This window comes from Paramisgurnus dabryanus, chromosome 10 (assembly GCF_030506205.2).
Source record: "Paramisgurnus dabryanus chromosome 10, PD_genome_1.1, whole genome shotgun sequence".
NCBI lineage: Eukaryota > Metazoa > Chordata > Actinopteri > Cypriniformes > Cobitidae > Paramisgurnus > Paramisgurnus dabryanus.
In genome coordinates, this window is record NC_133346.1 from 9,862,766 (window position 1) to 9,923,713 (window position 60,948).

At 36.1% G+C, this 60,948-nt stretch overlaps 1 protein-coding gene across 2 annotated transcripts; it reads right to left on the reverse strand.

Moving 5' to 3' along the window:
- Positions 1-48,954: 48,954 nt before the first annotated feature.
- Positions 48,955-60,528, reverse strand: wnt11 (wingless-type MMTV integration site family, member 11). Of its 2 annotated transcripts, none has more exons than XM_065259655.2 (6): positions 60,287-60,528; positions 58,586-58,799; positions 57,293-57,519; positions 55,948-56,228; positions 55,527-55,819; positions 48,955-50,033 (listed from the first exon to the last, which is right to left on the reverse strand). In XM_065259655.2, exons 2-6 carry the CDS (start codon positions 58,666-58,668, stop codon positions 49,859-49,861), a joined length of 1,059 nt encoding a protein of 352 aa, XP_065115727.1. In that variant the 5' UTR covers positions 58,669-58,799; positions 60,287-60,528; the 3' UTR covers positions 48,955-49,858. The 2 variants fall into 2 exon arrangements, with proteins under 2 accessions (XP_065115727.1, XP_065115721.1); XM_065259649.2 differs by having other exon boundaries at positions 58,586-58,804.
- Positions 60,529-60,948: the final 420 nt, after the last annotated feature.

Sequence of the window (60,948 nt, forward strand, 5' to 3'; positions counted from 1 at the left end):
TTAGTTTTGGTAAACCATTCTCTGTAAGCATGTGGAAAAAATAGGTCATTGAAACTTGGCTCCCCCTGTGATGTCAGAAGGGGATAATGCCGCCCATTAATCTGCACTATCCAACCAGGACACTACCATTTAGTGCAGAGATCAGCTCATTTGCATTTAAAAGGACATACCCCAAAACGGCACATTTTTGCTCACACTTACAAAGTGGCATAACATGTTATAGTAAATTATCTATATGGTATTTTGAGCTAAAACTTCACATACGTACACTGGAGACACCAAAGATTTATTTGACATTTTAAAAAAAGGCTTGTGAAATGTTCCCTTTAACATATTGTTTAAAGAAACAGTATGTAGGATTGTGGCTAAAACTGGTACTGCAATCACACAACTGGTGGCCAATACACAAAATGACAACATAAACGTCAGTTGAGGGCTGCACTCCACTTTTTAAATGACAATATCCTGGCCAGACCACTGTTGTGAGTGATATAAGTATTTGAAATGAAAATTAATTCTTAATGTCTGGTGACATATCAAGGCCATTTTATGATTAATTGATATAAATTTCTTACATACTGTTCCTTTAAATATATCAAAATTGTACTTGATTTGAAAACTTTCTATATCATGTTACATCTATATCATAATACAATTAATTCATTTTAAAACTATGGCTTGTCCAAATACATTTGTGTCTTTTGTATCTTAAAACTTCAAACGTAAATTTTTACTTCTATATTGTTTGTTATTTTTATTTTTTTTACTTTTTTTAGCACTCTTGTAATGTCTCTATAGATGGTTTCATCGGACGCACACGCTGTGTTACGTACCTGAACCAAAGTGAAATTCTGGTCTGTATTTATTTATTGGTGTGGCTAGTGACTAAACTGATCTCTGAAACAAATACCTTGTTGAATAAAAAATGCTTTGGTTTGCTAAAGACGAGGGGAGGCGACGAACATGAATCACAACTGTGCAAAGAGGTTTGACAGTCAGGAACTGTAGCTAACACTGTATACATTAATTTAACACAGTGCATTAGATATGACATTTTAACAAAGGTAATTTACTTGTCATTTATTTCCATTTTTATCAGAAATAAACTACCGTAAAGGACTTTTGTTGTTATTGATTATTTATGGAAATCTACCAAAAGTTGCGTTTAATCCACAAAAGCTGTTTGCTTATGTTGTTGCTGCTGAAACCATCTATACAACATTACTCTTTCTCAAATGAGAACATATGGGGGGGTGACAGGGGGGCTCTCTTGCTCCCTTCTGTCTATGCAGGTTTATGACAGAGAGGAAATGAAGAGTTGTGTTGCTAAGGGACCAGTTCATCTTTTTGATTTATTCACCTCAGACTGAATACTCAGATGGCTGGAGCAGTAATACAGTTTCTTAATCACCTCTGTTATCACCCTCTTGCTATTAATAATAGTGTAGATTGAGATACATGGATTGCACTTATACACGGACTGCTGTGACATTTTTCATTTGGTTCAGTTTTCTTTTTTTGGGATAATATTAAATGACTTTTTTTGTTTACGAATGTACAGATAACAGTTAAGACTACTGCTATATCAGTAATACCCAACACAATCACATGGCAATTCGTAGCTATTTACAAGGTGGTTAATTTGCATAAATTCGTACGATCTGCTTTTGCCCCATGACGTTGGGCTTTAGTATTGATTTTTTTTCTACAATTTTTTTCTATGATTCATTTTCTATAAATGCATACAAATGATCAATCCGACAGTTACCCAAATGTTTAAATGTATTCAAATTAGCTGTCAACTTACTATTTAAAATTTTGACTATTTGAGTTGCTCTACCTTAACTAAATGTTAAAATTGCTTAACTTATTTTGGTGAGTTAAAGTAAAATCAAACTATAAGTCATTACAAGGTATAAATTTCTCATAAAACTAATTATTAAATAATTAATTATTTCATAAAATCTCTTTACAGATTCGTGTTAACTTGAATAAATAAAATGTTTTTATATTTACTATTTACAGTAGGTACAGATATGTGGTACCAATATGTATCTTTTAGGTACCCTTTAAGGGGATCGCACACCGGCCATGCCGTTCTAAATCAACTGAACACATTGTTTTCTATGAGTGTACGCACACCGGCGCCGCCAGGTGGCGCCTGTCCGCGCCGCCCAGCTGTGACTCAGGAAGTTGTTCAAATCCCTGTCGCGCCACACAGCGCCACTCACATAGCTTAACATTAAATAACATCATATTTGCCCCAAATCATTAAGGATTAACAATGCCTGCTAACGTATATTTTGCATTTTAAAGTAGACGCTATCTGACGAAGCTCGCGCTATTTAATGTGCACTTCCGGTTTACAATACCTCCGAGTTCTGCTAGGCGCGACGCGGCGCTGCGCGGCGCTGAGCTGCGCGGCTGGTGTGCGATCCCCTTAAGGTACAATGGTGTACTTTTTGACATGATGGTACTCTTTGAACCTTTTTTTACAATCTATTTGTAAAATCAGTGTCTTCCTCGTGATGTGTATGATTGCTTTTTCTCCAGCAGACCTTTGTCGGTGCTTTTGTCTGTATGATAGAATAAGGCTGTCATGCCCCAAAGAATCATGGGTAGATGGTTTCCCTTGCTCTTATTTTTATATTTCGCTCTCTTACTTTTGAAGGGGACCATGTGGCCCAAGACTGATTTTAGCATTCATCCCAGGTGGAGAGCAGCTGTTGAACGAGCCTCTCCTCCCTCAACCTCTATCAATAAAAACACTGTCATCTGTTTTGCAATCGGCGAATTAATGATCCCATGTGACTATCGTGAGGTATTTGTCTAGTGAGGTTTTTCCCGGCTCCCTCATACTTCCTTTTCCTACTCTCGTCATTGACGCATTCAACAAATGGTAGATCGCTTTTATAAATGCTCCAAGCTGTCCCGAAACGCGCAGCCCGCTGACCTCCGAAAGCCTTCGGATCGGTTCATGTATGTGTATCTGCTATGTGTAAGGGAGCAGACACTCCGTAGAGACGCTGATTATTCATCAGTGCTTAAGTAGGAAACACCTTGGCAGGCGAGAACCAGAAATGACCCGTTAGAGGAAGTTAACTAAAGGGTCTCGGTCATATTAAACCACTTATTTATTTATTTACTTATTTATAATTTAATAAAAATGACAAGCAGTGGCTTTCGTCAAGCGTGTTCTTTAAAGGATTTGATATATTGTAAAACCTGCTTGGTTGTTGTGAAAAGGTCCATTCGTAGGCAACACGTTTTGGGTTTTCACTGGAACATTGATTTAACAAGCTCATAATGAGGTTAGGAAAAGCGATCCTTCAGAACCAACGTCTCACTGCCATCCAGACCTCATTCCCCTTGTACTACCATAAACACAAATAGCTTGTGTTTTTACGTGCCAAGGGCGTTTTCTTGACCAGTTCTGCATACAAAATCCAAGCCAAAACCATGTGGGTGCACCCAGCTCATAAACTAGTGTGTGTCTAGAGATGTTTACATGGCCAGGTAAGGAGCCAGAGAGACACACAGATACGATACACACACGCTGACACCCAATGACCCCTAAACCCGACAGCCTCACACCACACACACGCTGCGTATTAATGACCTGTGGCCGCATGGCAGTGTGCACCTCAAGGTCATGTTTATATGGGGACCGCTGGAGCCTGGGGCTCAAAGCTTGTCTAGTCCAAATGCTTATCAGAGATGCTTGCTTGGTTCTGGAAAAACACGGCAGGCCAAGGAAAATGAGCATGGAGGGATGTCGGGGCATACAGTAGCATCTTTGAATTCATAGATTCGGTTCTTACCTTGATGTTAAACCACAGACCTTAATCCCCTCGGTTAGAGAAGGCTCTCGACCTAAACTAAACAGAAAAAATGGTCAAAAAGTTGTCACTGGGGCAGTAGCCTTTAAAAAGGTCCTAATATTTAGGTACAGATACAGTATGTATACATTTGGTACCCAAATGTACCTTTTAGGTACTAATATGCACTCTTTGGTACCAGTATGTAGGGGTGCGCGGGGCAAAAACTCGGGGTTAGTTGTAACACGGTTGAGCGTATTGTTTTCCGGTAATTTTTCACGGTGTCAAAAGACGATCTCCCGCAAATTATTGGAAATGTATAATGTTTTTCCAGAGAGTTATTGATGAACGAGTGTTTTGGTGGCATGTAAGTAAATTTTTTCATCATATGTTTTTTTCGGTTTCTAAGTTGGGTGTGTAAGATACCAAATCCAATGCTATGTCATATTAATCAGTGTCTTGTTGACTAAAACATAGCATCGTTTTGAAATATGTCTGCAGCTCTTAGCAACTTTTTTGGTGAGCTTGAAAATATTTTGACCTGTGTTACAACTAACCCCTCAGCACTTATAATATGAAACCGCTAACGTTAGCATAATTTTTGCCGTTGTTTTAAATAGGCTACACACGAATGATTGCTGGCTGCCAACATAATAAATGTGCCTGTCTTATCAAAAATCGTGTGTCAAATTTATTTTTGTTCATATCTTTAATATTGATTGAATAAGGTCACGTCAAAGATTGAAATCATAATGAAATGAATGGCTAAAATCAGACTTTGATGCTCATTATCTCAAAATTTGTCAAAAGTTTTGTCATAATTGTGCTGCTTTTTCTCACATATTTAGACATTTTTATCCATTTATAATTGAACTATTGTTAGAAAAGGGCTGGATGAATGAATATAGTGTGGATACCTGTCTATTATAGACGGATATATAAACAATATCTACTTTAAGTATATAGACAAAATAGTATTGAAATATTTGCATGCAAACTTAATTTTTAGCAAGTGTTACAACTAACCCCCTGCCTGTTACATTTAACCCCACCTATGGGGTAAGTTGTAACGTTTGCACTTCTGTCACGTTTGGTGTAATTGTCCAAGAATTGTAAGTAATAGAAACAAACTTTATATGTTCATTTGTAGCAGATATGAGTGTGTTGCTTGTGTAAAAATATAATTAATCAAACTCAAATATTTTTTGAATGATTGAGCCAAAACCAAAAAGCGTTAGGTTGTGCCCCACTCTCTCCTATCTAGGTAAAACGGATATATTATCATTTATTAGATATATACATCAACAGTGTATAGCTAGTAGGAATTGTGTTGCATTTACATTTTTTTTATTTGCCAGACAATTTTATCCAAAGCAACTACAATGCATTCAATGTACAATTTTTTTTATCAGTATGTTTGTTCTCTGGGATCAAACCATTTAAAACCTTTATGCTGCTAATACAATACAGAAACAAAGTTGCGTTCTGTATTTCTTAAAGCAACATTTTGTAATGGAAAAACATGTGAAATTGATTTTGCGTAGCTAAAAGCATTTGCATATCTGTAGTCGCGCACTGTAGCGCTTGTGGGCGTAAGACAGCAGCTATCAGTTATAGTGACGCTTTACTCTTTGTAATGTTAGCATAGAAGATGAGAAATGCTCGTGATTACCGAGAATAAACTTCCTTTAAGGATAAACACAATTGTCTTCAAGTGGAAACGATCTCAGCGTGGTATCATGGGAAAATAATAACAGCTAAAATGTTTCCAGCGCCGGCAAATTTTTCTTTCAAAATATGACATGAGAAACCGCAGGACAATAGACATGCAGGCAAAGGTAAAATGTCCGATTGTTTAAGAGTAAAGGAAGCAGAGATGCCCCATTGCTGTTTTAAATCATAGCTGGCGCTAACAGAATTCTTTAAGTCCCCTGTGACAATTAAACTGGGGAAAGTAATAACTCTTTGATCACAAACTGTTGCCAGACACTTCTTCAGCATGCCCTTGTTCATGAATCTCACATTTTACCATGCATCAGGGACGTGACAGTAAACTGATCCACCAAACTCAAGGTTCTGGTTCGGCCTATCAATTTAAGCTGCTACATATTTATTCGTTTATGCTGTTATGTTTATAATAAATAGTTTGCCTTTTGCTATTTTCTTTATTACATGGAGTATTGTTTTTAAAGTACTGTATAATGGGAAAATTGTCTTACAGTAAACTTCAAAACAGTGCTTTAGAGGGATGTCAGTCTCAATCTTTTCTCCGCCTTAAAAGACAGGAAATAATTCTGCTATCTTATTATTCTAATATTAGCTTTAATTTTTTAACACATTATTCATGCTAAAACAATTTTATTAAAACTGCATATTGTGTTCTAGCTCAATTGGTAGAGAACAGAATTAGCAGTGTAAAAGGTCCGAATGTATGTTTGTTCGAGTACAAACCTATATTTATTTGGATTGTGTTCTTGTTTGTTAACCAAAATTAAGTTTAAATAATGTAAAAAGTTTTGAAATGTTGTGTATTAATTCTTTTGTTAGATTATAATAATTTGGGGTACTGTATTTTACAGTGTCTTTGTTGCACGTTACATGTATTTACTATGATAATAACAGTAAATTACATGCAACTAACCGTAAAACAAACCCTAACCCTAAACCTATACTACAGTATGTTGTTAATTTATTATTACTCAGTACTTTAATGTATATTTACACTGCAACAATGACACTCTCAAATAATTTTGTTAAAGTATTTCTAAATAAACACATTATTGAGTAAATCCAACTTAATTGTATCATGTTTAATACACTTATATTTTCAAGAAGGAAATAAAATCATTTTATGTTAAAACTTAATGATTTTTATTGACAACTATGGGCAGTGGATTTGTAGTTCCCAGCATGCTTTGCACGGCACAGCATTTTTTTAAATTAGGTGCTTAAGTGGGTGTTTTTAGTAAAGCATAAAACTTACAATAAGGTTGTATTTGTTAACATTAGTAAAAGTCATAGCTAACATCAACTAACAATGAGCAATATAGTTTTTCAGCATTTATGTTAATTAATGGCAATACAGTTATTCATGTTAGTTTATTATGTATTAACTAATGTTAACAGTTACAACTTTTCATTTTAATAATATTTTAGTAAATGCCGAACATAACATGAACTAAGATTTAAAAATGCATTAGCTAATGCATTTACTTATAATACAACCTTATTATAAAGTGTTACAAAATAAAATGTTTAATGTATTTATCTGTTAAATTTATAAGATTTTCTGTAGTATTTTTGTTTTATTTTTACATTAATATTTTGCGGTCACCATTGTCCAGAAGATTAAAAATTTTAATATAATGTTCAAATTAACGAAATATTTTGGTTAAATTACTAATGATTTTTTTTACATTTGCAGTTACTCATTTTTATTGTGTCACTTTTAAGAATTGTACTTCACAATTGTAAATTGTATTAATAATTTAAGTAAGTAAATAGATTGTAATAATTTTTTTTTACAGTTTTTCCGTACACTGTAAAAAATACTTTGCTGCCTAAAATTCTTTTGTTAAATCAACTCAGATTTACACGTCATGTCAACAGAGATGAGTTGTCACAACTTATAAAATAGAGTTAAGAAAAGTCAACTTCATTTTATAAGTTATAATAACTCACCTGTAGTTATAACAACTCATCTCTAGTCAAGATAAATAATAGTAAATTAAAATGACTTGTAAATCCGAGTTGATTTAACAAAAATTTTAAGGCAGCAAAGTATTTTTACAGTGTATTATTACTTCTTATTCGATATATATAATTTTGATTACTTTTACCAATTTCTATTATCGATTACACCCTTTAATTTGATTTTATGATCATTTGGTCTTTTTATATTACAATCCAATCATTTTACTGTTACTTTTATTGTATTTTAATGTTTCTTTCACACTATGTAGTCAGTGAGTGAAGGAAAACGTGTTTATATTTCTTTATACATTCTGAAAAATGTTTTATGGAGGGATTGTGTTTGTTTGGAACATACTTGACAACCTTCCAAAGGAATTGTGGGTAGAAAGTGAATCAGATCTCCGCTGTGTAGAAAACTGTGGGTGGTTGTTTTGTTGGTAAACCCAGCGCTGATGTCTAACATCAAAGCACATGCTCTGGAAAGAGCCTGCAGATGAAGGAGGAGGTATGTGAGACATCGAGTTGTTTGCAAAGATTACTGGGGTTTTCTTCAAGAGGAAATGGCAATACTGTGCTGCGATGTGTCTTTCAGGTGGCTTGTATGAGTGGCAGTGAGGCTGTCTATATCTTTCCCTTGAGTATTTGTGCTTGGAGGCCGAGGGGCCCAGACACAGAAAACATATTACACAGGCAGATCCCAAAACTTGACCCCTTCTATTCTCTTCCTCTCTCCCTTTTCATTCCTACGCTCTTTTACACCATCACTCACCTTTTTCCTCTCTGGTGAGAGTTAAATATACAAGCTGTAAAGTTATTGGTCCTGTTACCCGAGCCATACTAACACACTCCTTTAAAATCGTGATAGAGAAGCACATTTCGCTGACACTTAGACGTTCACCTTTGGCCCTTTCTCAGAACCGAACGTTTTCCACACTAATGCATCCCTGCTTTTAATATGGGTGGTTAAAAAGTCTTCTATTTCATTTTGCTTTTATTTTTACGTCCATTTTCCTGCAGAAAGAGGTATCAGCTAACACCTGGCATTGACTTTGCAGATGCAGCTACAGGAAAGCAAAGTCACATGATCGTCAGAATATAACCTCGCAGAGAGACTGATACAGTACAGATCTGTCAGAGATGAGGAAGGAGAAAGCAAAAATTTTCCCTGTGTAGACTAAGTTAATGGAGGAAAATGAAATGATGCCGTCTGTCTGGAGATCTGCGACTGTAATTTACGGGTGGAACAAAAATTCACCCTGATCTCATATGTCAACACCGCATATCGAAACAGTACAACAAATGCTTTAGGGAATTACAATATTTTGGATTAGGTCGCTAAAAAATGTTAAGTATGTTGATGTGCCTATTTCTCAATTTTGGATCAAATGTTTTTTTTAACAGGATAGTTTTTTTCTGCTCCATCAGTTGTCATTACGCTCATAAAAAATTGATTTACAAAACGTTTTTTGCCAAGCTGTATGGTTCCATTAAGAAATTTTAAATAACACCCACCGAATCTTTCTGTTGAACTAAAGGGTTTGAAAGAATATAAAATGGTAAAAAAAATAAACCTTTGACAAAGAAGATGTTGACCATCACATATATCGAATGCTACAGTATAGACCGTTTATCGGACGCACGTGCGGTGACGCGATTACGGGTCTGGTCTGAACTTTAATTCTGGTTTCTGTTTGTTTAATGGTCTGACTAGTTGCTGAAACTGAACACTTACCGTGGGTTCACACCCGCCGCGAGACATTCACGCGAAAATTCGCGTCATGGGAGGGGCTTCTGCGACTCCACTTGCTTCCTGTAATCACATCACTACTAGAGCAAGCTCCTGATTGGTTAACGTGGTGCGTTTTTCCGCCAAAGTTAAAATTTTTCAACTTGCGTGTTTGCCGCGGCAACGCTCAATTCGCGTCATTCACGCAAATGAGGCGGAATCGCGTCTAATGCGCCGTGCTAAACGCCTCTTCCGCGCCGCGGGACCTCCTGACGCGTAGTTCATTTGCATTTAAAGGTACACGCATGAAACAGCACTTTAATGCTGAGTTTACACCAACCGCGTTTTGGGCGTCAAAATCGCGTCTACCACGCGTGGTTTGCCGCTTGAACAATTTGTATGCATTCGCGCGTGTAGAGCGGAGTAGATGCGCGGAAAAAGCAAGCATTTGACGCGCGTCAGAGGCAAACTCCGCTTCTCGTGGGAGGGGCAAGTGCTATATGTATTACAATTACCAGGTTGCCCAATGTCCTCACTGACACTCTTCCAAGTGAGGTCCTTTTTATTCCTGTCTCCTCTATAGAAATAAGAACTTGTGTCGTATAGCTCCGGGAGACTGCTTATGGACAATATGAAGCGTTGGTTGAATGAGTGACTCCGGGCGGGGCTGCCATGACAGCAGCAAGCAGACTCCTTATTGGTTAATGCGGCGCGAAATTCCGCCAAAGTTCAAATTTTTCAAATCGGGTGTCAGCCGCAAATTCGCGTGAACCGCAAAATGCACAAAAAGCACCGTTCGCGCGTACCACGCACAATGTTCAATTCGCGCCTTTTGCGCGAGCTTCACGCGGGAAAGAGGCAGAAACGCATCTGCCGCGCCGAATTTAAAATAAATTTCTGTGAGGGAGTTAATGCATCATAGTTAAGAAAGATAAAAAATAGAATTATATTATATAATTATTTTATTCATTATAAAATTATAAAATTTGCTTCAGTCTACAGTTGTATCGATACTGTGGATGTGTAAAGCTGTAGATTCACTCAGTGGAGATCTTCATATGGAGTCCAGAGGGACAGCAGGGAGGAGAGGGCAGTTGGGATTTAAATCATACTGGAGGATCAGGTCAAGACTCCCTGTTTCACTCCTGCACGCCCCAAAACTCTTGGAATGGGATGAATTAAGTTGTTATTAATTACGCAACAAGAGCTCCACCCGACCCATAAATAACCTGAAATAAGCAACCAACCTCCCGCAGCAGAAAAAAATCTATTAATAATTAAAATAATACTTAAAATAACCATTGTCGTCAAGTTTTCCCTCTCGTTTTTCAGTTAAACGTCAAAGACCTATTCTTGTTTTTTTTTTTTTTACTAAAACTAAACAGTTTACTCTAAAAACGTGTCCAATAGACATTCTAAAATATTATCAATAATATCCACATTTTATTTCCCTGACTTACATAAAACTTATGTGATCTGTTATGGATTCGTTGCTTTAGAAGACAAGTACCCATAGGCAGTGTGCAGTTTACAGCTCACTGGGTTTTGAAACAGAACGTATGTGTGCAAATAAACATGGACATGCATTACCACAGTTAACTAAGTTTTTCCTGCAATTTTCTGTGTCTGCTCCTTGGCTCCTTCTTAGCAAAATATGAGGTCGATTTATTTAAAACCATCAACCTCAATTTCAGTTTTTTTCAGCTGTCATAAGTCTTGGCTTTGCTACGTTCTGCATTGGTTCCTGGACAAACAAGTGAAAATTCCTCACCTCTTTCAATCGAAGCCGGAGGTTGTTCCCTATTTAAATACCGATGTTTACCGAAGGCTGTTCGTTTGAATATCCTTGAGAAGGTGAAAGCTACTGGATCGCAGTGTCTAAACATTTATTCTGCAGAGGAAAAAACAAGTTCGGTTATTGGAGACAGAGACACATGTATTTTTATTCCTCGCTTTCCCCTAATTTTGCCCAACGTATCCATGTGAACTGCATAAGTAAGGCACAATTGTGTGTGTGTGTGTGTGTGTGTGTGTGTGTGTGTGTGTGTGTGTGTGTGTGTGTGTGTGAGAGCAGAGAGAAAGAAAGTGGGGTCGAACCACCTGCACAATGATGCTGCTGTGTGTCCTTACTGGACGCATAATGAAAGAGCCTGGGTCCCCTCAAAGCTTTAGTTCTTATCTCTGTAAAACAGTAACTACACTGCGAGGTCAATAGGGGACAGTCATCTCACATTCCCTCAGCTTTTACACACACAATGTAAAACTACCGTAGCGTTTGCCTGATCTGACAGATCCCAGGTCATTGTGAATTAAAGGGAGGTCTGGCTATTCATCACGGCAGACAGGCCGCTAAAACATATAGCGTTACTTGCATGTTAAAGGGTGTGAGGTTTTACCAAATATGCACAATTGATGTCAAAAGCATGTTTGCCCTAAAGCCGAACGAGTTGAGCAAATGTTTCATTGTCGTGATGATTTACAGCTACAAAAATGCCAAATATTTTGACATTTTGTTTGTAGGACTAAAAGCATATTAGCAAAAAAAAAAATTTTCACATTACATAAGGGTGATTCTCACGAAATCCAGATTTAAAAGTTGTCCAGCATCAGATTTTTTAGAAAGCCCTTGAAGCCAATTTTTATTTTGCACATATAAGATTAAGGTCTGAACTTACTATAACCATTTTTTTTAGAGGATTACAAAAATTATTTCCTATAGAATTATTTACATTTTTAATCATTATAAAAAAAATCATTACCGCAACATGATATTACATGAAATATATGCATTTAGAAATTAATGTTTCGGTAATGAGAACTAAAAAGTTGTCTAGGTACTATGACAAACTAAATTTCTACTTTTATCTGGAGAGAAAAAATAAGAACTGCTTACCTGGTAGCCATCTTGTGTGTCACAGTCAATTATGTCCCTTCCAACAATTTTTTTTTGTGAAAATGTTAGTTCATTGAGGGCTTAAACAATGATTGAAAATTGTTGCGGAGGATGAGAAATGGACACATTTATATTCCTTGTTATTGTCTCTACATATAATATCAAATATATATGTATATATAATATAAATATATATAAATATAATCACCAAATACCACATGTTTCTATACTGTAAATGTTTTTAGTATAGCATGCACTGAAGCTTTTAATTTTTTAGATTTTTAATTATAAATATTTCCATGTCAAATAACCCAAATCCAGTCATGGACACGTTGCGGAAATGAAAAATTTTCCCTTTAAATGTGGAAAAAACAACAAAATTGGTTTGTATGATGTCATTTGAAATCATGTGCAAAATAGTACTTGAAGAAATGCTTCTTATGCTTCTTTTGATACTCTTACTTTGCATTTACTTTTTTTATTAAAATGTTTCATGACACCTCATAAGTCTTTTAATCATTCATAAACATTTTAGATTTTTATATGTCAAGCTGTAATAAGAAAATAGTTTTATAATGGTAAAAATTGCATGGTATTGTATAGTCAGTTATATAATAAAAAATGTTATTAAAATGTGTGCCCTATACATTAAAACCCCTTAAAAATATACTAATACAATGCAAAGCAATTATAGTTAACCACACCAAAACACGTTAACAGTAATAAACGGATGTGAATGTTCAATGAATTACACTTTAACTGTTAAAGAATAAATTGTACGGTGGTATCGGCGTTGTTTTGCAAAAATTACGAGGAATTAAATATACTTCATAGCTGTTCGTCTAATAAACAGCCTAACCTCAAATCATAATCATGTTTTGATATATACGGAAAAATCTGTTCGCCATAAGCTTAATTCATTCCACAGATTTCCATAAAAAGTAAATAAATCTTCAAAGGCTTTGCCACGCAGTGAAAACGAAATGACGACAGTACTGGGCAATTAGATAAAGGCAGAGCCATTTTATGTCAAATTTAAACCACTTGTGCAAAGTCTTTGTATTGTAATTTGTGTTCACACGGACAATGTCTCAATTGCCTCTGTAATGGGACATTTTCCATTCTCAAATGTGCTTTGAAATCTTTCAAGAGCTATCAGTATGCCGTATCTGTCAGCACACTAGCTGAATCCCGAATGCTGAAGGCATTACTTCATAGCCATTGCCTGGGATTTATATGTTCATACTTAATTTGGTAATGTGGACTGGATTGTAGAATTAAAATTCATTGTTCTTAGACTAAGTTTGGTAAAAACACCAAGTTGCAAATATTTAATTCTACAAGGAATTGAATCATATCAATAACATTTATATGTAAATGCAAGTAGTCAGGTTTGTGGTAATGTATATTCCAAAGAGAAAAAATATGAGAGGTTTGGGAAAGGTTAAATTTGATCACAAGAGTAATAAAAATATGCTTGTGTGTACTTTAGGTGTGTGTATATTCTGGGTTAAAGCTTGTTATGATGGGGGGCATTTTCGTCTTTATTTGACAGACAGTAGGAGAGGACATGAAAGTACAGGGTAGGAAGAAGAGAGGGTATGGGACCGGCAAAGGATAAGGATCTCGAGCCGGGAATCAAACTCGGGTCGACAAAGACGTATTTGCACCACATGTCGGAGAGACCCAGTTTAGCGGGTTGTGATTATGTGCGTTCAATTTAATGACAATGTAATAAATAAAAATTGAAGGAGGAGTATAAACAGTAACAATGCACTTTTTGTTGCATTTTGGTAGTTTTTCCATCCCACATGTTTTATACTGCAGCTACCATGTTTTCTTACAACAGGCCTTCATCCTTCAAGCATTTTCTGAATGGTTGCACGCCCTTGCAAACATCCTCAATACAATTTCGAAACGAATTCAATACACTTCTATTAAAATTCAAAACTGGCATGTTTGTGAAATCCGATGCCCATATCTACCCCATCAAAGAGGACTATGGTTTCATAGCTCCGCATTCTTGCTTTGGTGATTTATTTCAGCGCTCTGCGAATGATTAACAGGCCGAAGAGAGGCAGCTGAAGGGGTTCGATGATGAGGAAGATTTGTGTAAAGCTAAGTGAGAACAAAGAGGTTTCATCTTGAGGTCGTACCCAACCATGCGTGCCTGCCGGTCCGGGCCTTTGAAAAGAAAGTCCACAAAACATGACACGTGGGACATTTCGTAACACCGCATGCAGTATCTTTACCAATCCTGTATGTTGATTTTGAAGTAAATTAAGTTTAGATCTGAAGTAGACAACAGTCCGTCTAACGTTTGAGTTTTGTTTCCTGTAAGTTTGGTCCCAGCGAGAGAAACAAGAGTTTTTTTTTAAACTATAGAGCTAAATCAAAAAAGTACCTCAAGCTGTGACCTACTACTTCTCCAGTGCAGGAACCACCCAAACATGTTTCGAATGTTCCCAGTTAAATTCCCCAAAGTGCCGCGGCTTTGTTAAATGGCAATTGTAAGGCCACTTTACTTAATTGATAGCTTACACATTATGTTATGAATTGCAGGAAGGCACAAAATGCGACTTGAAGTTCTTTGGGTAATTCAATATCTGGGCCTCTCCGACGCTTACGCCTCAAGTCTCCAGTCGGATGAAACAGTCACACATGAACCTTAGCGGTAAAGAGTGGCACTTGATTTTTAATCCACAGTAGCTGTGTATAGATTAGGCTTGTGGAGATAAGAACGGCTCACAAGAGAACAACAGGTCTCCACAGGCACCTGACCTGTATTCCCCTGCAATAAAACCAGGCTTAGGAGACGGCCCCCAGGGCTTCAAAGCTCACAGTCCCATAAGGGTGAGGGTCAGTGGTATTCGGCAAGATGAAGTCCCATGCAAGGAACTGACAACAAGACCTCCCTCACCAATATGGACCGGCCGAATACAGAGGTGCACAGTGAATCACAGCCACTCTTATAGACTGACCATGATGACAAAGGCACAGAATAGAGAGTTGCTGTCCCAGGGGTCAACGTTTGGGTCGTAGGGTTGCCTTGATGTCTGTCACCTCTGACCCGACGCTCTCGGGGTGGGCGGGGTTGTGTTTCAGCTCCTGGGTCTATATGTCCAAAGCCTGACCTGAAACCAAAGCCAGGGAATGGCGAAGAGGCTTGACTTGATAAGGAACCACAGTAAACGACAGCAGTTTTAGGGCCTACCGTAGAAACGCTGCAATTGGCCAGAAACTTGAGGGCCCTCGGTAGCCATAACCACCTGCCCTGGATTATTGAAACCATTCACCACCAACACAACAAACTTAATGAGTTTCTGGAAAATGAGGGGCCTTGAATAGTACATAAAAAAGTGTTTTGAAAAATGGAGTGAGAATATTTCCTCTAAGGGCGATTGTGAACGCACACATGGGCTTTATCTCACGGTCGGCTCTCAAGGTTGCACATGCAGTGGCCTTTTTTTGTGCTATTGACCGTTTATTCTCAGATCCATTGAAGTTCACAGAAACCTTCAGTACCAGTCAGGCTATGGCAAGAAATTATGACTTTATCCTAGACTTTCAGCTCCATATGGCGAAACAATATGGTACTTCAAGGAATGTATCTGTTTTATCCATTCACATGGTCACTGGTGGTAGTAAGGCTTAAGTGTGCATGAAATGTCATTGTATATGGAGTTTAAACATGCGATGTACAATATGCATGTGGATTTAGCAAATTGCTAAGAATTTTGTCTATGTGTCCTTCACATTAGGTCTCATTCACTAATAACTCATGTTCATGTTCTTGTGAGTGCAAGCAAAGCTCTCACACAAAATTTTTAACAAATTAAAAACACAGTTTAAAGCAAAGCAATACAAAATGTCAGTACAGTAACATGTCGACATGATACACATCCAATACCCTTAGATAGTTTAACACACTTCTAACCATAATGTATATATAAACTATACAATTCTTATAGTAATATTTAAATAAACATGTTTCATGTTTCTACAGCCACTTTGAAATGTAAACTGTACTGACTTTGGTGCACATATGATTTTAGTTAGTTATAGATTTTGTAACAAAATAAATCATAATGTCTGTGAAAATATATGCTCATGCACAAAAATTTGGTTAGTGAACAAAACCCATTATCTTTCATTTTATTCAGCTCCCCAAAACACTTAGCCACAAACACCCTTTAAAAAAAACGTGAATTGCACTCGGTCAAACAAACGTCATACCGGTTAACAGTATATGATATCATTCATTGTGGTTCCAGAGTTCCCTTCCAAACCATGTGAAAAATCTGTACTGGTGCCATGTCATCATTTTCGCTTTAGTGAATATTGATTTACAAAGTACAGCTTATTTCATATACCATCACGACCTGCAGAACCACAATGACAATATGAAGCATATAGCATTTTTACAAAGTTTCACAGCATAATATCTACACTCCTACTTTTCCTCTCAAAAGCCGGTGTGTTCAATCTTTATAAAGTGAAACATTATACAGTTTAGACTTTGCTTAGGGTTTGAACTCTGCCAGAGGGTTACAGATGTCCAATACTTGACTTTCAAGTGAAAGCAATCTGTGGATTAAAGTACTTTTATGACGGGGTACTTTCAATCATAAGGTCCACAGCTAATATTAGCAGATAAAACACCAATGTCTCATATATAAATCTGATATTGTCTATAATACATAAATATTATGCAATTATCGTTTTATATTCGTGATCACACTTATGAAAACATGTATGCAGGAATTCAAACATTAACAGAAATGTTCACAAGTATGTGTCTGTATATGTATAATTGAATTAAAATATATGTTACAATGTAAAAAGATACACGCAGAATTTTTGTCAAATCAACAAATATTTTTATGTTACTTTTTATTGTTACTTATGTAAGTAAATTTCCACCACATAAGAAAAAATTGTGCTTCGTTAAAAGTCGAAATTATGACTTTTAAAGTCATAATTATGAGAGGAAAAGTCTAAATTATGACTTTTTATCTCATAATTATGACTTTTAAAGTCATAATTTAGACTTTTCCTCTCATAATTATGACTTTAAAAGTCATAATTATGAGATAAAAAGTCATAATTTCGACTTTTTTATTATCTCATAACTGATATGACAAAATTATAAATTTTAAAGTCATAATTTCGACTTTATATCTCATAATAATAATGATGACTTTTTATCTCATAATTATGATTTACCAGAGCATGATTTATTTTCTTATGTGGCGGAAATGGACTTCCATATAGGTTACTTAAACAATTTCAACTTGATTTTATAAGTTATGTCAACTTTTCCCAAGCCAAACCTTAAAATAGTATATTTAATTTGTGTAGCAAAACCAAGTTGTTTTAACTTCATGATGCATTTTTTCACATATGTACAAGTATGTGGTGATTATTTAATTAAGTGTACATTTGGTGTCCAAAGTTTTTTTAAATGGTTAAATTTTGTATTATTTTAAATATTTGATACTCATTGTCATGGATAACAATATGTTCTAACAGTATAATATTTTCTTTAAAAAATCTTATATAGCTGAAAATGATGACTTTGGACACCAAATGTACCTGCATTTCTATAATCACCCATATAAAAAATTCATATATTTGTAAAATCAATACATTAATACAGTGGTGTCCATCTTTTTTACAGTGGCGACTTCTTTTTCGAGGGCGCTGGATGCCAAGTTCTTCACAACATGTATGTAGCCCGTCGTGTGTGTGGTTCCTTATTTCAAAATATGTGTTCTGCGCGTCGAGTGATCCTATCTGCATCATGTGTCTTGTCAAAATAAGTGCCTGCTGCAGATGCGTCTAAAGGGTTTATGATAAAAGAGACGCTCGTGTTTGCCAGATACTCGCATAATCTCATGCGTAATCAGAGTTTACTGTTAAGGGAATGTCTTGCGTGTATTTTGTGAACGTGAGCGTCTCTTTTATCATAAACGGTTTTGACGCATGTGCAGCAGGCACTTATTTTGACAAAACACATGATGCACATGGTTCACATAACGCAACAAACGCATATTTTGAAAACGCAAACAACACACATGACACTCCGAACACTTATTTTGAATGTGCACCCCTCGGATGAGCAGTCACGAGCCGCCACTGCATTAATATGCATATAAAATATATAAAGTATATTAGATGCTCCAGTGGCTCAGCATTGCAAAAGCAGCCGATGAAAATGTATACTTTGTAATGCACTTTAGGTTGCTTGTTACACATCTTCCAAATACATAATGTTAAAGTATATTTATTTATATATCTACATGTGTTTTAATATTACAGATTTTTATGAGGTGCCTCGTTCCCTTTCTCTTCTTTCTTACACAAATATCATTTTCTCAGCACCTGCATGGTATACTGCAAACCACTGGAAATGTTGAAACGCTTTACAGATCAAGACATTATGACATCAAGACATTAAGCTAAGGACTTAGACCCAACACATAGTTATATAATGCAGAGCGCATATTTAAATAATTATTTTATTATGCTCAGCTGGGATCTAAACTTGAAATGCTAAGCCTTTCATTCAGTGACATAAACCATATTCCACTATAGTCCACCCTTCCTGTATGGACCATGAGAAAATAAATCATTTATTATGGCTATACAGAGCTGAGTGACATCTTGCAGTTCAGGTGGGGAATGATTTCACAATGTGCCCCGTCAATCCAGCACACGTGTGTTTCCTTTGGCGTAATATTCTCACGGTAGTAAAATATCGGCTTAATATTGCCAACTATTCCTGAGAGTTTTAATGCCAAACAGATTCTTATTGTAACCGTTGCTTGATCTCTTTACTATCTCAATTGGTTCTTCTAGACGCGACAGGATTCAAACTTTCCAGTAATTTACATCAATTCTTTATACACAACAAATATTAATGGTCAAGAAACAAATAATTACGAGAAGAATTCGGGACGGCAAGAACTTGCATGTCAAAACAAGAGAAGAAACCATGTAAGCACAGATGCGCAGCAGATTTCCAATTGCTCTTCTATGTTTATATACAGTTTCGATAAAATATTCCTCCAAATGGTGTCTCCTCTCTGAACTTATGGCCTCATTGCCTGTGGTCTGGTTAAGAGTCTGCTTCAGAGTTCTGGTTCCACTGAAAGTGAGACAAAAGCAGACCCATGCTGTTACTTTAAAGTAAAGATGTCACAGCAGTAGAAAGGCGACAGGCTCAGTTCATGTTTATTTTGGACACATTTCGGTGACCCTGCCCATGGCCTGCTGTGTGCCACGGACAGCTCCAATGATACGGCTTTTCTTTGATCTGGAACTAGAGATATGGCTTATTACTTTCCAACCTGGGGACAATAATCCCCCCATATGTCTCCCCCTACTGGGCTACATTGCAGGGCTTGACCTTTGCTGTTCTTCTCAATTTCACAAGACCTTTATGGAGAACAGAATGTGTCCATTTCTCTTGTATTCATCCAAAACAATAAAACAAATGCTGAGAGATCTGCAAGGAATGTCTAATAAACTCTCTTCGCTGTGTATTCACTGTTTCATAAAATTATGCCTAAATACGTACCTCAGCTGTCACTATGGTGGAAAAGGTCCTAATATGTACCATTAGATACAGATGTTTATACATTTGGTACCAAAATGTACCTTTGAAGTACTCTTTAGGTGCTTTTTGAAAGGATACCGTCCCAGGGACAGTTATATTTTAACAATTTTTTTCTGTTAGTGACCTAGTTCTGAATGAATACTCTTGTGCATACTATCGGGTTGATTGTGTCTTATCAGTGTATAACATAGATGTAAATGCAGTTTATCTGCAGCTCATGCACATGTAAGCATAAAGGTGCCACCAGATGCCATAGAAGAACCATTTTTGGCTGTATGGTTCCATAAGGAACCTATCTGTTTGGCAAATGGTTCTTTATAGTTGAAAAATGGTTCAACTATACACTCTAAAAACAAACGGTGCTATATAGCACCAAAAGTGGTTCTTTGCTCGTAATCATAGAAGAACCGTTTTTAGTGCCATATAGCACCGGTGAAGCACCTGTGTAGAACCATATAGTGCTATGTAGAACCAAATGTGGTGCTATATGGCCCCTATATGGTTCTACACAGGTGCTTCACCGGTTCTTCACCGGTGCTATATGGCACTAAAAACGGTTCTTCTATGGTTCGGATTCAAATCAACAGTTTTGGTGCTATATAGCACCGTTTGTTTTTTTAGAGTGTACAAATATAATACTACGACTATATAACACTATAATAATGTGAGAAATGGTTCTTTAAAGAACCTTTAACTGAATGGTTCTTTTGGGAACCAAAAATTATTCTTTTACAGCATCGCTTACTAGCACCTTTATTTTTTAAAAGCATTGACGTGCTTAATGTTGAAAACATCCCCCGAATTCAGACAGCTTGGGTCTGAAATGTTATACTTTGTGACTTTGTGCGTTTCCTGTGAGATTTGTTAAAGTGTATTATACAGACGTGATACATTAGGCTAAAGGACTGAGGTCATATCTCTGGTCGCATATGAGGTACATCTGTTATGACTAGGAAAGCAACCCTGACCGCTTCTGTTCGCATCTCTGTCTCTCTGTCTTTCACTTTGCGCAATGATTCTGCATACCAAACTTTTAATAATAAGAAATTTGCACCTGATATCTGTTGCCATAGAAACAGAGACATGGTTATGCATGGTTATGTATGTCCCTCGAGATTACATTTAGGTATGTTGGGCAAATGGTTGTGCTAAAGACAAAGCAACATGATCTCACGGAAAGTCATGTTATAGTCATGAAATTTTTTTACTGATTTATTCGTGTCCATGACACAAAATTTAACTTTTTTCGTTCGTGAGCACAACTGTCTTTTTTTGTGTCACTCGCATATATTTCTATAGATAGTTTCGGGTCCATGGCACGACTTTCTTTTTCATGTCATTTTATGTGTTGGTTTCTAGATGTTTTTCTTTTTCTTTTCTTTTAAAACCTGGAGTTGGGGTTAGGATCTCTAAAAATGTAACAGAAAGTGATTCTAACCCCAACCCCAAGCGAAAATAGAAAAAAAACAATGAGAAAACAATACATAAAATGACACGAAAAAGAAAGTCGTGCCACGGACATGAAAAACTAATTAAGGAAATTTGTGCAAGTGACATGAAAAAGTCCTCAAGACACACAAAAAAATTAATTTTGTGCCATGGACACAAATAAATTAATTACATTTTTTTGTGACTATAACACAACTTTTCGCGAGATCAGTCTGGACAAACTCAACCTTCTCTGTCCTGCAATGTGTCCACAATGTCAGAGAAAAAATTGTCAAAACATGGTGGCTGTCACTGGGGTGGTATCCTCTCAAAAATACACCTGTGCACCTAAAGAGTTCATATTAGTATCTAAGAGGTACATTTTAAATCTGTATCTTAATGTTAAAGGGCCCATGTCACAGGACTTTTTTAAGATGTCAAATACATCTTTGGTGTCCCCAGAGCACATGTGTGAAGTTTTAGCTCAAAATACCATATAAATAATTTATTATAGCATGTTAAAATTGCCACTTTGTAGGTGTGTGCAAAAATGTGCCGTTTTGGGTGTGTCCTCTGATGGTGGACCACAATGATGGTGGTTTGTTGAAATTGAAACTCAATTGTTCTGTGAATTATTTTCTCTCTGCACTAAATGGCAGTGCTGTGGTTGGATTAAGGGGTTGGATTATTATAATAAGAGCTCCTTATGACATCATAAGGAGAGCCAAATTTCAACGACCTATTTTTTCATGTGCTTGTAGAGAATGGTTTACCAAAACTAAGTTACTGGGTTGATCTTTTTCAAATTTTCTAGGTTGATAGCATCACTAGGGACCCAATCATAGCACTTAAACATGGAAAAAGTCAGATTTTCATGTCATGGCCCCTTTAAGTATTAGGACCTTTTTTAAAGGGTTCTGCCCCAATGACAGCTTGGGACAATTTTTTCTGAGAAAGACACCAGTTCATAACAACTAAGCTATTAGTAATCCAAAATATGATGTTATACAATGACTTGCACCTATATTTACCCGCTTTAGTAAAGCATTGTACATCATAATTAAGTACTAAATGCTAAACTTTAAAATAAATTTATTAAAATACATGATTATTTGGAACAGACTTTGGTTTTCCACATTTATAAAAGACATTCAGTGTTTTATTGTTCATATTGTCATTCCTTTTTGGGTTACAGTTTTCGCAGTGCTCATGGGATCAATTTAAGATTAAGACTAAGTAATGATGTAAAAAAACACAATGGGAAAAATGCTTCCAGATCCAAGGCTTAAAAAAAATTGGCAGTCACTGTTGCGCTCCAGTTATGCGATTTAAAGCAAGAGATGAAACAAATCTGTGGTCTCTTCACGCAGTCCTCATTCATTAAGGTGATGAAAGCTCTGTGTAATCAAAAGCTGCATTCATTGTATAACAGTATAAAAAGTTAGTACCAGGGTTGCAATGGTGCAAACTAACACAAAAGCAAACAAGATGAGAGACGGCATATGCCTAATGACCTGGGTATAGGAGAGTTTGAAGTCAGGGGTAAAAGAAAGGAGAAATAAAGGGATGGTTGGGAGAAGCAGAGGAACAATGAAGGAATGTAAATATTTGCCATGTCTTTGTTTGCTGTAAAATCCACCTGTCAGGACAGATGGATGGCGGCGGATGAAGGAGGTTTTAACTTTACGATTTTGTACATGAGCCTTGTGAACAGAATATAATTGTGTAAATGTTTACAGACAAATTGCAGACGACTTCCAATAATGTTTGTAACTGCTACATTAAACACAAAAATACCCCGGTAATATTATACTTTGTTTAGAAAAAGTCCAGTAAACCATTTTACTTTTCCATCATCTAGCAAAAACTTAAAAATATTTAAATGATTTTTGAATGATTTGGAAATCACTTAGACATGGTACACAACAGTACTTTTGGTAAATTGCAATCATTTATCAAATAGCTTTTCATTTATCCAAACAAATAAATGCTTTGTGTAGTTTATATAAACTGGTCTCAAATCAGTGCAGAGCATTTCATAACACATTTATGCATTTGCTAGATGTTTTATCCAGTGTTTTTAAGCTACAGTATACATTTTCATCAGTACATGCTTGGGAGTCGAACCCCACAACATTTGCTCTGCTAACACAGTGCTATACTTATTGAGCTACAGGAAGAAATGTGCATGTTTTTTTTGCATACATTAGCAGTCAAAGGTATGGGCATATTTTGTAATTTAGTCCGAATATTTAGCAGGTAGTCTATGTGCACCCTAACCCCCCCAAAACGGGCGTTCCTGTGAGGGTGCTTATGCATGTTTAAGTGTGTTTGTGTACTTGCGTGTCGAGGTCTTAACTCAGAGCTCTGCTTCACATTAACCTATCAATTTTTCCTCACTCCCTGCTGTCTGCTGAAGTGAACATGCATGAGCTGGCGAATGTGGCATTGCTCTGTCAGATGCCATTAGACGCGATTCAACTCACAAGTCAATCGGACGTTTCTGGCCTCATGTGAAGTTACTGTATCTCAGGGATCTAAATAAAAAACATTAGTCTGGGTTCCACTGCTAGATTTTACAAACGATAACATAATTCACAACAGGGTTGCCAGATCTGCATTGCAAAAACTAGTCAATTAATACTAGCCCAAATACCAAAACTAAAAATATAGTAGTATGCCACTTCTGAAATACACTAGCAGTAGCAATCCACCTTTAACACATGGTTAACAGTTTAAACAGTAAACCTATTCTGTTTCTGTTTGAAAACCGTGGATTTGGCAACAATGCAGCCGTATTAGCTTGTTTTTATTCCTTAGAAAAAAGTGACATTTATTAAAACATAAGGGTAATGGTGGTAAATTGAAACACTTTTTGTCATTAAATGATTATTAATGGTTTATTATTAATGATTATTAATGATTATAATTACTTAAACTATGAAAAAACTTCTGGCAAAACTTTTTCTATTTGCCCAGACAAAACTATCACAGATATGTTTCTCCAAAGATTTATAACTTTGTATACATTCTGAAAGGAAAGAAAAACCAAATCCAATGAATCAATCTCACCGTTATCATCACAAAAACGTTGTGTTGCCATTTATCATGTGATTGAATGCGTCCCATCTCAACACGACACAAAGCTTTAATTAATACGCAGCATATGTCTGTTACGCCGCATTTGAAAAATTCAATTTGATATCGGTATGCGCTACAACATCAACATGTAGGAAACGTTTGGTAAACATGACATGCAACTTTTTGAGTCGGTAATCGACAGGAAACTGCTGTCCAGAAACTACACAGCCTAGATTCAAATCAGTTAAATTCTGTGTAAACATGGATCTGTATAGCTTTACATGCCTGTTTCACTGCAATGTTCCACTTAATCTCTACAGGATACGATGTCCAATTCAATCCACCGGAGAAATCTATCCTTGGTGTGATTTAACTCAAGAGCTAAAGCTGAAACATTCACATGCCTGAATGGATGTATTTTAAATCTGTGCATATTCAAACAATATTACCAAATGTCACAACCTATCAAGTTTTCTTAAACTTAACAGTATAAAAAATACCCAAAAGAAAATTGGAACTTAAATTTGCATGCTTTTCTCAAACAATAAATGGAACTCTCAAAACAATCTCATTTCAATACATACTTTTTTTACAAATATGTCATTTCATACAGTGTACAAAAATGGTTATGGTTATGCAAGTCAATTCAACCTACTGTTTTAAGTTTTGACACGTGATAAGTTGACATAACAAACAAGTTAAAATTGTTGAACTTATATATTTAAATTGCTTTAACTTAACAAATTATGTTGATTTGATATCATTTTTACAGTGCACGTTTTAGTGACTTTTTTACGAGTTCATACGAAGTTAATCATGCATAATTGTACTATTGTTATAAAAAACAATAACGAAACCCCACCCTTAACCACAACATCACAGGGGTCAAGGCAAATCGTGCAAAAATGCACAAATGTGATCGTACAAATTAATACGCTTAAGCTACCTCGTAAAATACGTACGAATTGGCATGACATAGCGTTGGGGCTTAGGGGCAGGGTTTCATTTGTGTTTTTTCAGATAATCGTACATCTTTATCTAATTCACATCATATAAATTCATACAAAATCGCCAGCACAATTTTAATATAAGATAAATCTGGATTTTCAGTAATTTTGCCTTGAAAGCATTTAATGAATTTTTTTGACTTTATCTAAAAATCTTAATACAAATAAGCAAAATTTCGAATCCATGCGAAGTTAATCATGTAAAATTCTACAGCGAAACCTAACCCCGCCCCCTAACCCCAACGTCACAGGGGTCAAGGCAAATCGTACAAAAATGTACGGATGTGGTCGTACAAATTAATACAAATTAGCTTAACTTCGAATCCATACAAAGTAAATTGTGCAAAATTTTGCGATTATCATAAAAAAACAGTAGCGAAACCTAACCCCGCCCCTAACCCCAACGTCACAGGGGCAAGGCAAATCATAAAAAAATTTACTGATGTGGTCGTACGAATTAATACAAAATAGCTTAACTTCAATCCATACGAAGTTGATCGTGCAAAATTTTACGATTATCATAAAAAAAACAATAACGAAACCTAACCCCGCCCCCTATCCTCAATGTTACAGGGGTCAAGTAAAATTTTACAAAAATGTACGGATGTGGTCATATAAATTAATACAAATTAGCCACCTCATAAAATACATACAAATACAAATTCCCATGAGATAGTGTTGGATGGTGAGATAGGGGAAGGGTTTCATTTGTACTTTTTCAAATAATCCTACATCTTTGTCTAATTCACATCATATGAATTCATACAAAATCGCCAGCACGTAAAATAGGAACATTTTCTATGAAGAAAATCAGGATATCCAGTAATTTTGCCTTGAAAGCATTTAATGAGAAATGTTTGACTTCATCTAAAAATCTTAATACGAATAAGCTAAATTTCGAATCCAAACGAAGTTAATCATGCAAAATTGCACAACAAAACCTAACCCCGCCCCCTAACCCCAATGTCACAGGGGTCAAGGCAAATCATACAAAAATTTACGGATGTGGTCGTACGAATTAATACGAATTAGCTAAACTTCAAATCCATACGAAGTTAATTGTGCAAAATTGTAAGATTATCATAAAAAACAATAACGAAACCTAACCCGCCCCTAACCCCAACGTCACAGGGGTCAAGGCAAATTGTACAAAAATTTATGGATGTGGTCGTACGAATTAATACGAATTAGCTAAACATCGAATCCATACGAAGTTAATCGTGCAAAACAATTGTCATAAAAACAATAACAAAACCTAACCCTGCCCCTAACCCCAACGTCACAGGGGTCAGGGCAAATCTTACAGATCAGGTTGTACAAATTAATACAAATTAACTAAACTTTGAATCCATACGAAGTTAATAAGGCAAAATTGTACGATTATCATTAAAAACAATAACAAAACCTAACCCCTAACTCCAACTTCAGAGAGGTCAAGGCAAATCATACAAAAATGTGTGTATTTGGTCGTACGAATTAATACAAATTAGCTAAACTTCGAATTCATACGAAGTTAATCGTGCAAAATTATATGATTATAATTAAAAAAGCAATAACGAAACCTAACCCCGCCCCCTAACCCCAACGTCACAGGGGTCAAGGCAAATTGTACAAAAAATGTGCGGATGTGGTCGTATGAATTAATACGAATTAGCCACCTCATAAAATACATAAGAATTGCTATGAGATAGAGTTGGATGGTGGGATGGGGCAGGGTTTCATTTGTGCTTTTTCAGATAATCATACATCTTTGTCTAATTCACATCATATGAATTCATAAAAAATCGCCAGCAGATTTTTCTGTGAGGTACATTTTCCTGTGAGGAAAGTCAAACAGTAATTTTGTCTTGAAAGCACTAAATGAGAAAGAGACACACGCAAAAATACATCTTAGGGAAAAAATCTAAGATGGAAACCATGCGAAATAGAATACATTGGCTGTCCATTGAATCTCATTGCTCCATACGAGAAATAAAAGATATATTAAAGAAACTATCTTTTCGACAGGGATGACTGTAAATGTGAGTCTAATGGGAGCATTGTTTAGTTTCACGTTTAGATTTTCAAATACTTAATCTTCCAGTGTGGACTTTCTAGAAAACCGGGTCAAAATGGTTATGTTAAGCACCAAAAAGCAGATAAGTGCAATTAATAACAAAGAGTTGTGTCTCTTGGCTGTGTCTGTTGGCCGTGTCTGCCTTGTGCAGTTATACTGTAGAGATTAGAGACAAAGGTTAGGGGGTGTACAGGAAACAAGGTTCAAACAGAAAGACGGGACACATTTCACTCTTCACAGCTGTTATACCAACCCAAAACACTACAGAGCAGAAGACAATCTCAGCAGAGCAATGAGAGAACCACAACACAAAGAGAAACCACTGAGTGATCTTACTGTACATGTGTGAGAAAACATGATTGGGGTAACCCAAACAAACACTATCTGAGGGAAAACAAAGAGAAGAGAAATTTGATCATTTCCTATCTTCCTGATCTTCTCAAAGGTTTTCATACGAGAACTTTAAAGAACGTTTTAAAATGGGGTACTAAATCTTGAAAGAGAAGTAAAAGATGCGAATCACTGCTTTTTTTTCTTCTTTGATGCATATTATAAAGCGTATCTTAAGTGAAATACAAGATAAAATCACTTACATTTATGCATTTTGCAGGCACCCACTTGAATTTGAACACTATTTATTTGGTAGATATTTTAATCCAAAGCATCTTCTAGTGCATTCAAGGTTATTCATGTTATCAGTATGTGTGTTTCCTGATCGAATCCACGTTTTTGTGCTGCTAATGCAATCCAGCTCGGCATCGGTTTGAAAAATGACATTAATCAGCTGACCGATGGTGCTTCGCTTCAATCATTTGGTTGTTTAACTTTTAGATGAGAAAGAAAAATCTCTCATGGCTTGCTTATGTTTGTGACCACACACAAACATTTGGAGCACTAACCACAGATTTACACTAGGACGTAATTGTCAGTGTATTTATTTATGCATTCAGTGTTGTTTACATAATAGCTTATGCATCTCTCACAGAAAGAATTCACACATTATTTGTAATAATGCCTACAAAAGGATTATTACTTTGACTCTGATCAAAGTCCGATTATTTCTTTTGAAGTAAAAATTTGTTTACGCAAGCTCGGCCCTTACCACAAGAGCAGATAATTACAGATGCTGATTTTTCACATTGTTTATGTGAAAATCAATGCTGTTTTGCTGTTCTCAAGGCTATGAAAAGCTTCAACAAACGTCTTTACGCATCCACTTTACAAACATCATATGCATATCCGAGTGAAGCGAAGGGAAAAGCAAACAGGACTATCAAAATCAACATACAAACAAACAAAAATGCACAAACAAACAAACAAACAAACACGCGTTATCGGAATATAAACACAGACAACACTTCAGAAGAAGCATTCCGAGGGTCTTGGATGCCTTGGTAGATAAGAACATGTGGGAGCTATCAGAGTCCCCATCAGACGTACTTTACCCCTGCCGCGGATGGCAGACGACTCAGACGGGCTTATGTTCGTTGCCAGGGGCGACATCCTCATTTCCTCATTCTGAGCCTGTTTTCACTGCAGTGGTTTGGGAACAAATTGGGAGAAACTGTGTACTTCCACTCGCAGGTGGGATTCTGCTGAGGCTTTAAAGCACCAAAACACATGGGACTCATTGATCTGACTACAACAATCTGCACCAAAGAAACACAGTTTTCACAGATTTCACAGTTTGATATACACGGTAAAATGTTAAACAATTTCAACTTGTTTTTATAAGTTATGTCAACTTATAAGTCATAACTTAAAACAGTAGGTTGAACCAAGTTTTAATCTCGTGCTGCGTTATTTAAATTTTTTTTATATATACATTTACATACGGTACATTCTCAGATATAAAGGTACAAAAGTTGTTACTGGTATGGTACTCGTATATAAAAAGTACACCGTTGTACCTTAAAGGGACTTTCCACTTTTTTAACAAATATGCTCATTTTCCAGCTCCCCTAGAGTTAAACATTTGATTTTTACCATTTTGGAATCCATTTAGCCGATCTCCGGGTCTGGCGATACCACTTTTAGCATAGCTTAGCATAATCCATTGAATCTGATTAGACCATTAGCATCGCGCTAAAAATAACCAAAGAGTTTCGATATTATTCCTATTTAAAACTTGACTCTTCTGTAGTTACATCGTGTACTAAGACCGAGGGAAATTAAAAATTAATGATATTACGCAGCACCTGAAAATAGTCCCCTTAGTATCTTTCAATAGCAGGGGACTATTTTTGGGCACTACGTAATATCATTGCGCCTGCTGTAGCCATGTTACCGCAGCAAAGTCCTTGATTATTAGGCCAGAATGAGAGTATGGTTCCTAGCCATATCTGCCTAGAAAAATCACAACTTTTAATTTTCCGAAAATCTTTGGTTATTTTTAGCGCGATGCTAATGGTCTAATCAGATTCAATGGATTATGCTAAACTATGCTAAAATTGGTACCACCAGACCCAGAGATTGGCTAAATGGATTCCAAAACGGTAAAAATCAAATGTTTAACTCTAGGGGAGCTGGAAAATGAGCATATTTGTAAAAAAAAGTTGAGTGTCCCTTTAATGGTGCAAATTAGTACCTCAAAGATATTTACAGTATTTGTACCTAAATGGTACAGTGAAGTGATCCTGTAGCTCAACTGCTAAAGCATTATGTTGTTAACACAAATGTTGTAAGTTTGAGCTCTGATGTATAATGTATACTGTACTGTAGCTGGTAATGCATTGTAAGTCATTTTAGATAAAAGCATCTGCCAAATGCATTTAAAATATATGTATAAATACCGTACTACTGAATGATTACAGTACTTAAACGTACAGTATTTAATAAAACAGACACTGACTTAATACTAAACATTGATGTGAATGTGATTGCATCTAGAAGCTACATTAACCTACAGTTGAACTATCTAACTTGCCAGAAGAATTTTTCATTGCTTTGTTTTGCTCTGCTATAGCTTAAAATTCCTACTATTATTCTCTGCATGGAGTTCATTTTGTGCTGAGTTCTGATCGCCTGTGAGATAGACGAAAATAATATGCATTTCTATGTGACTCTGGTCTATTTATCAGTCCCGCATCAAATTTTTCTCCAACAATGTTTGATAATTAAGTTAGGCCACAGGACAAAGCATATTTTATAAATATCACTTCATTTCACGTGTCAACCTACTGTAGAGCCAAATCATAGCGATTCATGTACATTTTCCACTCTTGATATTTCAACAAATTAGTATTTTGGGTTTGCCAGACTTTCTCTCTTCTTGTTAGCGAGATAGATGGGGAGAAAGAAACAGCTGTTAGATTCCGCCGATCATTATTCAGTTTTACTGAGAGAGCTATAAAAGTTGGACAGACTTCTCTGACTTGCTGTCCAGATCGACTTTGTTGATAGAGACATCTCCAAAATGGGCCCAGTTTTCCCTTTGATGAATTCCTTGGTCGGGTTTACTTACGGCCTTGCTCAAATCCATATCACCTTATATCTGGATTTAATCCTGTATTGTAGCTTAATCTTTGTGTAATACTTCTCTCTAAAAATGGGGGGTTATTTTCAACCCAACGATGGGTCGAAAAGGGACGAACCTTCCTGTTGGGTTGTAATTTAATCTATGCTGTTTTGTTTAAACCCACATTGCTGGGTTGTTTCAAATTGAAACATTTTCTGGGTTAATTTTATCTTTTTGACCCAATGCTGGCCTGGGTTGAAAATTACCCTGCATTTATTAGAGAGCAACAAACACGCACTAAAAAATGCTGGGTTATTTTTAACCCAGCATTGGGTCATAAAGGAAAAACCCAACAATTGGGGTTGTTATTTAAACTGTGCTGGGTTGTTTCGACTCCAAAATTCTGGGTTGTTTTAACCCATTGTTGGGTCAAATATAAACATTTTCTGGATTAATTAACTCAACGGCTGGGTTTGTCAATTTTTGACCCAATGCTGGGTTAAAAATAACCCAGCATTTTTTAGAGTGCACTATTTGTTTTTTACAATGATCTATGATTCAGATCGTGTAGCTACATTTTTGATGCAAAAAGCATTGTTCTCCATTAATGGCTATTTAAAAGAAGCAGTGCGTTTTTAGAGAGCAGAAAACACGCCCAGCATGGGTCATAAAGGAATGAACCCAATGTTTGGGGTCGTGATTTAAACTATGCTGGGTTGTTTTGATCCCAAAATGCGTGGTTGTTTGAACCCCATTGTTAGGTCAAATATAAAAAATTTCTGGTTTAATTTAACTTAATGGCTGTGTTTTGTCTCTTTTTGACCCAACGCTGGGTTGAAAATAAACCAGCATTTTTTAGAGTGCACTATTTGTTTTTTTACAATGGTCTATAATTCAGATCATATAACTAAATTTTTTGATGCAAAATCATTGTTCTCCATTGACAGCTATTCAAAAGAAGCAGTGCGTTTAAAAAATGCTAGGTATATTTCATAATTTAACATATGCTGGGTTGTTTTGACCCATTGTTGGGTCAAATATAAAAATTTTCTGGGTTAATTTAACCCAATGACTGGGTTTGTTCCTTACAACGCTGGCTTGAAAATGTCTTAGACAATGTCTGTATTTGACCCAACCAATCCAGCATTTTTGTGTGTATTTTTATATAACTTCTTTTGACATGTAATTAGCAAACATTTCATTATATTATGGTACATTAGTTTGCATTTAGATGCATTTAGCAATTTTTGGAAGACCATGCACCTGGAAAAAGTGGTGCTGGCAATACTATCATACTACTAAACGTCTCTGGTGACCTGAAAGCACTCCAACAGAAGGAAACCCCTCCAACAAAACGTGTAGATGGGGCAGGAATGTTGGCATCTGCCCTCTCAGAGCCCTTTAGCTGAAATACCCCCCTTCAGCGGGCAGGGAGCATGTGATCGGCGGTGGAATGCTTCGGCTAGGAGTGAACCGTATTCAGGGTGGCTGGGCGGGGGATTTGTCTGCAGCGCTAATCTCTATTTGGCAAGGCAACTGGTGGACATTACATGAAAAGGTCTATTGAAAAATAGATTAATGAGAAGAGCAATAAAGGGAGAGAATGGAAACAATTCGTCATTTGTATCGCCCTACATCAAGAGAATAATTGCACTGGAATGAAACTCTTGAACCCCCAGCAAGGGCAAAGTTTGGACGAGATAAATCTCCTTCCTTACTGTAACTACAGTCACCATAGACATAGACCTGTATACACTCCCTAGGGCTACGTACAGTAGACACAGTAAAATCCCTCTGCTTAGCACCGCAGATGTTGTTTTCATATTTATTTAATATCTATTCATCATTGCGTTATGATGAATGATGCTAATAGCTTTGTTTGCACGGACGTCCCTCCTTTTCAATTTGTCGTTTAATAAGCTTCCACATATTTTCGGTCAATGACGATTCAAAAGGTACAAGTGCGGGCATATGTTATCCCCACTCCCGTTCCAACCCGTCCCCACACACTGAATACATAATCACTCTCGAGAGATTATTATTGTTGCTTTGTTTGTTTTTGTTCTCGATAACTATTCAGAGTTTGGATTACTTAATCGCCGGCATTGTCGTTCAATAAAAGCCACATAAGCGCTTTAATGTGTTGCTGTCAGTCTCTCAAAGCACACACGGCGTATACCCGTACAGTATCTTTGTCCTACTGTTCTCCGCTCAATCCTAGAATTAATGACAGTATCGGAGTCATTAAGGAGTGCTGATGGCAAAAGCATGCACTGTGCCCGGACTTGAAACCAAAAGTAAATATTAGGACACGCGATTGGAAATGAGCAGGAAACATCACGACACACATCACAGAGATATGTGACTACGTGTTTGTGCTCGAGTGTATGAGTATGTTAAAGGGTTTTTAACACTGAGGTGTGTTCGTTTAGCTTGAGGCGGTTCCCCATTGAAAGGGTTTTCCCTTGTGAATGGACCTTGGGATGATTAGTTGAATTTCATGGCGAACATTATGAAGGAAAAAGGCAGCTGGTGGTGCCGAAAGCTTGGATCCGAATGATTTCCCTGCCTTCTAGAGAGACAGAGATGATCTTCTGCTTGGCTCTGATCATGGTTTGAAGTAGCAGATACAATGCCATAGCCTATAAACATCTGATTTTTTTCTATCTTCTTGAACTTTGGGAACAGCTGCTCTCTCTCTTTCTCTCTCATTCTTTCATCTAGTCACCATGCCCATGCTAGTGGAAGATGAATATTCTCTTCTCCCTTTTTTCTCTGCCACACCATTCTGAGGTAAATCAAGATTAATCGCCATATTTGTCATCGGTTACATTAATTATCCTGGTGAAAATAAAGATTAATACTTTAAAAGTGACATGCCATATGATATTTTTCTACACCACCCTTCCTAAGCACAACTGGTGTTCATCTCTTCTTCATGACTGGGATGTTGTCTTTGACCAGACAAGCTCTTACGTCTTTATTCATATCCAACAAAAATGTTCACATTCATGTACACCACCAGTCCACACCAATACGCACTTGACTGAATTTATATTTATATACATAAACTTTTGAAATGCTTGAAATTCATTTTGGAGAGAAATCTAAAATAATGTAATTCATAAAAAGTATGTTTCTTTTTTATGGATAAGCTGGACCAAATAGTTGTCAACAAAGCGGTAAACAATACACAAAAACATCTTCAATACTGTTTATAAGGTCTCCGACCGTACCGTGATTCACTATGGTAAGCTGACTGTATAATAATGATCGCAAAGTTGCATTTGCTAATTTGTAGATATAGCCAACAATACATTGTATGGGTCAAAATATCTATATTTTTTATGCAAAAATCATTAGGATATTAAGTAAAGATCATGTACAATGAGGATATATTGTTAATTTTGTACCATAAATGTATATCAAAAATGTATTTATCATTAGTATTATCTTTTGCTGAGAACTTCATTTGGACAACTTCAAAGGTGATTTTCTCAATATTTCAATTTTTTTTATTTGCAACCTCGGATTCCATATTTTCAAATAGTTGTATCTCGGCTAAATATATTTCTTTACACCTAAAACATTTAAGTTTATTCAACTTTAACTTTTCAAGTGAAACTAAAGTGAAATTTTAAGTTGAAAAAATGTAAAAAAAATATTTGCTGCCTTCATTTTTTTTATCAACTCAGATTTACAAGTCATTTTAACTTATTATTATAACTATTGTTATAACTTATAAAAAAGTTGAAAGAGTCAACTTCATTTGTAGCAACTCATCTCTTGTAAAGATAAATAATAGTAAGTTGACATGTAAATCTGAGTTGATTTAACAAAAAAAATTTTAAGGCAGCAAATAATTTTTTTTTTTACAGTTTTTTCCAACTTAAATTTCACTTTAGTCTTACTTTAGGTGAAAAATTTAAGTTGAATAATCCTAAATGTTTGAGGTGTTACCAATTAAAATAACTTTTTTAGTGGAACCAACTTTTCACTTTTTACAGTGTAACAACACTGTAAAAAATGCAACATTTTTGTCAAATAAACATAATTTGTTAAGTAAAATTAATCTAAATTAAACCATTTCAACTTGTTTTAATAAGTTCGGTCAACTTATCACAGGTCAAAACTTAAAAAAGTAGGTTGAATTGACTTGTAAAACCAAGTTGTTTTAACTTTATGCTGCATTTTTTTACAGTGTAACCATACATAAATAGAAAGCTTATTTATTTAGACTTCAGATGATGTATAAATCTCAATTTCAAAAATTGAACCTTATGATTTTGCTGTCACATTTATAGCTCATTTAAGCTGTCGGGTCAGATTTTGCACACTGTCAAAAATACTGTGCTGCCTTAAAATTTTTGATTGAATCAAGTCGGATTTACAAGTAATTTAAATTTACTATTATTTATATTGACTAGAGTCAATATAAATAATAAACTAAATAAAATAAAATATTATAATAAAATATTTTATAAGTTGTGACAACGATCATCTCTGTTGACATGACTTGTAAATCTGAGTTGATTTAACAAAAATTTAGCAGAGTATTTTTTACAGTGCAGTAAATGTCAGCTGGTTCTAGACAAATGTAAAGATGTTTAAAGTAACTTGCAATTTTTTGTTTCCAACATACACTGAAAAAAATGATTCTTTCATTTACTCAATTTTTTTAAGGTAAGTGGTTGCAATCAATTTATTTAAGCTACATTTAAACAAAAAAGATTAGTAAAGTAAAATAAAATAAAAAACTTTAGTTTAAATGTAACTTAAATAAATTGATTGCAACCACTTACCTTAAAAAATTGATTAAATTGAATGAATCATTTTTTTCAGTCTAGATGGCGATAGAAAGATAAAAGGTAAGGATTGCAACTCTAAAGAAGCTAAAATATTATTTATTTAACAAGTTTAGTCACTAATTGTCATAATGTATTTTATGTTATTGCAAAATGCATGTGACTTCACTGTTATTCTAAAATGATAAAAAATTTGTGGGTCTTCAAACTTTTGCTTTGAAATGTACTGTAAGTTAAAGGGAAATGTAAATTCACTTCATTAAAGAACTACACAGTGTTTACATTTTCATTTCTAAACACTTGTCTGAGCTCATACACAAAAACACTTTACAGTTGACCACATAGTGTACCTTCAAATAAAGACGAATACCGAACTGGAATGTAATAATGATTATCACAGTCCCGACGGAAAAAAGCACTGTTTGGGTGAGCCACGAGGTAAAACTGAGGTGAAGGGTTGTAAAGAATGTGAACATGAGGATTTCTCCGAACATTAGGTGGACTTCCTGTCCAAGTTCAGCTGATATTGTCCAGTCCTTAAACACTATCATGTCTCTGTCAGACTAGTCCCCAAAGGCTTTACAGAGCTACGGTCTGTGCTTAGTAAACGCCGGGTTCACAGCTCTGAGTCTAGAGTTAGCTCTCCCACCAGATTTACCCACAGAGTTGTTTTAGCAGCCCAGGTGGAGGTTTAACACTTTACTGTGCCATAATAAAGGACTGTAAATCAGGACTTTGGTATGATATATGTAACCTATGAATAGGGTCAGCTGCCCAAAATGTGATGGAGTGCTCTCTCTGTCAAAACCCAGCTCCGCTTAAATGAACAGAGGAGCGATCGCTCTGTTAATGTATAAATCAAAGCACACATAGGGAACCTTTAACCGCAATAATAATTTAATGTGATAGATGAGTTGGGGGGTGGCGAGTACCTTAATTATAATATGGAATGGTAAATATATGGCTATAGTTAATAATATGTTGCAGTGTTTTTGGCTAGCAGGGAAGAATAAACCCCAATTCCCGATTGGTAAGATATAACCGGACCCTTCTATAAAAGTGCTTTAGCCGAACTTTGCTGGAAGAGCTCATAATCAGTTGTAATGAGTTCGACTGCTGCCATTTGCTTCAGAATACGTGGAATTACCTCATTCGGCACAAAATATATGGAAGCAATTAACGGTTGAGATGAACGCCGGGTACCTCTCACAATCACTCGTGCTTTCGCAAGGATGATAGATTGATGTGACTGTACGTGTATATACATTTCATTTTGCCCTAATCAAATGGAATCTGATGTTTTTCTTGCCTTTCAAAAACGTTAGGAAACGGATAGAGATCCGCCGTCGTTTGATTTATTTATTTAACAGTGCAGTTCAAACGAATGTCAGACGCTCATGTACTTCCAGCAGAATTAAATACATTTTTTATGGTTTCTCCGTTTGCAGGTGCATTGCAGAACTTATTGCATTTTTTAAAAGACTAGCATTTCTGTCAAATAACAATGACAGCCACCCATTTGACCACCTTTTATGACATGCAAAGATCATAAAACTTTTTCTGATCGTTTTTTAAAGGTGGAATTTGTAACTTTTTGGTTCAAAATAAACAAAATTCATGTACTGAATGTAAGTGCATAATTTATTGTTCAAAACCTTTTTCTTACCTTACCCAAGCTGTTAGGTACGAACTTTGTTTTAACGTCAAAAGTAAGTACGTAAAGCAACCTGCAATTTTACATTTTAAACAGAGATGGCGATAGAGAGGCAAAAGTTACAGATTCCAGCTTTAAAATTAGTTGTAAATCTATTGTTCATACAGGCCGTTTCATTGGGCGAACGTGCGGTGACGCAATAAGCGTGTGGTCCGAACTTTACTTCCGGTTTCTGTTTGTTTAATGGTCTGACTTGTTGCTGAAACAAATACCTCGTCGAAAATAACAAATGTTTTGGGTTCCTATGTAATCTATGTTTTGTAATTATATAAATAAACTACTTTAAAAGGACTTTGTTGTTATTTATTCTTCGCGGCGTTACGAAATGACCACGAAAGCCGCTTGTTTATGTTGTTACTGCTGAAACCGTCTATATGAACATAATTCAGCCTGCCAACCTTTCCTCATTCACTTTTATTATATGATAAAAAGCAACTGGAAAAGTTCACAATTGTATTCATTAATCAAATCATAAACCCCTGTTAACGACTACTCTAGATTAGCATTTACTAGGTGCCACAAATCAAAATGGATGTTGGGAATCAACCACAAAACCTTTGGTAAGTTATTTGAAACCATAGGATTACCAGACCAAGCCCAGCTCTATGTTAGATTGAAAAATCAACAGCACGAATCAATAACAGCATGTTGACTTGTGATGATGTACAGCTGACCGCACTGAGGTTATAGTTTCAAACAAATTATCAGCAATAAATCTCTTTCCTGACTTAATGGACTCCACCGCATTCAGGCCAGACCAGCAAACCGGGTTTATATTGGCTAATAATGCATGCTCATAAAGTAGCAATACCAGCCAAAACAATGATCATCAAAATAATCCATTGTTTTCTGAAGCCCATTCAAGAGCTGAGGTAAAGAAATGTGGGTAGTCTCTATAAGAGCAGCTGGCCCCTTAAAATTACTCCAGGCAATCACAGAGTGAGGCATAAGCCAAACGTGATTAAGTTCAATCCCAGTCTAATAAAGGCACACATATGGAACCCAAGCCGGAGTTGGCAGAGACCCCAGTCAAACAGTGCCCATTTAAAACGCTCCCAGGGTCCCGTCCCCTTTCACCAGCTTCAGCCGTTAATACCCCTTAGAGTCTGATTGTGCCGCGGCTTGTTGATTTCATTATTTAGAATAAAAACTATTCACTCTCACCTCCATCGGTCAGATCTGAAGCAATTACACAGACCGGTGTTGACTTTTCCCAAAGTGCTTGACTTCTATCGTGTATTAGGACTGTAGAAATTGATTTGCATTACACCTTATTTTCCTCAGGTCAATGTTCTCCCATTTAGAACCTATTTTGGGCTGTTCCATAGGACTTAATAAAACATACAACTGCCAACGGTTCGTTATTCCAAACTGCAGTCTTTTGTTGCAGAGTTGTAATATTTAGTTTTAATCACGATTCATTTGAAAGGTATTTGAATCGTGTTTCAATATAAATGTTTTTACTGTTGTCTCACGTGTTTTGATAGCGATGTGCTTGTAGATATATCAAAATGCTTTTAAGCATGCAACTTGGACATTAGAATTGTTTTTTATGTAATTAAATTTAAAGAAATGAAATCACGATAATTTCCTCACCACCATGTCATCCAAAATGTTGATGTCTTTCTTTGTTCAATCGAGAAGAAATTAGTTTTTTTTTTTTTTGGAAAAAAATACAGGATTTTTCTAGACTTTATTGGATCTCAACAGACCTCAAAATTGCAGTTTCAACGCAGCTTCAAAGGGCTCTAAACGATACCAAACAAGGCATAAGGGTCTTAGATAGCAAAACAATTGTCATTTTCGGCAATAAAAATATGCACTTTTAAACCACACTAGCCGTGTGAGGCGCCAGCGCGACCTTATGTGATACGTAAGAACGTCAAAAGGTCACGCATGACGAATGTGAAACTACCGGCCCAGTGTTTACAAGTGTGGAGAAAGAGGACCGTTCCGACGTTGTTGTTTGTGGAATGATACTAATAATTTTTTTGTGTCAGTTTATTGTTTAAAATAGTCCGCAAATGTGCGTTTCACATATTTTATGCTTGACCTTTTGACATGATTGCGCAAGTACTTAAGGTCGCGTTGGCGCCTCACACGGCTAGTGCAAGATGAAAATTTGTGGTTTAAAAGTGCTTATTTTTTATTTTTCTTGTCGAAAATGATGATTGTTTTCGCTAGATAAGACCCTTGTGCCTTGTTTGGTATCATTTAGAGTCCTTTGAAGCTGCATAAAAACTTTAATTTTAAACTACATTGAAGCTCCAAAAAATCTATTAAATAAAAAAAAAAAATCCTGGAATGTTTCCCTCAAAAACCATAATTTCTTCTCGACTATACAAAAAAAGACTTAAACAACTTGGATGACACAGGGGTGAGTAAATAATCGTTATTTTATTTTTATGAAAGTGGAATATTCCTTTAATATCAGTTTCTTTTTTTCAAATCAAGCAAGCTTTATGTTTTAAGTAGATATTTTTATAATGACTTTGTAATGTTGGATTTATTCATAACCCTTATATAAAAACCCTGGATAAAAAAAAAACCCTTACCATCAATTAACCATGGGTTTGTTACAGTAACCATCATTTAAAGAGACAATTCTCAAAACTACTTGTCCGTGTATATATATATATGCATATATATTGGGCTGGTTTCCCGGACAGGGATTAGACTAGTCCTAGACTAAACATTTTTAAGAGCTGTCCAAACTGAAAACAACCTGCACTGACATATCTTAAAATACATAGGTACTCTTTGTTTTGCCTCAAAATGCACACAAGTAATGTTTTTAGTAAGGCATGTTTGTTAAAACTAGTTATATTTCCTAATTAAACTAAGGCCTAGTCCTGGTTTAAACTAATCCCTGTCCGGGAAACCATCCCTTAATGTTTTAATCCTCAAGAAATTGTAAAAAATTTGGTTACACTTTATTTTGATAGTCCACTTTAGACATTCTGCTAACTATAAATTACTTTGCAACTACATGTAAACTAACTTTCATTAATTTGCAACTATATGTCAACTAACTGTCATTTGTGTATTAGTAGACTGTAAGGGTTGGGGTTAGGGAAGAGGTTTGGGTTAGTGGAATAAGTTGACATGCACCTGCAAAGATACTTATAGACAGTTGAATGTCTGTTGAGATATAATCACAATAAAGTGTTAGTAGATATTAAGCAGACAGTCTACTGATTCTCTAAAGATTGGTAGTTGATTTGTAGTTGCAAAGTTACTTATAGTTAGTAAAATGTCTAAAGTGGACTATCAAAATAAAGTGTTACCAAAAATGTTACCTATTATATAAAATATCCTCTATAGAATCAGCCATGTCCGGCTCTCTCCCAAGGGTTTTTTCCCTCCTAGGACTTTTCGTGCAGGATTTTTTTCAACCCCTGTGGAGTCTGCTGACATTGGCTTAGCACCCTCTTATATACGTTATATACATTTTTACTATGCTCACTAGTATGGTTAGTCTTAACCGCTATATTTTGCTGCTTATGTTTTATGATTTTTCTGTGTTATCTTCTGCTTCCATTAATGTAAAGCTGCTTTGAAACAATTTAATAATTTTGAAAAGCGCTATATTAATAAAATTGTTTTATCTTCATTTACTCACTGTCAAGTTGTTACAAACCTTTATACATTTCTTTGTTCTGCTAAACAGAAATTACGATATTTTGAGCAATGTTTATAACCGAACATTTTTTGAGCACCATTGACTTCAATAGTATTTTTCTTTCCTACTATATGGAGGACAATGGTGCTCCAGTTTTCTGATTGATTACAAATATCTTCCTTTGTGTTCAGCAAAACAAAGAAATTCATACAGGTTTTAAACAACTTGAGGGTGATTAATGACAGAATTTTAATTATTGGGTGAAATATCTCTTTAACCATTGTTTTTATAGTAAAACCTGGATTTTACAAATGGTAATTGGTACACTAATAAAAAAACTCATCGCTATACCTAGTTTTACTATTCTTTAATATAGTGCAGTTAAATACTATGATTTAATAAAACACTTTTAACAAAATCATGTTAATGTAAAACCAAATTAATCGAATTGTTGTTTGGCCTTCTTTCGTGAGACTCATTTAAAAGTTGAATGAGCCTGAACAGAAGTTCTCGAAATTTAATACAGCAGCGAATTCTGGGATTTGATTACGGATCAGTTATCCAAGATTCTTTAGCCTGGTTGTTCATTCCTTGCAAATCCTCTGATGCTCCAGCCCCTCTTACTTAGTAAATGACATTTTTTGGAAGGACTTGCATCCACCTTCTCCATGGCAACATGACCGAAACCCGCTCCAAAATGCCTGGGGGGCACAATGATGACAAAACAGTATTTAACCGAGCATACTGCTCGGGCTATTTACAAAAGGGTCGGAGGGTGGGGACAGACCAGCTTCACAAAAGTCCATTTACAGTACGGGTCAGTTCATCTCAATACCTTTACAATTCAAGTCAAATTCTTTGTGTGTCCCCCACTGACAAAGAGCATCCAACTCGCGCCACACACAAAAGGGCGCTCGGCGGTTTATGGTCTCCGCTGACATTAACCCTACAGATTTCTCCATTAAACTGCCCTTTTTGTTTCTCTATGATGGCATTAAACTTCTCCCTTTCTTCTCCCGTCACACGGGTCATTTTGAGTGTGAAGCAATCTGGGACCATTTTCAGTGCACCAAAAGGATTCGGCTGTTAAGGAGACATTAGCGGTCGTAACAAAGGGTGTGTTGGCCTTTGGATCTGTTTGACTCACATTAGCTCATATCCCTGCTTCCGTTTCTGCCCCGGCTTTGAGTCGGAGCACGAAATCTCCCCGTGAGTTTGAGCTCCATGCATTATGCCTCCATCCCAACCTAATCCTGCTTTTACAGGGGTCAAAATGAGGTCAATCCTCAGAGCATCCACACAGGACACCATGATGGTGTTTGTAGACACATCTAAAGATTGAGAAATCTCACACATATTCGGGTGGAGAAAGGGAAGAGTCTTAGTTTTAAAGCGGCATCGTGGGAAAATCAACAGGTTGAAGATCTTTAAAGCATACATTGTTTTTCTCCATTTGAATGTAGAGATTCGACAAGAATGATTAATATGTACTGATTTTAAATTTCGGACTAGTAGAGCAAGTCTAAGTAAACCAATTATAAGTATACAAATATACAATTTTCAATGTGATCTGGTAAGAACTAACATTCTTGAAGTCTTAAAGTGAATGAATTTTAATATTTTATGAATCAGTGTTTTTCAATCCAAATCAAAATGTATACATATTTTTGGTGACATTGGTGGCAAGATGTCAGTACACATATTTAGTCATACCACATAACCTCATATTTTAAAGACAAAAGCCTGATATGAAAACTATTTCAAATTTTGTTTTATAAACAACTGACAAAACTAGATTATTACTTTTGCCAATAAAAATAAAAATGGCCTTATGGTAAAGGTGCACACCAGTTTAATATAGGGATGGGAGTTGTTAACTCTACACTTAGACCTTATTCACGCTGTCAGTCCAAGTCCAATTTTGATTCATATCGGATTTGACAGACTCACTGTCCACATTGTGTATCACAACTGTTCAGATCCGATCTGTGCGTCCTGTAGCGTTCTGCCATTTTCCGTATTATCTGCACTGTGTCAATGGCAATGACGTTGTGCTGGCACAACAATCTGCCTCAACGTCTGACATGTTTACGCTTTGGTAATGGAAAAGCTACAGAACTGTGATCAGAGCGGTCGGACTGATATGGATTTTCGGAAATGCGATTTGAAGAAGATTTTAAACCAGACTTGGATGTAGCCTGATTAGAAAAAAATGGATTTCATGTGGTTTTGGCCGTTTACACATTCTAAATGTGATTGGATTCCAATCGGATGTCTTAGTAAATGTATTAATTTCATGCACATGTCTTTAGTCCTTTTTAAGATAAACTTAAGAATATCTAATTGTACTTGACTGCACTGTTAAAAATACTTTGCTGCCTTTAATTTTTTTGTTAAATCAACTCAGATTTATAAGTCATGTCAACAAAGATGAGTCACAACTTATAAAATATAGTTGAGAAAAGTCAACTTAAATTTTTAAGTTATAACAACTCACCTGTATTTATAGCAACTCATCTCTAGTCAAGATAAATAATAGTAAGTTGAAATGACTTCTAAATCCAAGTTGATTCAACAAAATTTCTTAAGATAGCAAACTAGTTTTAACAGTGTGCACTATTTTGAGACAACATTTATTTCAATGTGCTAATCATCAGTTTAAGTCACTGTAAAACAAAACATTTTCGTACTTACATCGTTTCAACTTTCATTTCACTGCTGTAACTTATAAAATAAAGTTGAATTAGCTTAACTCATTTAAAAAAAGAAATATATTACTCATCACTAGTCAAGAAATGTTTTTAAGTTAAAATGACTACTGAAGTAAAGTTGATTATACTTAAAATTTTAAGTACACTGCTTGATGTATGTATAATCCACACCCATTAAAAAATAAAACTCAATCAGGAATTTTTTGTATTCTTCATAGAAACAATCATGACATTACAAACTTCAACACTTCAAACTTCAATTGAGTGTTACTTTTTTTAACACTAATCTTTTTAACACCTGGGTCTTAATATCTTATGTGGATTATATACAATATAATCACTTTCCATTGCGTAGTACACTTCTAACACTTGGAATTTTGATGTGTGGTATTTAGTATACTTTTACAAGTGTACTTGTAAGTAGTGTATTACTGAAATAAATCTATACTTTTAATTAGTATATTTGTAGTGTATAACCTGGTGGTATTTAAGTATATTTTTAGTGCATTTAAGTATACTTTATTTTTACCTGGGAAAATAAAAAAACAAAATTAAAAGTGGTGCTTTATAGCAAACACAGCTAACACCACAGAATAACAATAATTCAGTTCAAAATCATACAAGCAGCAATGGGTGATTCTCACGAAATCCAGATTAAAAGGTGTCCAGCATCAGAATTTTTAAAAAGCCCAAGAAGCCTTTTTTTGCACATATAAGATTAAGATCTGAACTTACAATAACCATTATTTTTAGAGGATTTAAAAAATATTTCATATAGAATTATACAAAAATTTTAGATTGTCATTATTAAAAATTATCATTACCACAACATGATATTACATTAAATATATGCATTTACAAATGACCGTTTCGGTAATGAGAACTAAAAAGTTGTCTAGGTACTATGACAAACAAAATTTCAACTTCTGTCTGGAAAAAAAATAAAAACTGCTTACCTGGTTGCCATCTTGAGTGTCACAGTCAATTATGTCCCTTCCAACAAATTTGTTTTGAAAATGATTGAAAATTGTTGCGGAGGATGAGAAAATTGGTCTTGGACACATTTATATTCCTTATTATTGTCTCTACATTTACCAATGATCACCAAATACCCCATGTTTCTTTACTGTAAATGTTTATAGTATAACATGCACTGAAGCTTTTTTTTATTTTTTCTATTATAAATTTTCCATGTCAAAGAACCCAAATTCAGTCATGGACACATTGCGGTAATGAAAATGTTCCACTTAAATGTGGAAAAAAAAAATTGGTTTGTATGATGTCATTTGAAATCATGTGCAAAATAGTACATGAAGAGATGTTTGTAACTATATGCTTCTTATTTTGATAGCATTTACTTTTTTTATCAAAATGTTTCCTGACACCTCATGTTTAATTTTGCGAGAATCACCCTAATAAGTAAATAATGAAAATCAGCATCTGTAATATGTCTGTATCAGTTTTGGTCTCTTATGTCAGTCACACCTCATGACTGGACAGCAGACAACTCTCATCTGAATGTGCGATTGATGAGTGACAGAAAGACAACAAGACCTCCATGCCAGTAAAAACTAACTTAAATAAAATAAAAATTTATGTCCCTGTTAACTTTATATTGAACTTCAACATGAATTGTGCTGATTCGACCTCAAAGCTTTATACTACTAGACCAAATATCCCACTCCTATTGCTCAGACAAAAACAAATATGAGAAACAAAATGATTTTCATTATTGGGTGAAATATCTCATTAACCATTGTTTTTACATTTTCACTGAGATATAGCAGACTTCCTTAGCCCTGTTTGATTCTGCGAGTGACATATAATCTGCTATCATAAAGACATTTCCAGATACACAGTATATAGCCACTGTATTTTTTCAGTTTGTTATCGCTACCGTTAGTAGTTGTGCCAAAAAGTTAATTTTGGACCCTGCCCCGCTCGTTCTCTTCTTTATTAATGAGTTTCTCAGTCATGTATCTTCTCAATCACCAGGTGACAGTCCCTGGTGATAGCTTTGACAGTGAAAAGGCATGGGCAACTAACACCCCAAACCCCCAACTTCAGCTGCCGTTATAGGGCGCACCACTGACAGAGAGCGTCCTTGAGTCTGTCGACAGACCAAGCTGTGGGTGCTTAGGTTCCCCTCCCACCTGCACAAGACTGCTATTTCCTCCTCCTTATTCATCCTACCTGCCCCCACAAATAGATATGTACTAAGACAGATGCACACAGACATCTAATAGCAGACTTTTGACCAGGCTTTTAGTATAAATATGTTAGCCTTAAGGAAACTACGTGCACCAAGACATCCACAAAAAATCCTTACAGAGCGGGTAATTTCTGATAACAAGCAAAATAAAAGTTAACTATTTTGTTTCAAATTACAGCTAAAGCATATCAACTACTACACTGAGCTAACGTTACGGTGTAAAATTAATGTGTACAATGTTAGCTACAGTGTTGGGGGTAACGCATTAAAAGTAACGTGCATTACGTAAAAATATTACTTTTCTGAAGTAACAAGTAAAGTAACGCATTACTTTTTAAATGTACACATTATTATTTGAGTTACTTTTTCAAACAAGTAATGCAAGTTGCTTTTTAAGTTTAATTAATTTATTTGAAAAAAAAAATGTACTGAATTAAACATAGTCACATTATGCACTCTATGCGTACACCCCTGTGGTGGAACAGTTTGAGTCAGAAATTGAGATGGCCAGAGTTCGACATTTTTGTGATGAAATATGCAATTTCTGAATGCAGAAGGCCTGAAAGAAATCAAGCCTCAGCCAAGGAAAAGTAATGCAAAAGTAACTAAAAAGTAATGTTAGCATTACTTTCCCTGAAAAGTGACTAAGTAACGCAATTAGTTACTTTTTTGGGGACTAACTTAATATTCTAATGCTTTACTTTTAAAAGTAACTTTCCCCAACACTGGTAAGCTACAAATCCTTGAACACTTGAGTCTCTCAAGGTACTTGTTCTGAGGTCAGTTTAGCCATTAGCCAGACGATAAACAAACCGTGGCAACTCAACCCAGTCTCACGGTAAGTCCACGGTAAGTCCTTGATTAATTTATTCGTGTTCGATGACAAGAATTTCCGCTGTTTGTTGTGTCTCTGGAGACGAATGTCTTTTTCGTCCTTCCCAGAACGAATTTCTATCATTGGCTGTTCTTGTCTGTGGCACGACTTTCTTTATTGTGTCATTTTATATTTTGTTTTCTCATCGTTTTTTTTCTATTTTTTGACAATTGCCGCTTGGGGTTCAGGTTAGAAACACTTTCTGCGACTTCCTACCCCAAACCCCAACTCCAGACGAGAATAGTTTTAAAAGTGGACGAAAAACATGTAGAAACCAATGCATAAAATTACATCCTAATCTAACCCTAACACCAAGCGAAAATTATTTAAAAATAGGAAAGACAATGAAAAAACAAAATAGAAAATGACACGATAAAGAAACTCGTGCCACAGACACGAACATCCTTTGATAGAAATTCCTGCTGGGAAGGACGAAAAAGACATTCGTCTCCAGAGACACGAAAAACAGCGGAAATTCGTGTCATCAAACACGAATAAATTAATCAAAATTTTCCTTACTATAACACGACTTGCGGTGAGACTGTGTTGGGCAACTCGTGTGCATCTGATGAAATCATCTATAAGCATATTAGCCAATTTTTTATGACATCATGATTCTACACATTATGCTTCTAATTGATTTCCGGGCTGTAAGGTCAACCAAACACCACTGGCTGTTTTAAAAAGAGGAGAGACGTAGTGTAGTGAAGTCCGTGAAATACGGACGTAGTGTCCGTGAAGACACCAATAGGTTTGTGAAGAGCTTTTTTGAAGCCAATAGTGGGCGGAGCCTGCAGTCGCCATTTTGGGCGCATCACTCGCGGAACACCTAAAAAGGGTAAAGAGGCGGGATGTGGGTGAAGCTGAAGTGGCTGGCTGCTGAAACCACACCCGCCTAGCTCGACAGTAGTGACAGCAGTGGCAGTTCACCCGTCACTCAAGTAGCCATGCCCTTAATTATGCATAACTTTAAGGCTTAATATAATTTAAACAAATGAGTTATCAAAAAATTCACCCCCCTTACAGTTGGCATGAAGGGTAAAATTAGCTATAGACCAAAAACACTTTTTGTACCAGGTTGTAAACACTTAGGGTGCGTCCAAGGGGCACTCCTGTTTCAGTGAAAATTACATCAAAGTTGCGCATGAAGTTTTTTTGCATTTTAAAGCATTTAAGTGGGTGTTTGAAATGGATGACATCAACTTAGTGGACCCGCATTGCTTAGAATCATAACTTTAAGACTAGACAATTAACAGTTTTAACAATTTAAGACTAAATGTGTGTTCAAAGCTTGCTTTAATACCGTTTGGGAATTCAGTATTAATGAGCTAGCTGCTGCTATCTGAAATTGTATTTGGTTTATATTTGGACTGAAATGTGATGTATGGGTATGTTGCATTCTTCTCAGCGGACTTCTATACAAATGATTTTCGCTTACAGGGTTTTCCTCAACATGTATGAAAACACCAGAGTTGTTCTTGGCTGGAGTGAAATCTCTCGTGCCCTGTCTGTGACAACAACTTGGCAAGCTTACAAGTTAAAACTGTTCTTTATACAAAATGTGTAAAATCCTCTTAAAATATGTGCTAATCTCATCCACATTGATTTCTCAAATCATTCAAATATTGTAAATGATACAATTCACATTCTACTCATTCTTAAGGTACTCTTGACCTTAAAACAGAACCAAAGCCAGTGTGCTTGTTTTAAAGCTAACCACCGAAAATCCTTTTCCGCTCTGATCGTACCACGAGAAGCAATTACGGGAGAAATTTAAAAGTAAAAGGGACAGCGCTGTTTACTTTAATGGAATGTATCGCTTCACTTCACTTTCACTTTTGCTGTAAAACTTGAATAAAACAAGACTTTTACTTACGAGCCCATGAGTAATGGACAATTATATATTGGAAAGAGTAGAGCCCATTGTGCCAAGCGAACCCCTAGCCCTACATTCTTATTTATTAGGGTTTGGTGTCCAAACAAACACTTTCCCAGGGTTTTTGAGTTTGACAGACCAATCACTGTGCGTCTTTAATCGAAAAAATAACAAGTGCGAGATGATTTATATCGGTGTCGTGCGTAATTGTCCTAAATTGTTATTTATCCAAGAAAAGGAACTTAAATTAATGATAACTATGGAAATAACCTTTAAGTGGTTTTGTTTTTGCAATCAGTCTTGCACAACACGTCACGAAAGTGAATCCAATTTCTTGGTAACAAAAAAGACGCCTCACAGTTTTAAATGGTAAAGATTTTTAATTAGTTTATAAATATTTCTTTTTTTAATTCAGCATACAAAAATGACAGTATGTACATCCACAAATAAGTGGTTCATGAAGGCTGACCCATATACTCTATTCTCATCCTCAGAGAGGTTCGAGATTTGAACCCCTGCACGTTTGATTTTGAGTAAAAATGGAACAAGGCACAACACATCCAATGTCCTTGCTCGTATATGTGGAATAAATGCAGGTATTTCTCCTCTAACAGCTTAGAACTGAAGTATCAGACCCAGCAGATGGAAGCCATTGCACAGTTCCTCATCCATTAGCCGTATTTCAAGTTCCCTTTCATGTTCAACACTTTCTTCGTGTTTTCAGTCTTAACTTGTGAAAGCAGAGTACCGAGGCCTGAATCCCTTAGAACTCGGAATGTGGAATCCTTTTCGGATCAATTTTCTTTGCAAAAAAGCGACTCGGGTACTGTGTAACAAAAATAAACTTTGCAAGATCCAGATAAAGAAGCATATGTTTCTATGCAAAAAATAACAGAGAAAATAACAGAGACAATATTCTCTTGAGGACGGTGACCAACAGCTGGGTATTTTCGACAAAACCATGTTGATTTGTGCACTGAAAAATTCCATTTTTGAATTATTGCTTCTCTATAAATGTTCATAAAACCGAAAATAAATCATTTCTTCTTTAAAGTATACAAGCTGGAAAAGCATAACACAAATGTAAGCCTTGTTGGTAACATAGTGCTTTGGTTATCTGTGGTCTGAGAATTCTGCAGTTTTGTTAAATGATCAGGTATAACCAGCAGTGTTCCAGGTCTGATTGGTTGATAATAGGCACGAGGGTGACGTGACGGGGATTGACGGGGATTGGCGTGGCTGGTGGTGATGACTGCAGGCCGACTCATTTGCATACGTATCTCTCCACAGTCCGCTCGCACTTTTTGCACGTGACGTAGCAGCACCAGTGATATTTGCAGTGGCACCGTTCAACCACTCTCTCGGAGTAAGGGTTGTATCCTCTGCCACAACACATCAGATCACAGCTGTCACTGCCATTGGAGGTTTTATTGCACTGCCTGTGGTGGAAACAAAAGAGAGAGAGGGTGGAGAATAAGTAAAGGAGAAAAGCTTGTGCCATGCCACCATAAAAAATCCAAAGGTTTACATTATATAAGTTGGGGTGTTTCCTGGGACCGAACCCATGAGCTTTGTGCATCCAACATAAAGCTCCACCATTAAACCATAATCATTTTTTAAAATCAGTTAGTCAGTGGGTTACACAAACGTATTCGGCTGGTTTTAGTTTTAAAAGCAGACGTGTTTACGCAAGTTTTTAATGCAATTGAATGACATTTAGGATCAATCCATTGCAGTAAAAGGCATTCCTCTAAAATGCATGCTTCTCACATTGTTTTTAAAAACTGAAATATTTTGTTATAAATTTTGTTATAAATTAGAGTTAGAATAGTGGCAATGCCACTAAAATATTTATTTATAAGAAAATGTGACCCTAACTGTGAAAACCCCTACCCAAAATTATGTACCTATAGTCACGTATTTTTTATTCTTTTTCGTGATACTGTCATGAATTTCTGCGTTTTTCCTGATTGTATCACGAATTTCTGTTTATGTGTCATTGTCATGTATTTACCGAGCCCCTAAGGTGACATTGGAGTAAAAAAATCTAAAGTTTAGTTTCATGTGCTCATGTGAAATGTTCATGTGCTCACGCAAAACCTTATATGCAGAATTTTTTTTTCAAAGGTTCGTGACGTATATTAAGCCTCACATGAAACTTTCGCGCGCTCACGTGAAACTTTCTTGCGTTCACGTGAAACTTTTGCGCGCTCACGTGAAACTTTCGCACGCTCACGTGAAACCTTTGTGCGCTCACGTGAAACTTTTGCGCGTTCAGGTGAAACTTTCGCGCACTCACGTGAAACTTGCGCGTGTTCACGTGAAACTTTTCCGTGTTCACGTGAAACTTTTCCGCGTTCACGTGAAACTGTCACGCGCTTACGTGAAACTTTTGTGCGCTCACGTGAAACTTTCGCACACACGATAGTTTCACGTGCACATCCGAAATTAAACTCAATAGTTTCACGTGTGCATGCAAAACTAAACTCGATAGTTTCACGTGTGCATGCGAAACTAAACTCGATAGTTTCACATGCGCATGCAAACTAAACTTTATGAACTAAAATTTTTACTCCATGTCCCCTTCGGGGCTCTGTACGTATTGGTTACTCAACTGCTTTTTCCTATTTTCAAACCATTTTCGCTTCGGTTTAGGGTAAGATTTGGTGTTTGCGTTAGGATGTCACTTTAACTATTGGTTTATACAATTTTTTCTGATTTATTTTTTTATATTTTCTAAACTTTAAAACATTGTCACCTGCTTTAGGGTTGCGACAATGGTAAGAAAATAGGACAAAACATTTGAGTAACCAATACGTGACAATGACACATAAACAGAAATTCGTGATAAGATCACGGAAAAACAGGGAAATTGGTGACAGTATCACGAAAAAGAATCAAAAAATTATGTGACTATAGGTACGTTATTTCCTGTGACTGGGCTGGATTTACTGTTTTGTACATAAAATCATTCTACATAATGTAAAGAACAGTAAAAATATAACCATGATATCTTTTATATTGACTGATTAATTATAGAAGCTCCAAATCTCATTTTGAGCTTGTATTTCAAAGACAGGGTCATAAATATCCAAATAAAATCTCAACACTACCATCCAACCATCACGATCATTCCTCATTACATGATAAATCACTATCCAGACTTCAACGTAATGTATTTAAAACCAAACAAAGATAGAAGACCTCGCTGACCATGTGAGCCATCACACAGCATAAATCTTTTTCAAACCATATGCACCACGGTGAACATTTAGCTCGGGCACATACAGTAATAACCCAGCAGCTTAAACCTCCTCATAGCTTGTTTGAGAGCCTGGTGATTTGTACCTAGGGAACATTTACTCTAAGATTTAAGTCTAGCTGGAGTGCATCTTGTAAAGGCCTTCATTTACTAAAGCCTAAGGCATGTTAAGTAAGCAAAAAAATAGCCCTGTCATAAATCACATTCTATACACTAGGGGTCGGCCTGTGTGTAGCCCTCTGTGCGTAAGTGCATTGTTTTATAATTGTGTGGTGTTAATGGCCTGGGTGCTGAGAGACAGAGAGTATGGCAACTATGAGAAGGAGGGAGAGAAGAAGAATGCTGTTATTTAAAACTAGAACAAAGCTGTCGCTTTAAAAAAAAAAGAGTCGCTCTCAGGTCAGTGTGAAGTCTGTGTAATATACTCTTAAATTTCAATGAGCAGCCCATACGGCACGCATTTAGGGGCAGTTTCCCGGACTGGGGTTTAGATTAATCCAGGACTAGGTCTTAGTAGTTTTTACAAACATATAGCTTACAAAAAACAATACCGGTGTGCATCTTAAAATAAAACAATGGAACTTACTATATGTTAAGGTAAGTCAGTGCAAGATGTTTTGAAATTAAGACATGCATTTTAGTCTGGGACTAGGATAAACAATTTGTAATAAGGTTGTATTTTGTTAACATTAGTAACAAAAAGTAATCGTTTTTTTCAGGATTTATTCAACTTTATTAATGTTAGTTAAAGGAAAACACCACCATTTTTCAATATTTTACTATGTTCTTACCCCAACTTAGACAGATTAACATACCTCTCTTTTTTCAATGCATGCACTTTTAATCTTTGTACAGTGCGTTGTGAATGTGTTAGCATTTAGCCTAGCCCCATTCATTCCTTAGGATCCAAACAGGGATGAATTTGAAAGCCACCAAACACTTCCATATTTTCCCACTTCCATATTTTCCCTGTTACATGAGTAGTATCATGAGTAAATATGGTGGCACAAAATAATAAGTTTGTTTGGATCCTAAGGAATGAATGGGGCTTGGCTAATAACAAAGATTAAAAGTGCACGCATTGAAAAAAGATAGGCATGTATTAATTTGTCTAAGTTGAGGTAAAAACATAGTAAAAAAATTAAAAATGGTGGTGTTTTTCTTTAATGCCAATACAATTGTTCTTGTTAGTTCATTGTGCATTAACTAATATGAACAAATACACTTTTGATTTCAAAAACAAATTAATAAATGTTGAATTTTACATTTAATAACTAATAACAATAAATGCTGTATTGTTCATTGATAATTCAAGTTAGCACATGTTAACAAATGCAACCTTATTAACAAGTGTTACAAAAAAAATCCAAATTACAAAAAGATCTTCACATTCAAACCTGCATATAAAAGTGATCTGGTTTTATAATTAGTTTAACACTAGTTTACATTAGGTTAACAGCTGTGATTTTCTTTACCCCAAAGTGAAAACACATCACTAATAGTCCTCTCTCAGGAAAATACTGCCGTGGTTGTTTCTTTAGACACGATCATCTCACTAAGCCTTTGGGATGTAATCTGTCTGAACTTTTAATGCACTAATTTTATTAATAAGAGCCATGTGGCCCACAATGCAACTTTGGGAACATTGAGAGAGCAATGTAACTTTAGATGAGCGAGATGAGATATGTTTGGGTTAATCTATCTTGTCTCTCACCGCCAAATCAGATTGCATGTTATCCTCTCTCTACAGCTTTAGTTAGGCTAACACTCGGGAATCATTATCTTAAGTCCCTCCAAACCACAATGAGAGGAGAATGATAGCGGCTTCCTGCCCTTCGCTTTAATAAGACGTTATGCGTAAATCTGACAAAATCAGTCCAGGTCTTATTTTCAGTGGTTACTCTCATTATTTTCTCATTGCTGTAATAACATTTGTTTTTGTATTTCAATCATAATAAATACAAATCAGAACATTGAAGTTATATGGTGGATAAGTCCCTGATTGTTTAAATCATTATTTTTTCATTAAAGTGGTAAGAATGAGATTTTTTTTAATCAAAGTCTTAATTTTAATCTTAAGTACATTACATTTACATTTATTAGGCGCTCTTCATTTTCCTTTGATTTTGTGATGAAACATTTGATACTGTGGTATTAAAACTTTCTGAAGAACCAACGTTAAAACAAACTTCGAGATGTTTTACAGGCAGGTACAGGGTAAAACTGTTAGGTTAAAAAGACATGATGACCACCCTTACATTCCAGAGACCACCATGGTAGCAACAAGTGCGACACACATTGTTCCCTATTGACATTCTTTAACATTTAAAGAACACACCAGTGTCTTGTGACTAAGTGTATAGCACTAAATATAAGAACAGAGAGCACGTGTAAGTGGCCTTATCTGGACTAATGCTGAGGATGCTCTCTGTGTGTTGAGTGCACCTGACATGTAGCACGTCTCCAGGTTATCTGGATGCTGACCTCAAATGTGAAACACTTTTTTATATTCAACTGAAAATAACTTTTACAATGTAAATGCTAAAACAAATAGTTCTGGACAGGATGATCCACGTTTAAAGCTGTTGTGAAATGTATAAACCAGTGGTCTCCAATATGGTGCCCGTGGGCACAGAGTCTGTGAGTTGCCTGCCAAAGCACATTCTATTAAAAGCCTCAATTTTAATATTTATTTATTACATATTTTTATATTTGTTCAAATAAAATAAAAGTACATTTTGAGTAGACTATATCAAAAAAGTAGCCCTCCAAATTGTTTTATTCATTGTGGTAGCCCTTGCTCCCAAAAAGTTTGGAGACCCCTGGTATAAACTGTATATTTACATGTGGCCACACTTCCTATATAAATGTGCCATGTTGCTTCAGACTCTGAAACATTGTTTATTGTTGGTCATTATTAAAGTAATATTTTTATTTACTTTTTTCTAAATAAAATCATCATCATTCTATAAAAAAATACAACTTTGATATCTTTTATACTGACTGAGTAAGACCATACTTTAATGCATCTGATCCTAAACAATGTTGTCTTTTGGCATACTGCTAACAAAAGCTTTCAAAACCAGCAGGCCGCTAAACAATAAGTCCCGTTACATTGACTTCACCACGGTTAAGTTATGGATAACTTGCGGAAAATTCTATAAGCCATAGGAACCAATGGCTCCACGTAGCTTAGCCAAGAATAACAATACAGACAAACAAACAGAACAAAAGCAAGGAAGTGGACCTTACTTCATTCTTACTTGTATCTACACCTGAGCCTCTACTGATAAAGCAATAGGAAATAAGCAGGAAAGATTCATTGTCACGCTAATCTCCATGTGCAGCGTTGGTATCAACCGAGTGCTCTAAGCTCTGTGAATAGCAGCATTGCTCACAGACAGCCAATGATAACAGTAAAGAGGACACAGTCATTTTGGACATGTCAGACACACGTGTGTATGCGCGTGCATGCACACACACATTGCAAGTCCAGGTTGACTGAAAGTTTTTACGTACAATGTGCCATTCTAACCAGGCTGCAAGGAACCACTTTAAAAACTACAAAAATATTACTAAAATAATACTTTTCATTACTTTATTATTGTATTGTTTGTTTTGTATTAGCTAAAACCCCAAAATATGTAATTTTTGAATAAGTTAATCTCACCTGTCCTGTGTACCGAAAGATCCCATCTTGTCATTCTTCATGCAGTAATCCGGTGAACTTTGCAGATAGACCAGCTCATTCTCTCGAACCGGCCGGATGTCGATATCTTTAGGGACGAGTTGCTTCCGTGTGCCCATGGGCCGATGGACCACCTTGGTGGCTGACAAGTACTTGGTCTTCAAATCCAAAGCGATGTCCTTCAGGTCCTGTAGGCCTCTCCAACAGGTCCGAATGGAGCAGGAACCGGAAACACCGTGGCATTTGCACTTCATGACCAGAGCGTCTCGCAAAGCCTGCAGAGGAGATGATAGTGTGAACATCTAAAAACGATTTTTGACCATTTGTAACTACGTTGTGGCTAACCACAGATAAAATGTTAGTTTATTAAATCATATGACTTGCATTCGAAATATTCTCCTACCTGTCTGCCAACTTCACTGTTGTGGAGATGCATCAGCTTATTGGCATTCGAACCCGTTTTCTTTTTCATCTTCATGGGGGCATCTGAAAACTTGGAGCCCATGAGAAGACCATAGTGCAGGTTATCAGCACACCCGCCCCATCTATAACCCGGCTCGGGTATTTCACCAGGAATCGGACCGCAGGTGCACAACCTCAGATCTCCTGAGGTGCACGCGCGTGCTATAGTGTGACTTATGGCTGCTGCGGAGAGCGCGTAGACGAATGCCGATTCCCTTGTTCCTGAAAAAGGACAAATTTATTAAATTTACAAAACATTTATTTTCTTTCTTTACAGAAAAAAGCAATATGAGAAAACAAGCAGCGATATGAAAGGATAATGACGGAAATTATGGAACTTCTAACATGGTGCACAAATGTCATGACATAATAATAGGGGTGACACAGTGTGACCCTGAATGAGGTACATCAAAGGCCGTCTCCTTAGTAGTACACTTATGAGAGATTTCGACTCCTGACAACACTAAACCGTATGCGGTGCTGCATAGTTCTCTCTCAACGAGGGATCTGAAACTTCAACAAGATTTACTTTGACTATCCCGCAGCGGCGACCCTTAATAAACAAATAGGGAGGATTATTTAACTACACGTCAAAGCACACTCGTATCAAAGCTGTGCGGAAATTTAAGACAGTCCGCGAGGTAGTAATAAAGTTTAGAGTATGTGAACAAAGAGATCTGTTTTTTAACCAAAAGTAACGGCTTGACATTATGTAATTGATTAGATTTTTGGCCATAAACTAGAGCAGACAGCAAAAAAATGCAATTCTTCATCTATCGCTACATGACTAACTCAATAGCATCTCTCATTGAATAGAAAGGATCCTATTGTTAGGATTCACAGTAAACGCTGAACCTCCGTAAAGCTTCATATCAAACACAGTTGGAGAAAGATGAAGGCCCAAGAATTCTGCATTTCGGGTAGGCAGGAGCACAATGTCTTTTATCCAGCAGTGAGGCACTTAGGGGGAATATTTAGGCCAGCGTTTAACTGGCATACTCTGCCTTACCCGGAGCAAGGCTGTTTGAAGCTCATAAACTTTTCCCTTAACAATTAGATGAGCTTCTCAGACGTATAACAGCTTAAATAGAGACCACATTCTGGTTTAAAGAGAGGTTGTGTGGTCACTTCAGTTGGCTTGAAGGGACTGGCAATGAGGCCAAATTTAAGGCAACACACTGTGTCGTACAAACATTTATACATTAAATACATTTCAACAGTGGAGACAAAAAACGATCATATCCTCATGCATACATTCTTGGACACGGTTTCCTTCGGTAACTCACCTCGCTCCAGGTCTGGGAGGAATTTAGGAGCATCAATAGAGGAACAGTTCCAGCGCATGTCTGTAAAGGTTTTCTGGCAGACCTTTTTAACCTCCCTTGCAGCTTGGATGATAGTTTGCATGAGTTCCAGGTTGCTCCTACAGAGCTGGGCCTGAGAAGAGACGAGACCTGGCAACGTCTTGCAATTCTGGGTCTTGTTGATGTGCTGTGTGGTCTGCGCTAGTGACCTGAATAAGGGGGGTTATACATTTTATATAAGCACTGGATAACTATTTGTTTAAATCCATTGTACTTTACATTTTAAAATATTACCGTTAACGCTAAAATACTGTTAAAATATTAAAGTAACGCTAAGCTGAAATTGCATGCCAATGCAATGTTGGGTTCAACAAAAATCAAATAAATAAAGCCAGCTCTCAAATATTAGCCATGATCATAAACAGTTTAAATATGTTTGCGAAAGCATTCTCGCACGCATTTGAGCTGCGGGCTAAAATTGTTCGGTGTCTCGCTCACAAAGGCATGCAAACAACAAGCCATTCCCAGAGATAATCAATCAAGATGAGGCCAAAATGGAAGAGGGGGTATTTCTGCATTGCTGGAAAGCAAGAAAGCCAGTGGAAAAAACTCAAGATAATTTGGACAGAGTTAAAACACTACTTATGTACCATGGTAAAGACGCTGTCAGAAAGTATAAGAGGATTCATTCTTCAACGCAGAAAAATATTAACACATTGTGGATCACTGAATGTGATTTAGTAAGCTTCTCTATTAAATGAATTGTGGAAAGAATTCAGGCTTTGTTACTATAGTACCACAATCTCTCTCTTTTACTGTATTCTCTTTTTATGTATTACCGTTCGTGAGAACTAACCAATGCTTTCTCAGTCTTTGCCTGTTTCAGATTAGGAGCTGCCAGTTTATGTTCCATGATATGCTGTGACTGACAGACCAATGTCTTAACCTACACACACACCTTCCTTCATTATCCAGGGAACACAGGTGTTTATTACAGCATCTGTTTTGCATTTCTTGCCATGCAATATCAAGACTGTGGAAACCTTTCCTAACATCTTGCTCAGGCAAACCGGCCCCTCACGTCTCAGTTTCTCCAGTGTGTGATTAACAATGAGATTATGTGGATACAAAATATTCTGTAGATATCCCAAGTTACAAGGAAATTTGTGTTGTCAGGATCTGGAATTAACAGTACGGTCTGTGTAATGTTACAGAATATACTTTTGTGAATTAACTTTGTGATTTAGTGTAGAAAGAGAAAAAAGAGCAACTCACAGCCATCTGATTCCAGTGCACTCCTTTGACAGAAGCAGGAATGTGAAGATACAGAGATGAAGTGAATGGGATGTTTGCTTCATGCTGAAGAATAAGATCCAGCTCGAGCAGAAGGGACTGATGCAGGTGCAAGGCTTTTTGGCACTGGTACAATTAAAAGGCAAAAGCCATGCCAATTATTACTTTTTTTCTGCCTTCTTCACTTATTTACCACCTTTCCTGCGTCAAAGATAAAACATATTCAGATATTGATAACATTGTGGGTGTACACTAAAAATAAATGTTTTAAAATTGTCCTTTTTTGGCTGTATGTTGCAAATATAACCTTTAACACCTACACTAGGCATATTTCTGATGCACAATAAAATGGTTGACTAAAAAGGTATTTTGGAGAAATTATTCTTCATCGCTGTGTGAACCTTTAAGAAACTTTTTTTTTTAAGAGTCCAGGTTTATTGCATACTCTTATAGGTGCAATACCTTATACTTTAACAGCTATGTTGCAGATTATTAATTAATATTTTAGTTGCAGAGTCACTAAAATAAAAATAAAACGTTTTATAATGTTAGAAATACATTCTATTTTAAGGGAAATGCATATTACTAAATATAAACATTTACTTTTAATATGAATATGCTATATTTTTTTTCTTAATAGGTTTAATTTACAGACTACAAGTATTTATAATCGATTGCAAACTACGCAGTATAATCTATACATATATTTAATAAACAAGTACTTTGCTGCGCGTTCGTTCCTGTCCAAACATGCATGAGGGGGAGAAACTTTTTGGATTGATTTTCAAATATTTCCAGATTATCTCCCTCTGATGCAATAGGAGAGCAATAAATACATAAATACATACTACCTCCCAGTGGACACTGCAGTCTGGCCTCAGGCATGATGCGTCCAGACTGCGATTGTCCAGATTGCAAGGTTTTTTTCGTTTTTCCCCTTCTGGCTATAAGCCTAACCAGACTACTATATAAAGCTATACATTAAATCCTGTGGTTACAATTACAAAGTAGGTATTATAGAATCAAATAATTACAGTCATTTTTATTTAGATTACAAAATTTAAAGATAAATCATTAAAAAACAAAACTAAATTTGTGCACTTTATGTCTTATGCCTAGCCTAATCTAATAATCTTTACTATTCCACTTGAAAACTATCCAATTTCCGCACAACGTATTAATTATTCTTATTTAAATTTCATTCAATATTAGTAATTTAAACACATAAAATTGATGTTCTTAGTGTAGATTTTGTCTAAATATAAATACGAATTAAATATAGGCTGCGAAAGATATTTTTATAATGCAACAAAACCCAACTAAATTCTCATGCAAGCTGCGTTTCTTTAAGTTTTTCTTTAGGATATATTTGATATACATTTACATTTTAATCCTCTTTGTTCATTTCGAGAAACTATATGTTCATGAAAACATGAGGTAAACTTAAAATGCATTTAGTTCACATACAGTAGGTTTATGTGCAGGCACTATTATAGCCTTCATTAATGCCCTGTGAATAACCTTTACATTTACATTACGAGCCAGATAAATACACATTATAACTAGATTATCTTTGGGCATACGAAGTGTGAATGTAAATGTGAATAATACAGCAATAAAAACCTGTCATCACATTAGGCAAAACTTTGCGCGTAATAAACCAAAATGCACTTTTATCCTTACCTATATCTTATCAAATATAGACCGACGCCAACCAAATGCCAAAGTAATCCAAAAGTTAATCTTATTTTAAATCCAGTTCTCCAGGCAAAGCTTTAAATCTCCGTTAATCCGTTTTTTTGTGCGTGAGGAAAGTCCGAGTGTAAAAGCATCATGCAACAGTCCGATAATGAGATCTGTATGGCTCGCGCTGCGCAGTGCTGCACGCGCTCAGGAATCCGTTGAACTGACTGACTGTGCAGACAGGAGCGCGAGGTTATATGTGCCCGCGCAACACTTTGATCTCGCGCTGATGTCAGGGGCCATTAGCATAACAAAGTGGTTAAGGTTTCTGAGCCAAAGAAAACTTTGAAAATATGATCTGTGACACTCACGCGTCTCGCTGGTTTTGACACGGTATTTCAAGGCTGAGAGTTTTTTCTCAAGGTTATTTGCTTCGCGTGTAATTTTTCAGTGCATTGGACATGCGTGAGAAAATGAAGAAGTGAGAAATCCGGGGTCCATCAATTTTCAGGACATAAAATCACAAAATTCCCAAAATTGTTGGAAAGTTTGCGATTCTAGTGTTTGCATGGCCCATAAAATTAAAAGCTATACGGCTGTAAGCCAGAGTTTCCACACTTTGCCATTTACAGTGCAGTACACCGTCCATCACCCTTAAAAAT

What these genes read in the sequence shown, in the direction of transcription:
- wnt11 (XM_065259655.2), bottom strand. Translation starts at nt 58,668, where the DNA reads ATGAAGCAAACATCCCATTCACTTCATCTCTGTATCTTCACATTCCTG. An exon ending in TGCACTGGAATCAGATGGCT is followed by an intron (nt 57,520 to 58,585) that starts GTGAGTTGCTCT and finishes CCCCTTATTCAG; the next exon opens with GTCACTAGCGCAGACCACAC. An exon ending in TCTTTCGGTACACAGGACAG is followed by an intron (nt 50,034 to 55,526) that starts GTGAGATTAACT and finishes TTTCCACCACAG; the next exon opens with GCAGTGCAATAAAACCTCCA.